The sequence below is a fragment of the Ovis canadensis genome, chromosome 17, assembly GCF_042477335.2.
Source record: "Ovis canadensis isolate MfBH-ARS-UI-01 breed Bighorn chromosome 17, ARS-UI_OviCan_v2, whole genome shotgun sequence".
Taxonomy (NCBI): Eukaryota; Metazoa; Chordata; class Mammalia; order Artiodactyla; family Bovidae; genus Ovis; species Ovis canadensis.
In genome coordinates, this window is record NC_091261.1 from 3,986,309 (window position 1) to 4,057,237 (window position 70,929).

A 70,929-nucleotide genomic window follows, 5' to 3' on the forward strand; every position below is an offset into this window, starting at 1 on the left:
GGGAAAGAATTCCCGGCGTTCCCGTCGCATCTCAAGAGGTGGCGCTCTCCACAGGAAAGGCGAGAGGAACTCCAGGGTCATGCCACCATTCCAAGAGTCCCCCAGATGTGTCAGTCCATTCCAGAGGAACCTGTTTTCCCTGCACTGCCTTGACGTTCAAGCCGAGGATCGACTCCCACCACGTGTGCACGTGGGACAGCCCTGTGGGAAAGCCTCGTGGGAAAGCCTCGTGGGAAAGACTCGAGGGAAAACCATAGATCCTTTGATCCACGCGGCGGACTGCGTGACACTGCTGCTACCGCTCTGGAGGAAAGCGCAAGTGCATGCCCGCATTCGAGACGAGGACTGACTCCCCTGGGGAGACTCCAGAAGTACCCCAAGATCCATGTCAGCACTGGAGAGGAATCCTCAGGTTCCGGCCCCGACTCCACACAAGGTCTTAGGCCCCGGCATCGACGGGAGAGGAATCCCGAGAGGCCCCCGAGGAACTCGCATGGGGACTGGCCTTTCCTGAGGCCACCAGATCGGGTCCCTGAGGTCCCCGTCGTAAGTCGAGAGCACCTGCCGCAACTCGAGAAAATCCAGGAGGTTTTGCCCTCCAGGCGAGATGAGGCCCATTTCCGCTGAGGCTTCTCGAGGCCAATCACATCTAACCACTGGAACTTCCAAAGGGTCCTTCACACCATTGCTGCAACTCAAGAAGTTCCCCGACATACCCGTCTCCACTCGAGAGGAAGCACGTGGGGTCCCGCACACATCCAGTGGAGACCCGTTTCCACCTCCTAGATCGAGATGAGGGATCCTTTCCCTGTTTCGTAGGGAAAGAATTCCCGGCGTTCCCATCGCATCTCAAGAGGAGGCGCTCTCCACAGGAAAGGCGAGAGGAACTCCAGGGTCGTGCCACCATTCCAAGAGTCCCCCAGATGTGTCAGTTCATTCCAGAGGAACCTGTTTTCCCTGCACTGCCTTGACGTTCAAGCCGAGGATCGACTCCCACCACGTGTGCACGTGGGACAGCCCTGTGGGAAAGCCTCGTGGGAAAGCCTCGTGGGAAAGACTCGAGGGAAAACCATAGATCCTTTGATCCACGCGGGGGACTGCGTGACACTGCTGCTACCGCTCTGGAGGAAAGCGCAAGTGCATGCCCGCATTCGAGACGAGGACTGACGCCCCTGGGGAGACTCCAGAAGTACCCCAAGATCCATGTCAGCACTGGAGAGGAATCCTCAGGTTCCGGCCCCGACTCCACACAAGGTCTTGGCCCCGGCATCGACGGGAGAGGAATCCCGAGACGCCCCCGAGGAACTCGCATGGGGACTGGCCTTTCCTGAGGCCACCAGAGCGGGTCCCTGTGGTCCCCGTCGTAAGTCGAGAGCACCTGCCGCAACTCGAGAAAATCCAGGAGGTTTTGCCCTCCAGGCGAGATGAGGCCCATTTCCGCTGAGGCTTCTCGAGGCCAATCACATGTAACCACTGGAACTTCCAAAGGGTCCTTCACACCCTTGCTGCAACTCAAGAAGTTCCCCGACATACCCGTCTGCACTCGAGAGGAAACACGTGGGGTCCCGCACACATCCAGGGGAGCCCCGTTTCCGCCTCCTAGCTCGAGATGAGGGATCCTTTCCCTGTTTCGTAGGGAAAGAATTCCCGGCGTTCCCGTCGCATCTCAAGAGGAGGCGCTCTCCACAGGAAAGGCGAGAGGAACTCCAGGGTCGTGCCACCATTCCAAGAGTCCCCCAGAGGTGTCAGTCCATTCCAGAGGAACCTGTTTTCCCTGCACTGCGTTGACGTTCAAGCCGAGGATCGACTCCCACCATGTGTGCACGTGGGACAGCCCTGTGGGAAAGCCTCGTGGGAAAGCCTCGTGGGAAAGACTCGAGGGAAAACCATAGATCCTTTGATCCACACGGCGGACTGCGTGACACTGCTGCTACCGCTCTGGAGGAAAGCGCAAGTGCATGCCCGCATTCGAGACGAGGAATGACTCCCCTCGGGAGACTCCAGAAGTACCCCAAGATCCCTGTCAGCACTGGAGAGGAATCCTCAGGTTCCGGCCCCGAGTCCACACAAGGTCTTAGGCCCCGGCATCGACGGGAGAGGAATCCTGAGAGGCCCCCGAGGAACTCGCATGGGGACTGGCCTGTTCTGAGGCCACCAGAGCGGGTCCCTGAGGTCCCCGTCGTAAGTCGAGAGCACCTGCCGCAACTCGAGAAAATCCAGGAGGTTTTGCCCTCCAGGCGAGATGAGGCCCATTTCCGCTGAGGCTTCTCGAGGCCAATCACGTCTAACCACTGGAACTTCCAAAGGGTCCTTCACACCCTTGCTGCAACTCAAGAAGTTCCCCGACATACCCGTCTGCACTCGAGAGGAAGCACGTGGGGTCCCGCACACATCCAGGGGAGCCCCGTTTCCGCCTCCTAGCTCGAGATGAGGGATCCTTTCCCTGTTTCGTAGGGAAAGAATTCCCGGCGTTCCCGTCGCATCTCAAGAGGAGGCGCTCTCCACAGGAAAGGCGAGAGGAACTCCAGGGTCATGCCACCATTCCAAGAGTCCCCCAGATGTGTCAGTCCATTCCAGAGGAACCTGTTTTCCCTGCACTGCCTTGACGTTCAAGCCGAGGATCGACTCCCACCACGTGTGCACGTGGGACAGCCCTGTGGGAAAGCCTCGTGGGAAAGCCTCGTGGGAAAGACTCGAGGGAAAACCATAGATCCTTTGATCCACACGGCGGACTGCGTGACACTGCTGCTACCGCTCTGGAGGAAAGCGCAAGTGCATGCCCGCATTCGAGACGAGGACTGACTCCCCTGGGGAGACTCCAGAAGTACCCCAAGATCCATGTCAGCACTGGAGAGGAATCCTCAGGTTCCGGCCCCGACTCCACACAAGGTCTTAGGCCCCGGCATCGACGGCAGAGGAATCCCGAGAGGCCCCCGAGGAACTCGCATGGGGACTGGCCTTTCCTGAGGCCCCCAGAGCGGGTCCCTGAGGTCCCCGTCGTAAGTCGAGAGCACCTGCCGCAACTCGAGAAAATCCAGGAGGTTTTGCCCTCCAGGCGAGATGAGGCCCATTTCCGCTGAGGCTTCTCGAGGCCAATCACATCTATCCACTGGAACTTCCAAAGGGTCCTTCACACCATTGCTGCAACTCAAGAAGTTCCCCGACATACCCGTCTCCACTCGAGAGGAAGCACGTGGGGTCCCGCACACATCCAGGGGAGCCCCGTTTCCGCCTCCTAGCTCGAGATGAGGGATCCTTTCCCTGTTTCGTAGGGAAAGAATTCCCGGCGTTCCCGTCGCATCTCAAGAGGAGGCGCTCTCCACAGGAAAGGCGAGAGGAACTCCAGGGTCGTGCCACCATTCCAAGAGTCCCCCAGATGTGCCAGTCCATTCCAGAGGAACCTGTTTTCCCTGTACTGCGTTGACGTTCAAGCCGAGGATCGACTCCCACCACGTGTGCACGTGGGACAGCCCTGTGGGAAAGCCTCGTGGGAAAGCCTCGTGGGAAAGACTCGAGGGAAAACCATAGATCCTTTGATCCACACGGCGGACTGCGTGACACTGCTGCTACCGCTCTGGAGGAAAGCGCAAGTGCATGCCCGCATTCGAGACGAGGACTGACTCCCCTGGGGAGACTCCAGAAGTACCCCAAGATCCATGTCAGCACTGGAGAGGAATCCTCAGGTTCCGGCCCCGAGTCCACACAAGGTCTTAGGCCCCGGCATCGACGGGAGAGGAATCCCGAGAGGCCCCCGAGGAACTCGCATGGGGACTGGCCTGTTCTGAGGCCACCAGAGCGGGTCCCTGAGGTCCCCGTCGTAAGTCGAGAGCACCTGACGCAACTCGAGAAAATCCAGGAGGTTTTGCCCTCCAGGCGAGATGAGGCCCATTTCCGCTGAGGCTTCTCGAGGCCAATCACATCTAACCACTGGAACTTCCAAAGGGTCCTTCACACCCTTGCTGCAACTCAAGAAGTTCCCCGACATACCCGTCTGCACTCGAGAGGAAGCACGTGGTGTCCCGCACACATCCAGGGGAGCCCCGTTTCCGCCTCCTAGCTCGAGATGAGGGATCCTTTCCCTGTTTCGTAGGGAAAGAATTCCCGGCGTTCCCGTCGCATCTCAAGAGGAGGCGCTCTCCACAGGAAAGGCGAGAGGAACTCCAGGGTCATGCCACCATTCCAAGAGTCCCCCAGATGTGTCAGTCCATTCCAGAGGAACCTGTTTTCCCTGCACTGCCTTGACGTTCAAGCCGAGGATCGACTCCCACCACGTGTGCACGTGGGACAGCCCTGTGGGAAAGCCTCGTGGGAAAGCCTCGTGGGAAAGACTCGAAGGAAAACCATAGATCATTTGATCCACGAGGCGGACTGCGTGACACTGCTGCTACCCCTCTGGAGTAAAGCGCAAGTGCATGCCCGCATTCGAGACGAGGACTGACTCCCCTGGGGAGACTCCAGAAGTACCCCAAGATCCATGTCAGCACTGGAGAGGAATCCTCAGGTTCCGGCCCCGACTCCACACAAGGTCTTAGGCCCCGGCATCGACGGGAGAGGAATCCCGAGAGGCCCCCGAGGAACTCGCATGGGGACTGGCCTTTCCTGAGGCCCCCAGAGCGGGTCCCTGAGGTCCCCGTCGTAAGTCGAGAGCACCTGCCGCAACTCGAGAAAATCCAGGAGGTTTTGCCCTCCAGGCGAGATGAGGCCCATTTCCGCTGAGGCTTCTCGAGGCCAATCACATCTATCCACTGGAACTTCCAAAGGGTCCTTCACACCATTGCTGCAACTCAAGAAGTTCCCCGACATACCCGTCTCCACTCGAGAGGAAGCACGTGGGGTCCCGCACACATCCAGGGGAGCCCCGTTTCCGCCTCCTAGCTCGAGATGAGGGATCCTTTCCCTGTTTCGTAGGGAAAGAATTCCCGGCGTTCCCGTCGCATCTCAAGAGGAGGCGCTCTCCACAGGAAAGGCGAGAGGAACTCCAGGGTCGTGACACCATTCCAAGAGTCCCCCAGATGTGCCAGTCCATTCCAGAGGAACCTGTTTTCCCTGCACTGCCTTGACGTTCAAGCCGAGGATCGACTCCCACCACGTGTGCACGTGGGACAGCCCTGTGGGAAAGCCTCGTGGGAAAGCCTCGTGGGAAAGACTCGAGGGAAAACCATAGATCCTTTGATCCACGCGGCGGACTGCGTGACACTGCTGCTACCGCTCTGGAGGAAAGCGCAAGTGCATGCCCGCATTCGAGACGAGGACTGACTCCCCTGGGGAGACTCCAGAAGTACCCCAAGATCCATGTCAGCACTGGAGAGGAATCCTCAGGTTCCGGCCCCGAATCCACACAGGTCTTGGCCCCGGAATCGACGGGAGAGGAATCCCGAGACGCACCCGAGGAACTCGCATGGGGACTGGCCTTTCCTGAGGCCACCAGATCGGGTCCCTGAGGTCCCCGTCGTAAGTCGAGAGCACCTGCCGCAACTCGAGAAAATCCAGGAGGTTTTGCCCTCCAGGCGAGATGAGGCCCATTTCCGCTGAGGCTTCTCGAGTCCAATCACATCTAACCACTGGAACTTCCAAAGGGTCCTTCACACCCTTGCTGCAACTCAAGAAGTTCCCCGACATACCCGTCTCCGCTCGAGAGGAAGCACGTGGGGTCCCGCACACATCCAGGGGAGCCCCGTTTCCGCCTCCTAGCTCGAGATGAGGGATCCTTTCCCTGTTTCGTAGGGAAAGAATTCCCGGCGTTCCCGTCGCATCTCAAGAGGAGGCGCTCTCCACAGGAAAGGCGAGAGGAACTCCAGGGTCATGCCACCATTCCAAGAGTCCCCCAGATGTGTCAGTCCATTCCAGAGGAACCTGTTTTCCCTGCACTGCCTTGACGTTCAAGCCGAGGATCGACTCCCACCACGTGTGCACGTGGGACAGCCCTGTGGGAAAGCCTCGTGGGAAAGCCTCGTGGGAAAGACTCGAGGGAAAACCATAGATCCTTTGATCCAAACGGCGGACTGCGTGACACTGCTGCTACCGCTCTGGAGGAAAGCGCAAGTGCATGCCCGCATTCGAGACGAGGACTGACTCCCCTGGGGAGACTCCAGAAGTACCCCAAGATCCATGTCAGCACTGGAGAGGAATCCTCAGGTTCCCGCCCCGACTCCACACAAGGTCTTAGGCCCCGGCATCGACGGGAGAGGAATCCCGAGAGGCCCCCGAGGAACTCGCATGGGGACTGGCCTTTCCTGAGGCCCCCAGAGCGGGTCCCTGAGGTCCCCGTCGTAAGTCGAGAGCACCTGCCGCAACTCGAGAAAATCCAGGAGGTTTTGCCCTCCAGGCGAGATGAGGCCCATTTCCGCTGAGGCTTCTCGAGGCCAATCACATCTATCCACTGGAACTTCCAAAGGGTCCTTCACACCATTGCTGCAACTCAAGAAGTTCCCCGACATACCCGTCTCCACTCGAGAGGAAGCACGTGGGGTCCCGCACACATCCAGGGGAGCCCCGTTTCCGCCTCCTAGCTCGAGATGAGGGATCCTTTCCCTGTTTCGTAGGGAAAGAATTCCCGGCGTTCCCGTCGCATCTCAAGAGGAGGCGCTCTCCACAGGAAAGGCGAGAGGAACTCCAGGGTCGTGCCACCATTCCAAGAGTCCCCCAGATGTGCCAGTCCATTCCAGAGGAACCTGTTTTCCCTGTACTGCGTTGACGTTCAAGCCGAGGATCGACTCCCACCACGTGTGCACGTGGGACAGCCCTGTGGGAAAGCCTCGTGGGAAAGCCTCGTGGGAAAGACTCGAAGGAAAACCATAGATCATTTGATCCACGAGGCGGACTGCGTGACACTGCTGCTACCCCTCTGGAGTAAAGCGCAAGTGCATGCCCGCATTCGAGACGAGGACTGACTCCCCTGGGGAGACTCCAGAAGTACCCCAAGATCCATGTCAGCACTGGAGAGGAATCCTCAGGTTCCGGCCCCGACTCCACACAAGGTCTTAGGACCCGGCATCGACGGGAGAGGAATCCCGAGAGGCCCCCGAGGAACTCGCATGGGGACTGGCCTTTCCTGAGGCCCCCAGAGCGGGTCCCTGAGGTCCCCGTCGTAAGTCGAGAACACCTGCCGCAACTCGAGAAAATCCAGGAGGTTTTGCCCTCCAGGCGAGATGAGGCCCATTTCCGCTGAGGCTTCTCGAGGCCAATCACATCTATCCACTGGAACTTCCAAAGGGTCCTTCACACCATTGCTGCAACTCAAGAAGTTCCCCGACATACCCGTCTCCACTCGAGAGGAAGCACGTGGGGTCCCGCACACATCCAGGGGAGCCCCGTTTCCGCCTCCTAGCTCGAGATGAGGGATCCTTTCCCTGTTTCGTAGGGAAAGAATTCCCGGCGTTCCCGTCGCATCTCAAGAGGAGGCGCTCTCCACAGGAAAGGCGAGAGGAACTCCAGGGTCGTGACACCATTCCAAGAGTCCCCCAGATATGCCAGTCCATTCCAGAGGAACCTGTTTTCCCTGCACTGCCTTGACGTTCAAGCCGAGGATCGACTCCCACCACGTGTGCACGTGGGACAGCCCTGTGGGAAAGCCTCGTGGGAAAGCCTCGTGGGAAAGACTCGAGGGAAAACCATAGATCCTTTGATCCACGCGGCGGACTGCGTGACACTGCTGCTACCGCTCTGGGGAAAGCGCAAGTGCATGCCCGCATTCCAGACGAGGACTGACTCCCCTGGGGAGACTCCAGAAGTACCCCAAGATCCATGTCAGCACTGGAGAGGAATCCTCAGGTTCCGGCCCCGACTCCACACAAGGTCTTAGGCCCCGGCATCGACGGGAGAGGAATCCCGAGAGGCCCCCGAGGAACTCGCATGGGGACTGGCCTTTCCTGAGGCCACCAGAGCGGGTCCCTGAGGTCCCCGTCGTAAGTCGAGAGCACCTGCCGCAACTCGAGAAAATCCAGGAGGTTTTGCCCTCCAGGCGAGATGAGGCCCATTTCTGCTGAGGCTTCTCGAGGCCAATCACATCTAACCACTGGAACTTCCAAAGGGTCCTTCACACCATTGCTGCAACTCAAGAAGTTCCCCGACATACCCGTCTCCACTCGAGGGGAAGCACGTGGGGTCCCGAACACATCCAGGGGAGCCCCGTTTCCGCCTCCTAGCTCGAGATGAGGGATCCTTTATCTGTTTCGTAGGGAAAGAATTCCCGGCGTTCCCGTCGCATCTCAAGAGGAGGCGCTCTCCACAGGAAAGGCGAGAGGAACTCCAGGGTCTTGCCACCATTCCAAGAGTCCCCCAGATGTGTCAGTCCATTCCAGAGGAACCTGTTTTCCCTGCACTGCCTTGACGTTCAAGCCGAGGATCGACTCCCACCACGTGTGCACGTGGGACAGCCCTGTGGGAAAGCCTCGTGGGAAAGCCTCGTGGGAAAGACTCGAGGGAAAACCATAGATCCTTTGATCCACACGGCGGACTGCGTGACACTGCTGCTAACGCTCTGGAGGAAAGCGCAAGTGCATGCCCGCATTCGAGACGAGGACTGACTCCCCTGGGGAGACTCCAGAAGTACCCCAAGATCCATGTCAGCACTGGAGAGGAATCCTCAGGTTCCGGCCCCGACTCCACACAAGGTCTTAGGCCCCGGAATCGACGGGAGAGGAATCCCGAGACGCCCCCGAGGAACTCGCATGGGGACTGGCCTTTCCTGAGGCCACCAGATCGGGTCCCTGAGGTCCCCGTCGTAAGTCGAGAGCACCTGCCGCAACTCGAGAAAATCCAGGAGGTTTTGCCCTCCAGGCGAGATGAGGCCCATTTCCGCTGAGGCTTCTCGAGTCCAATCACATCTAACCACTGGAACTTCCAAAGGGTCCTTCACACCCTTGCTGCAACTCAAGAAGTTCCCCGACATACCCGTCTCCGCTCGAGAGGAAGCACGTGGGGTCCCGCACACATCCAGGGGAGCCCCGTTTCCGCCTCCTAGCTCGAGATGAGGGATCCTTTATCTGTTTCGTAGGGAAAGAATTCCCGGCGTTCCCGTCGCATCTCAAGAGGAGGCGCTCTCCACAGGAAAGGCGAGAGGAACTCCAGGGTCATGCCACCATTCCAAGAGTCCCCCAGATGTGTCAGTCCATTCCAGAGGAACCTGTTTTCCCTGCACTGCCTTGACGTTCAAGCCGAGGATCGACTCACACCACGTGTGCACGTGGGACAGCCCTGTGGGAAAGCCTCGTGGGAAAGCCTCGTGGGAAAGACTCGAAGGAAAACCATAGATCATTTGATCCACGAGGCGGACTGCGTGACACTGCTGCTACCCCTCTGGAGGAAAGCGCAAGTGCATGCCCGCATTCGAGACGAGGACTGACTCCCCTGAGGAGACTCCAGAAGTACCCCAAGATCCATGTCAGCACTGGAGAGGAATCCTCAGGTTCCGGCCCCGACTCCACACAAGGTCTTAGGCCCCGGCATCGACGGGAGAGGAATCCCGAGAGGCCCCCGAGGAACTCGCATGGGGACTGGCCTTTCCTGAGGCCACTAGAGCGGGTCCCTGAGGTCCCCGTCGTAAGTCGAGAGCACCTGCCGCAACTCGAGAAAATCCAGGAGGTTTTGCCCTCCAGGCGAGATGAGGCCCATTTCCGCTGAAGCTTCTCGAGGCCAATCACATCTATCCACTGGAACTTCCAAAGGGTCCTTCACACCATTGCTGCAACTCAAGAAGTTCCCCGACATACCCGTCTCCACTCGAGAGGAAGCACGTGGGGTCCCGCACACATCCAGGGGAGACCCGTTTCCGCCTCCTAGCTCGAGATGAGGGATCCTTTCCCTGTTTCGTAGGGAAAGAATTCCCGGCGTTCCCGTCGCATCTCAAGAGGAGGCGCTCTCCACAGGAAAGGCGAGAGGAACTCCAGGGTCGTGACACCATTCCAAGAGTCCCCCAGATGTGTCAGTCCATTCCAGAGGAACCTGTTTTCCCTGCACTGCCTTGACGTTCAAGCCGAGGATCGACTCCCACCACGTGTGCACGTGGGACAGCCCTGTGGGAAAGCCTCGTGGGAAAGCCTCGTGGGAAAGACTCGAGGGAAAACCATAGATCCTTTGATCCACGCGGCGGACTGCGTGACACTGCTGCTACCGCTCTGGAGGAAAGCGCAAGTGCATGCCCGCATTCGAGACGAGGACTGACTCCCCTGGGGAGACTCCAGAAGTACCCCAAGATCCATGTCAGCACTGGAGAGGAATCCTCAGGTTCCGGCCCCGACTCCACACAAGGTCTTAGGCCCCGGCATCGACGGGAGAGGAATCCCGAGAGGCCCCCGAGGAACTCGCATGGGGACTGGCCTGTTCTGAGGCCACCAGAGCGGGTCCCTGAGGTCCCCGTCGTAAGTCGAGAGCACCTGCCGCAACTCGAGAAAATCCAGGAGGTTTTGCCCTCCAGGCGAGATGAGGCCCATTTCCGCTGAGGCTTCTCGAGGCCAATCACATCTAACCACTGGAACTTCCAAAGGGTCCTTCACACCATTGCTGCAACTCAAGAAGTTCCCCGACATACCGTCTCCACTCGAGGGGAAGCACGAGGGTCCCCCACACATCGAGGGGAGCCCCGTTTCCACCTCCTAGCTCGAGATGAGGGATCCTTTCCCTGTTTCGTAGGGAAAGAATTCCCGGCGTTCCCGTCGCATCTCAAGAGGAGGCGCTCCCCACAGGAAAGGCGAGAGGAACTCCAGGGTCATGCCACCATTCCAAGAGTCCCCCAGATGTGTCAGTTCATTCCAGAGGAACCTGTTTTCCCTGCACTGCCTTGACGTTCAAGCCGAGGATCGACTCCCACCACGTGTGCACGTGGGACAGCCCTGTGGGAAAGCCTCGTGGGAAAGCCTCGTGGGAAAGACTCGAGGGAAAACCATAGATCCTTTGATCCACGCGGAGGACTGCGTGACACTGCTGCTACCGCTCTGGAGGAAAGCGCAAGTGCATGCCAGCATTCGAGACGAGGACTGACGCCCCAGGGGAGACTCCAGAAGTACCCCAAGATCCATGTCAGCACTGGAGAGGAATCCTCAGGTTCCGGCCCCGACTCCACACAAGGTCTTGGCCCCGGCATCGACGGGAGAGGAATCCCGAGACGCCCCCGAGGAACTCGCATGGGGACTGGCCTTTCCTGAGGCCACCAGAGCGGTTCCCTGAGGTCCCCGTCGTAAGTCGAGAGCACCTGCCGCAACTCGAGAAAATACAGGAGGTTTTGCCCTCCAGGCGAGATGAGGCCCATTTCCGCTGAGGCTTCTCGAGGCCAATCACATCTAACCACTGGAACTTCCAAAGGGTCCTTCACACCATTGCTGCAACTCAAGAAGTTCCCCGACATACCCGTCTCCACTCGAGAGGAAGCACGTGGGGTCCCGCACACATCCAGGGGAGCCCCGTTTCCGCCTCCTAGCTCGAGATGAGGGATCCTTTCCCTGTTTCGTAGGGAAAGAATTCCCGGCGTTCCCGTCGCATCTCAAGAGGAGGCGCTCTCCACAGGAAAGGCGAGAGGAACTCCAGGGTCGTGCCACCATTCCAAGAGTCCCCCAGAGGTGTCAGTCCATTCCAGAGGAACCTGTTTTCCCTGCACTGCGTTGACGTTCAAGCCGAGGATCGACTCCCACCACGTGTGCACGTGGGACAGCCCTGTGGGAAAGCCTCGTGGGAAAGCCTCGTGGGAAAGACTCGAGGGAAAACCATAGATCCTTTGATCCACACGGCGGACTGCGTGACACCGCTGCTACCGCTCTGGAGGAAAGCGCAAGTGCATGCCCGCATTCGAGACGAGGACTGACTCCCCTGGGGAGACTCCAGAAGTACCCCAAGATCCATGTCAGCACTGGAGAGGAATCCTCAGGTTCCGGCCCCGAGTCCACACAAGGTCTTAGGCCCCGGCATCGACGGGAGAGGAATCCCAAGAGGCCCCCGAGGAACTCGCATGGGGACTGGCCTGTTCTGAGGCCACCAGAGCGGGTCCCTGAGGTCCCCGTCGTAAGTCGAGAGCACCTGCCGCAACTCGAGAAAATCCAGGAGGTTTTGCCCTCCAGGCGAGATGAGGCCCATTTCCGCTGAGGCTTCTCGAGGCCAATCACATCTAACCACTGGAACTTCCAAAGGGTCCTTCACACCCTTGCTGCAACTCAAGAAGTTCCCCGACATACCCGTCTGCACCCGAGAGGAAGCACGTGGTGTCCCGCACACATCCAGGGGAGACCCGTTTCCGCCTCCTAGCTCGAGATGAGGGATCCTTTCCCTGTTTCGTAGGGAAAGAATTCCCGGCGTTCCCGTCGCATCTCAAGAGGAGGCGCTCTCCACAGGAAAGGCGAGAGGAACTCCAGGGTCATGCCACCATTCCAAGAGTCCCCCAGATGTGTCAGTCCATTCCAGAGGAACCTGTTTTCCCTGCACTGCCTTGACGTTCAAGCCGAGGATCGACTCCCACCACGTGTGCACGTGGGACAGCCCTGTGGGAAAGCCTCGTGGGAAAGCCTCGTGGGAAAGACTCGAAGGAAAACCATAGATCATTTGATCCACGAGGCGGACTGCGTGACACTGCTGCTACCCCTCTGGAGGAAAGCGCAAGTGCATGCCCGCATTCGAGACGAGGACTGACTCCCCTGAGGAGACTCCAGAAGTACCCCAAGATCCATGTCAGCACTGGAGAGGAATCCTCAGGTTCCGGCCCCGACTCCACACAAGGTCTTAGGCCCCGGCATCGACGGGAGAGGAATCCCGAGAGGCCCCCGAGGAACTCGCATGGGGACTGGCCTTTCCTGAGGCCACTAGAGCGGGTCCCTGAGGTCCCCGTCGTAAGTCGAGAGCACCTGCCGCAACTCGAGAAAATCCAGGAGGTTTTGCCCTCCAGGCGAGATGAGGCCCATTTCCGCTGAAGCTTCTCGAGGCCAATCACATCTATCCACTGGAACTTCCAAAGGGTCCTTCACACCATTGCTGCAACTCAAGAAGTTCCCCGACATACCCGTCTCCACTCGAGAGGAAGCACGTGGGGTCCCGCACACATCCAGGGGAGCCCCGTTTCCGCCTCCTAGCTCGAGATGAGGGATCCTTTCCCTGTTTCGTAGGGAAAGAATTCCCGGCGTTCCCGTCGCATCTCAAGAGGAGGCGCTCTCCACAGGAAAGGCGAGAGGAACTCCAGGGTCGTGACACCATTCCAAGAGTCCCCCAGATGTTCCAGTCCATTTCAGAGGAACCTGTTTTCCCTGCACTGCCTTGACGTTCAAGCCGAGGATCGACTCCCACCACGTGTGCACGTGGGACAGCCCTGTGGGAAAGCCTCGTGGGAAAGCCTCGTGGGAAAGACTCGAGGGAAAACCATAGATCCTTTGATCCACGCGGCGGACTGCGTGACACTGCTGCTACCGCTCTGGGGAAAGCGCAAGTGCATGCCCGCATTCGAGACGAGGACTGACTCCCCTGGGGAGACTCCAGAAGTACCCCAAGATCCATGTCAGCACTGGAGAGGAATCCTCAGGTTCCGGCCCCGACTCCACACAAGGTCTTAGGCCCCGGCATCGACGGGAGAGGAATCCCGAGAGGCCCCCGAGGAACTCGCATGGGGACTGGCCTTTTCTGAGGCCACCAGAGCGGGTCCCTGAGGTCCCCGTCGTAAGTCGAGAGCACCTGCCGCAACTCGAGAAAATCCAGGAGGTTTTGCCCTCCAGGCGAGATGAGGCCCATTTCTGCTGAGGCTTCTCGAGGCCAATCACATCTAACCACTGGAACTTCCAAAGGGTCCTTCACACCATTGCTGCAACTCAAGAAGTTCCCCGACATACCCGTCTCCACTCGAGGGGAAGCACGTGGGGTCCCGAACACATCCAGGGGAGCCCCGTTTCCGCCTCCTAGCTCGAGATGAGGGATCCTTTATCTGTTTCGTAGGGAAAGAATTCCCGGCGTTCCCGTCGCATCTCAAGAGGAGGCGCTCTCCACAGGAAAGGCGAGAGGAACTCCAGGGTCTTGCCACCATTCCAAGAGTCCCCCAGATGTGTCAGTCCATTCCAGAGGAACCTGTTTTCCCTGCACTGCCTTGACGTTCAAGCCGAGGATCGACTCCCACCACGTGTGCACGTGGGACAGCCCTGTGGGAAAGCCTCGTGGGAAAGCCTCGTGGGAAAGACTCGAGGGAAAACCATAGATCCTTTGATCCACGCGGCGGACTGCGTGACACTGCTGCTACCGCTCTGGAGGAAAGCGCAAATGCATGCCCGCATTCGAGACGAGGACTGACTCCCCTGGGGAGACTCCAGAAGTACCCCAAGATCCATGTCAGCACTGGAGAGGAATCCTCAGGTTCCGGCCCCGACTCCACACAAGGTCTTGGCCCCGGAATCGACGGGAGAGGAATCCCGAGACGCCCCCGAGGAACTCGCATGGGGACTGGCCTTTCCTGAGGCCACCAGATCGGGTCCCTGAGGTCCCCGTCGTAAGTCGAGAGCACCTGCCGCAACTCGAGAAAATCCAGGAGGTTTTGCCCTCCAGGCGAGATGAGGCCCATTTCCGCTGAGGCTTCTCGAGTCCAATCACATCTAACCACTGGAACTTCCAAAGGGTCCTTCACACCCTTGCTGCAACTCAAGAAGTTCCCCGACATACCCGTCTCCGCTCGAGAGGAAGCACGTGTGGTCCCGCACACATCCAGGGGAGCCCCGTTTCCGCCTCCTAGCTCGAGATGAGGGATCCTTTCCCTGTTTCGTAGGGAAAGAATTCCCGGCGTTCCCGTCGCATCTCAAGAGGAGGCGCTCTCCACAGGAAAGGCGAGAGGAACTCCAGGGTCGTGCCACCATTCCAAGAGTCCCCCAGATGTGTCAGTCCATTCCAGAGGAACGTGTTTTCCCTGCACTGCCTTGACGTTCAAGCCGAGGATCGACTCCCACCACGTGTGCACGTGGGACAGCCCTGTGGGAAAGCCTCGTGGGAAAGCCTCGTGGGAAAGACTCGAGGGAAAACCATAGATCCTTTGATCCACGCGGCGGACTGCGTGACACTGCTGCTACCGCTCTGGAGGAAAGCGCAAGTGCATGCCCGCATTCCAGACGAGGACTGACTCCCCTGGGGAGACTCCAGAAGTACCCCAAGATCCAAGTCAGCACTGGAGAGGAATCCTCAGGTTCCGGCCCCGAGTCCACACAAGGTCTTAGGCCCCGGCATCGACGGGAGAGGAATCCCGAGAGGCCCCCGAGGAACTCGCATGGGGACTGGCCTGTTCTGAGGCCACCAGAGCGGGTCCCTGAGGTCCCCGTCGTAAGTCGAGAGCACCTGCCGCAACTCGAGAAAATCCAGGAGGTTTTGCCCTCCAGGCGAGATGAGGCCCATTTCCGCTGAGGCTTCTCGAGGCCAATCACTTCTAACCACTGGAACTTCCAAAGGGTCCTTCACACCCTTGCTGCAACTCAAGAAGTTCCCCGACATACCAGTCTGCACTCGAGAGGAAGCACGTGGGGTCCCGCACACATCCAGGGGAGCCCCGTTTCCGCCTCCTAGCTCGAGATGAGGGATCCTTTCCCTGTTTCGTAGGGAAAGAATTCCCGGCGTTCCCGTCGCATCTCAAGAGGAGGCGCTCTCCACAGGAAAGGCGAGAGGAACTCCAGGGTCATGCCACCATTCCAAGAGTCCCCCAGATGTGTCAGTCCATTCCAGAGGAACCTGTTTTCCCTGCACTGCCTTGACGTTCAAGCCGAGGATCGACTCCCACCACGTGTGCACGTGGGACAGCCCTGTGGGAAAGCCTCGTGGGAAAGCCTAGTGGGAAAGACTCGAGGGAAAACCATAGATCCTTTGATCCACGCGGCGGACTGCGTGACACTGCTGCTACCGCTCTGGAGGAAAGCGCAAGTGCATGCCCGCATTCGAGACGAGGACTGACTCCCCTGGGGAGACTCCAGAAGTACCCCAAGATCCATGTCAGCACTGGAGAGGAATCCTCAGGTTCCGGCCCCGACTCCACACAAGGTCTTAGGCCCCGGCATCGACGGGAGAGGAATCCCGAGAGGCCCCCGAGGAACTCGCATGGGGACTGGCCTTTCCTGAGGCCCCCAGAGCGGGTCCCTGAGGTCCCCGTCGTAAGTCGAGAGCACCTGCCGCAACTCGAGAAAATCCAGGAGGTTTTGCCCTCCAGGCGAGATGAGGCCCATTTCCGCTGAGGCTTCTCGAGGCCAATCACATCTATCCACTGGAACTTCCAAAGGGTCCTTCACACCATTGCTGCAACTCAAGAAGTTCCCCGACATACCCGTCTCCACTCGAGAGGAAGCACGTGGGGTCCCGCACACATCCAGGGGAGCCCCGTTTCCGCCTCCTAGCTCGAGATGAGGGATCCTTTCCCTGTTTCGTAGGGAAAGAATTCCCGGCGTTCCCGTCGCATCTCAAGAGGAGGCGCTCTCCACAGGAAAGGCGAGAGGAACTCAAGGGTCGTGACACCATTCCAAGAGTCCCCCAGATGTGCCAGTCCATTCCAGAGGAACCTGTTTTCCCTGCACTGCCTTGACGTTCAAGCCGAGGATCGACTCCCACCACGTGTGCACGTGGGACAGCCCTGTGGGAAAGCCTCGTGGGAAAGCCTCGTGGGAAAGACTCGAGGGAAAACCATAGATCCTTTGATCCACGCGGCGGACTGCGTGACACTGCTGCTACCGCTCTGGGGAAAGCGCAAGTGCATGCCCGCATTCGAGACGAGGACTGACTCCCCTGGGGAGACTCCAGAAGTACCCCAAGATCCATGTCAGCACTGGAGAGGAATCCTCAGGTTCCGGCTCCGACTCCACACAGGGACTTAGGCCCCGGCATCGACGGGAGAGGGATCCCGAGAGGCCCCCGAGGAACTCGCATGGGGACTGGCCTTTCCTGAGGCCACCAGAGCGTGTCCCTGAGTTCCCCGTCGTAAGTCGAGAGCACCTGCCGCAACTCGAGAAAATCCAGGAGGTTTTGCCCTCCAGGCGAGATGAGGCCCATTTCCGCTGAGGCTTCTCGAGGCTAATCACATCTAACCACTGGAACTGCCAAAGGGTCCTTCACACCCTTGCTGCAACTCAAGAAGGTCCCCGACATACCCGTCTCCACTCGAGAGGAAGCACGTGGGTCCCGCACACATCCAGGGGAGCCCCGTTTCCGCCTCCTAGCTCGAGATGAGGGATCCTTTCCCTGTTTCGTAGGGAAAGAATTCTCGGCGTTCCCATCGCATCTCAAGAGGAGGCGCTCTCCACAGGAAAGGCTAGAGGAACTGAAGGGTCGTGCCACCATTCCAAGAGTCCCCCAGATGTGTCAGTCCATTCCAGAGGAACCTGTTTTCCCTGCACTGCCTTGACGTTCAAGCCAAGGATCGTCTCCCACCACGTGTGCACGTGTGACAGCCCTGTGGGAAAGCCTCGTGGGAAAGCCTCGTTTGAAAGACTCGAGGGAAAAACATAGATCCTTTGATCCACGCGGAGGACTGCGTGACACTGCTGCTACCGCTATGGAGGAAAGCACTAGTGCATGCCCGCATTCCAGACGAGGACTGACTCTCCTGGGGAGACTCCAGAAATACCCCAAGATCCATGTCAGCACTGGAGAGGAATCCTCAGGTTCCGGCCCCGACTCCACACAAGGTCTTAGGCCCCGGCATCGACGGGAGAGGAATCCCGAGAGGCCCCCGAGGAACTCGCATGGGGACTGGCCTTTCCTGAGGCCACCAGAGCGGGTCCCTGAGGTCCCCGTCGAAAGTCGAGAGCACCTGCCGCAACTCGAGAAAATCCAGGAGGTTTTGCCCTCCAGGCGAGATGAGGCCCATTTCCGCTGAGGCTTCTCGAGGCCAATCACATAGAACCACTGGAACTTCCAAAGGGTCCTTCACACCCTTGCTGCAGCTCAAGAAGTTCCCCGACATACCCGTCTCCACTCGAGAGGAAGCACGTGGTGTTCCGCACACATCCAGGGGAGCCCCGTTTCGCCTCCTAGCTCGAGATGAGGGATCCTTTCCCTGTTTCGTAGGGAAAGAATTCCCGGCGTTCCCGTCGCATCTCAAGAGGAGGCGCTCTCCACAGGAAAGGGGAGAGGAACTCCAGGGTCGTGCCACCATTCCAAGAGACCCCCAGATGTGTCAGTCCATTCCAGAGGAACCTGTTTTCCCTGCACTGCCTTGACGTTCAAGCCAAGGATCGACTCCCACCACGTGTGCACGTGGGACAGCCCTCTGGGAAAGCCTCGTGGGAAAGCCTCGTGGGAAAGACTCGAGGGAAAACCATAGATCCTTTGATCCACGCGGCGGGCTCCGTGACACTGCTGCTACCGCTCTGGAGGAAAGCGCAAGTGCATGCCCGCATTCGAGACGAGGACTGACTCCCCTGGGGAGACTCCAGAAGTACCCCAAGATCCATGTCAGCACTGGAGAGGAATCCTCAGGTTCCGGCCCCGACTCCACACAAGGACTTAGGCCCCGGCATCGACGGGAGAGGGATCCTGAGAGGCCCCCGAGGAACTCGCATGGGGATGGCTTTTCCTGAGGCCACCAGAGCGGGTCCCTGAGGTCCCCGTCATAAGTCGAGAACACCTGCCGCAACTCGAGAAAATCCAGGATGTTTTGCCCTCCAGGCGAGATGAGGCTCATTTCCGCAGAGGTTTTCGAGGCTAATCACGTCTAAACACTGGAACTTCCAAAGGGTCCTTCACACCCTTGCTGCAACTCAAGAAGTTCCCCGACATACCCGTCTCCACTCGAAAGGAAGCACGTGGGGTCCCGCACACATCCAGGGGAGCCCCGTTTCCGCCTCCTAGTTCGAGATGAGGGATCCTTTCCTTGTTTCGTAGAGAAAGAATTCCCGGCGTTCCCGTCGCATCTCAAGAGGAGGCGCTCTCCACAGGAAAGGCGAGAGGAACTCCAGGGTCATGCCACCATTCCAAGAGTCCCCCAGATGTGTCAGTCCATTCCAGAGGAACCTGTTTTCCCTGCACTGCCTTGACGTTCAAGCCGAGGATCGACTCCCACCACGTGTGCACGTGGGACAGCCCTGAGGGAAAGCCTCGTGGGAAAGCCTCGTGGGAAAGCCTCGAGGGAAAACCATAGATCCTTTGATCCATTGGGCGGACTGCGTGACACTGCTGCTACCGCTCTGGAGGAAAGCGCAAGTGCATGCCCGCATTCGAGACGAGGACTGACTCCCCTGGGGAGACTCCAGAAGTACCCCAAGATCCATGTCAGCACTGGAGAGGAATCCTAAGGTTCCGGCCCCGACTTCACACAAGGTCTTAGGCCCCGGCATCGATGGGAGAGGAATCCCCAGAGGAACTCGCATGGGGACTGGCCTTTCCTGAGGTCACCAGAGCGGGTCCCTGAGGTCCTCGTCGTAAGTCGAGAGCACCTGCCGCAACTCGAGAAAATCCAGGCGGTTTTGCCCTCCAGGCGAGATGAGGCCCATTTCCGCTGAGGCTTCTCGTGGCTAATCACATCTAACCACTGGAACTTCCAAAGGGTCCTTCACACCCTTGCTGCAACTCAAGAAGTTCCCCGACATACCCGTCTCCACTCGAATGGAAGCACGAGGGTCCCGCACACATCCAGGGGAGCCCCGTTTCCGCCTCCTAGCTCGAGATGAGGGATCCTTTCCCTGTTTCGTAGGGAAAGAATTCCCGGCATTCCCGTCGCATCTCAAGAGGAGGCGCTCTCCACAGGAAAGGCGAGAGCAACTCCAGGGTCGTGCCACCATTTCAAGAGTCCCCCAGATGTGTCAGTCCATTCCAGAGGAACCTGTTTTCCCTGCACTGCCTTGACATTCAAGCCGAGGATCGAGTCCCACCACGTGTGCACGTGGGACAGCCTTGTGGGAAAGCCTCGTGGGAAATCCTCGTGGGAAAGACTCGAGGGAAAACCATAGATCCTTTGATCCACGCGGCGGACTGTGTGACACTGCTGCTACCGCTCTGGAGGAAAGTGCAAGTGCATGCCCGCAATCGAGACGAGGACTGATTCCCCTGGGGAGACTCCCAAAGTACCCCAAGATCCATGTCAGCACTGGAGAGGAATCCTCAGGTTCCGGCCCCGACTCCACACAAGGTCTTAGGCCCCGGCATCCACGGGAGAGGAATCCCGAGAGGCCCCCGAGGAACTCGCATGGGGACTGGCCTTTCCTGAGGCCACCAGAGCGGGTCCCTGAGGTCCTCGTCGTAAGTCGAGAGCACCTGCCGCAACTCGAGAAAATCCAGGAGGTTTTGCCCTCCAGGCGAGATGAGGCCCATTTCCGCTGAGGCTTCTCGAAGCTAATCACGTCTAAATACTGGAACGTCCAACGGGTCCTTCACACCCTTGCTGCAACTCAAGAAGTTCCCCGACATACCCGTCTCCACTCGAGAGGAATCACGTGGGGTCCCGCACACATCCAGGGGAGCCCCGTTTCCGATTCCTAGCTCGAGATGAGCGATCCTTTCCCTGTTTCGTAGGGAAAGAATTCCCGGCGTTCCCGTCGCATCTCAAGAGGAGGCGCTCTCCACAGGAAAGGTGAGAGGAACTCCGGGGTCGTGCCACCATTCCAAGAGTCCCCAGGATGTGCCAGTCCATTCCAGAGGAACCTGTTTTCCCTGCACTGCCTTGACGTTCAAGCCGAGGATCGACTCTCACCACGTGTGCACGTGGGACAGCCCTGTGGGAAAGCCTCGTGGGAAAGACTCGAGGGAAAACCATAGATCCTTTGATCCACGCGGCGGACTGCGTGACACTGCTGCTACCGCTCTGGAGGAAAGCGCAAGTGCATGCCCGCATTCGAGACGAGGACTGACTCCCCTGGGGAGACTCCAGAAGTACCCCAAGATCCATGTCAGCACTGGAGAGGAATCCTCAGGTTCCGGCCCCAACTCCACACAAGGTCTTAGGCACCGGCATTGATGGGAGAGGAATCCCCAGAGGCCCCCGAGGAACTCGCATGGGGACTGGCCTTTCCTGAGGCCACCAGAGCGGGTCCCAGAGGTCCCCGTCGTAAGTCGAGAGCACCTGCCGCAACTCGAGAAAATCCAGGAGGTTTTGCCCTCCAGGCGAGATGAGGCCCATTTCCGCTGAGGCTTCTCGAGGCTAATCACCTCTAAATACTGGAACTTCCAACTGGTCCTTCACACCCTTGCTGCGACTAAAGAAGTTCCCCAACATACCCGTCTCCACTCCAGAGGAAGCACGTGGGGACCCGCACACATCCAGGGGAGCACCGTTTCCGCCTCCTAGATCGAGATGAGGGATCCTTTCCCTGTTTCATAGGGAAAGAATTCCCGGCGTTCCCGTCGCATCTCAAGAGGAGGCGCTCTCCACAGGAAAGGGGAGAGGAACTCCAGGGTCATGCCACCATTCCAATAGACCCCCAGATATGTCAGTCCATTCCAGAGGAACCTGTTTTCCCTGCACTGCCTTGACGTTCAAGCCGAGGATCGACTCCCACCACGTGTGCACGTGGGACAGCCCTGTGGGAAAGCCTCGTGGGAAAACCTCGTGGGAAAGACTCGAGGGAAAACCATAGATCCTTTGATCCACGCGGCGGACTGCGTGACACTGCTGCTACCGCTCTGGAGGAAAGCGCAAGTGCATGCCCGCATTCAAGACGAGGACTGATTCCCCTGGGGAGACTCCCAAAGTACCCCAAGATCCATATCAGTACTGGAGAGGAATCCTCAGGTTCCGGCCCCGACTCCACACAAGGTCTTAGGCCCCGGCATCCACGGGAGAGGAATCCCGAAAGGCCCCCGAGGAACTCGCATGGGGACTGGCCTTTCCTGAGGCCACCAGAGCGGGTCCCTGAGGTCCTCGTCGTAAGTCGAGAGCACCTGCCGCAACTCGAGAAAATCCAGGAGGTTTTGCCCTCCAGGCGAGATGAGGCCCATTTCCGCTGAGGCTTCTCGAGGCTAATCACGTCTAAATACTGGAACGTCCAACGGGTCCTTCACACCCTTGCTGCAACTCAAGAAGTTCCCCGACATACCTGTCTCCACTCGAGAGGAAGCACGTGGGGCCCCGCACACATCCAGGGGATCCCCGTTTCCGCCTCCTAGCTCGAGATGAGGGATCCTTTCCCTGTTTCTTAGGGAAAGAATTCCCGGCGTTCCCGTCGCATCTCAAGAGGAGGCGCTCTCCACAGGAAAGTTGAGAGGAACTCCAGGGTCGTGCCACCATTCCAAGAGTCCCCCAGATGTGTCAGTCCATTCCAGAGGAACCTGTTTTCCCTGCACTGCCTTGACGTTCAAGCCAAGGATCGACTCCCACCACGTGTGCACGTGGGACAGCCCTGTGGGAAAGCCGCGTGGGAAAGACTCGAGGGAAAACCATAGATCCTTTGATCCACGCGGCGGACTGCGTGACACTGCTGCTACCGCTCTGGAGGAAAGCGCAAGTGCATGCCCGCATTCGAGACGAGGACTGACTCCCCTGGGGAGACTCCAGAAGTACCCCAAGATCCATGTCAGCACTGGAGAGGAATCCTCAGGTTCCGGCCCCGACTCCACACAAGGTCTTAGGCACCGGCATCGATGGGAGAGGAATCCCCAGAGGCCCCCGAGGAACTCGCATGGGGACTGGCCTTTCCTGAGGCCACCAGAGCGGGTCCCTGAGGTCCCCGTCGTAAGTCGAGAGCACCTGCCGCAACTCGAGAAAATCCAGGAGGTTTTGCCCTCCAGGCGAGATGAGGCCCATTTCCGATGAGGCTTCTCGAGGCTAATCACCTCTAAATACTGGAACTTCCAACGGGTCCTTCACACCCTTGCTGCGACTAAAGAAGTTCCCCGACATACCCGTCTCCACTCGAGAGGAAGCACGTGGGGTCCCGCACACATCCAGGGGAGCCCCGTTTCCGCCTCCTAGCTCGAGATGAGGGATCCTTTCCCTGTTTCGTAGGGAAAGAATTCCCGGCGTTCCCGTCGCATCTCAAGAGGAGGCGCTCTCCACAGGAAAGGCGAGAGGAACTCCAGGGTCGTGACACCATTCCACGAGACCCCCAGATGTGTCAGTCCATTATAGAGGAACCTGTTTTCCCTGCACTGCCTTGACTTTCAAGCCGAGGATCGACTCCCACCACGTGTGCACGTGGGACAGCCCTGTGGGAAAGCCTCGTGGGAAAGCCTCGTGGGAAAGACTCGAGGGAAAACCATAGATCCTTTGATCCACGCGGCGGGCTCCGTGACACTGCTGCTACGGCTCTGGAGGAAAGCGCAAGTGCATGCCCGCATTCGAGACGAGGACTGACTCCCCTTGGGAGACTCCAGAAGTACCCCAAGATCCATGTCAGCACTGGAGAGGAATCCTCAGGTTCCGGCCCCGACTTCACACAAGGTCTTAGGCCCCGGCATCGACGGGAGAGGAATCCCCAGAGGAACTCGCATGGGGACTGGCCTTTCCTGAGGCCACCAGAGCGGGTCCCTGAGGTCCTCGTCGTAAGTCGAGAGCACCTGCCGCAACTCGAGAAAATCCAGGCGGTTTTGCCCTCGAGGCGAGGTGAAGCCCATTTCCGCTGAGGCTTCTCGAGGCCAATCACATCTAACCACTGGAACTTCCAAAGGGTCCTTCACACCCTTGCTGCAACTCAAGAAGTTCCCCGACATACCCGTCTCCACTCGAGAGGAAGCACGTGGGGTCCGGCACACATCCAGGGGAGCCCCTTTTCCGCCTCCTAGCTCGAGATGAGGGATCCTTTCCCTGTTTCGTAGGGAAAGAATTCCCGGCGTTCCCGTCGCATCTCAAGAGGGGGCGCTCTCCACAGGAAAGGCGAGAGGAACTCCAGGGTCGTGCCACCATTCCAAGAGTCCCCCAGATGTGTCAGTCCATTCCAGAGGAACCTGTTTTCCCTGCACTGCCTTGACGTTCAAGCCGAGGATCGACTCTCACCACGTGTGCACGTGGGACAGCCCTGTGGGAAAGCCTCGTGAGAAAGCCTCGTGGGAAAGACTCGAGGGAAAACCGTAGATCCTTTGATCCACGCGGCGGACTGCGTGACACTGCTGCTACCGCTCTGGAGGAAAGCGCAAGTGCATGCCCGCATTAGAGACGAGGACTGACTCCCCTGGGGAGACTCCAGAAGTACCCCAAGATCCATGTCAGCACTGGAGAGGAATCCTCAGGTTCCGGCCCCGACTCCACACAAGGTCTTAGGCCCCGGCATCGACGGGAGAGGAATCCCGAGAGGCCCCCGAGGAACTCGCATGGGGACTGGCCTTTCCTGAGGCCACCAGAGCGGGTCCCTGAGGTCCCCGTCGTAAGTCGAGAGCACCTGCCGCAACTCGAGAAAATCCAGGAGGTTTTGCCCTCCAGGCGAGATGAGGCCCATTTCCGCTGAGGCTTCTCGAGGCCAATCACGTCTAACCACTGGAACTTCCAAAGGGTCCTTCACACCCTTGCTGCAACTCAAGAAGTTCCCCGACATACCCGTCTCCACTCGAGAGGAAGCACGTGGGGTCCCGCACACATCCAGGGGAGCCCCGTTTCCGCCTCCTAGCTCGAGATGAGGGATCCTTTCGCTGTTTCGTAGGGAAAGAATTCCCGGCGTTCCCGTCGCATCTCAAGAGGAGGCGCTCTCCACAGGAAAGGCGAGAGGAACTCCAGGGTCGTGCCACCATTCCAAGAGTCCCCCAGATGTGTCAGTCCATTCCAGAGGAACCTGTTTTCCCTGCACTGCCTTGACGTTCAAGCCGAGGATCGACTCCCACCACGTGTGCACGTGGGACAGCCCTGTGGGAAAGCCTCGTGGGAAAGCCTCGTGGGAAAGACTCGAGGGAAAACCATAGATCCTTTGATCCACACGGCGGACTGCGTGACACTGCTGCTAACGCTCTGGAGGAAAGCGCAAGTGCATGCCCGCATTCGAGACGAGGACTGACTCCCCTGGGGAGACTCCAGAAGTACCCCAAGATCCATGTCAGCACTGGAGAGGAATCCTCAGGTTCCGGCCCCGACTCCACACAAGGTCTTAGGCCCCGGAATCGACGGGAGAGGAATCCCGAGACGCCCCCGAGGAACTCGCATGGGGACTGGCCTTTCCTGAGGCCACCAGATCGGGTCCCTGAGGTCCCCGTCGTAAGTCGAGAGCACCTGCCGCAACTCGAGAAAATCCAGGAGGTTTTGCCCTCCAGGCGAGATGAGGCCCATTTCCGCTGAGGCTTCTCGAGTCCAATCACATCTAACCACTGGAACTTCCAAAGGGTCCTTCACACCCTTGCTGCAACTCAAGAAGTTCCCCGACATACCCGTCTCCGCTCGAGAGGAAGCACGTGGGGTCCCGCACACATCCAGGGGAGCCCCGTTTCCGCCTCCTAGCTCGAGATGAGGGATCCTTTATCTGTTTCGTAGGGAAAGAATTCCCGGCGTTCCCGTCGCATCTCAAGAGGAGGCGCTCTCCACAGGAAAGGCGAGAGGAACTCCAGGGTCATGCCACCATTCCAAGAGTCCCCCAGATGTGTCAGTCCATTCCAGAGGAACCTGTTTTCCCTGCACTGCCTTGACGTTCAAGCCGAGGATCGACTCACACCACGTGTGCACGTGGGACAGCCCTGTGGGAAAGCCTCGTGGGAAAGCCTCGTGGGAAAGACTCGAAGGAAAACCATAGATCATTTGATCCACGAGGCGGACTGCGTGACACTGCTGCTACCCCTCTGGAGGAAAGCGCAAGTGCATGCCCGCATTCGAGACGAGGACTGACTCCCCTGAGGAGACTCCAGAAGTACCCCAAGATCCATGTCAGCACTGGAGAGGAATCCTCAGGTTCCGGCCCCGACTCCACACAAGGTCTTAGGCCCCGGCATCGACGGGAGAGGAATCCCGAGAGGCCCCCGAGGAACTCGCATGGGGACTGGCCTTTCCTGAGGCCACTAGAGCGGGTCCCTGAGGTCCCCGTCGTAAGTCGAGAGCACCTGCCGCAACTCGAGAAAATCCAGGAGGTTTTGCCCTCCAGGCGAGATGAGGCCCATTTCCGCTGAAGCTTCTCGAGGCCAATCACATCTATCCACTGGAACTTCCAAAGGGTCCTTCACACCATTGCTGCAACTCAAGAAGTTCCCCGACATACCCGTCTCCACTCGAGAGGAAGCACGTGGGGTCCCGCACACATCCAGGGGAGACCCGTTTCCGCCTCCTAGCTCGAGATGAGGGATCCTTTCCCTGTTTCGTAGGGAAAGAATTCCCGGCGTTCCCGTCGCATCTCAAGAGGAGGCGCTCTCCACAGGAAAGGCGAGAGGAACTCCAGGGTCGTGACACCATTCCAAGAGTCCCCCAGATGTGTCAGTCCATTCCAGAGGAACCTGTTTTCCCTGCACTGCCTTGACGTTCAAGCCGAGGATCGACTCCCACCACGTGTGCACGTGGGACAGCCCTGTGGGAAAGCCTCGTGGGAAAGCCTCGTGGGAAAGACTCGAGGGAAAACCATAGATCCTTTGATCCACGCGGCGGACTGCGTGACACTGCTGCTACCGCTCTGGAGGAAAGCGCAAGTGCATGCCCGCATTCCAGACGAGGACTGACTCCCCTGGGGAGACTCCAGAAGTACCCCAAGATCCATGTCAGCACTGGAGAGGAATCCTCAGGTTCCGGCCCCGACTCCACACAAGGTCTTAGGCCCCGGCATCGACGGGAGAGGAATCCCGAGAGGCCCCCGAGGAACTCGCATGGGGACTGGCCTGTTCTGAGGCCACCAGAGCGGGTCCCTGAGGTCCCCGTCGTAAGTCGAGAGCACCTGCCGCAACTCGAGAAAATCCAGGAGGTTTTGCCCTCCAGGCGAGATGAGGCCCATTTCCGCTGAGGCTTCTCGAGGCCAATCACATCTAACCACTGGAACTTCCAAAGGGTCCTTCACACCATTGCTGCAACTCAAGAAGTTCCCCGACATACCGTCTCCACTCGAGGGGAAGCACGAGGGTCCCCCACACATCGAGGGGAGCCCCGTTTCCACCTCCTAGCTCGAGATGAGGGATCCTTTCCCTGTTTCGTAGGGAAAGAATTCCCGGCGTTCCCGTCGCTTCTCAAGAGGAGGCGCTCCCCACAGGAAAGGCGAGAGGAACTCCAGGGTCATGCCACCATTCCAAGAGTCCCCCAGATGTGTCAGTTCATTCCAGAGGAACCTGTTTTCCCTGCACTGCCTTGACGTTCAAGCCGAGGATCGACTCCCACCACGTGTGCACGTGGGACAGCCCTGTGGGAAAGCCTCGTGGGAAAGCCTCGTGGGAAAGACTCGAGGGAAAACCATAGATCCTTTGATCCACGCGGAGGACTGCGTGACACTGCTGCTACCGCTCTGGAGGAAAGCGCAAGTGCATGCCAGCATTCGAGACGAGGACTGACGCCCCAGGGGAGACTCCAGAAGTACCCCAAGATCCATGTCAGCACTGGAGAGGAATCCTCAGGTTCCGGCCCCGACTCCACACAAGGTCTTGGCCCCGGCATCGACGGGAGAGGAATCCCGAGACGCCCCCGAGGAACTCGCATGGGGACTGGCCTTTCCTGAGGCCACCAGAGCGGTTCCCTGAGGTCCCCGTCGTAAGTCGAGAGCACCTGCCGCAACTCGAGAAAATACAGGAGGTTTTGCCCTCCAGGCGAGATGAGGCCCATTTCCGCTGAGGCTTCTCGAGGCCAATCACATCTAACCACTGGAACTTCCAAAGGGTCCTTCACACCATTGCTGCAACTCAAGAAGTTCCCCGACATACCCGTCTCCACTCGAGAGGAAGCACGTGGGGTCCCGCACACATCCAGGGGAGCCCCGTTTCCGCCTCCTAGCTCGAGATGAGGGATCCTTTCCCTGTTTCGTAGGGAAAGAATTCCCGGCGTTCCCGTCGCATCTCAAGAGGAGGCGCTCTCCACAGGAAAGGCGAGAGGAACTCCAGGGTCGTGCCACCATTCCAAGAGTCCCCCAGAGGTGTCAGTCCATTCCAGAGGAACCTGTTTTCCCTGCACTGCGTTGACGTTCAAGCCGAGGATCGACTCCCACCACGTGTGCACGTGGGACAGCCCTGTGGGAAAGCCTCGTGGGAAAGCCTCGTGGGAAAGACTCGAGGGAAAACCATAGATCCTTTGATCCACACGGCGGACTGCGTGACACTGCTGCTACCGCTCTGGAGGAAAGCGCAAGTGCATGCCCGCATTCGAGACGAGGACTGACTCCCCTGGGGAGACTCCAGAAGTACCCCAAGATCCATGTCAGCACTGGAGAGGAATCCTCAGGTTCCGGCACCGAGTCCACACAAGGTCTTAGGCCCCGGCATCGACGGGAGAGGAATCCCAAGAGGCCCCCGAGGAACTCGCATGGGGACTGGCCTGTTCTGAGGCCACCAGAGCGGGTCCCTGAGGTCCCCGTCGTAAGTCGAGAGCACCTGCCGCAACTCGAGAAAATCCAGGAGGTTTTGCCCTCCAGGCGAGATGAGGCCCATTTCCGCTGAGGCTTCTCGAGGCCAATCACATCTAACCACTGGAACTTCCAAAGGGTCCTTCACACCCTTGCTGCAACTCAAGAAGTTCCCCGACATACCCGTCTGCACCCGAGAGGAAGCACGTGGTGTCCCGCACACATCCAGGGGAGACCCGTTTCCGCCTCCTAGCTCGAGATGAGGGATCCTTTCCCTGTTTCGTAGGGAAAGAATTCCCGGCGTTCCCGTCGCATCTCAAGAGGAGGCGCTCTCCACAGGAAAGGCGAGAGGAACTCCAGGGTCATGCCACCATTCCAAGAGTCCCCCAGATGTGTCAGTCCATTCCAGAGGAACCTGTTTTCCCTGCACTGCCTTGACGTTCAAGCCGAGGATCGACTCCCACCACGTGTGCACGTGGGACAGCCCTGTGGGAAAGCCTCGTGGGAAAGCCTCGTGGGAAAGACTCGAAGGAAAACCATAGATCATTTGATCCACGAGGCGGACTGCGTGACACTGCTGCTACCCCTCTGGAGGAAAGCGCAAGTGCATGCCCGCATTCGAGACGAGGACTGACTCCCCTGAGGAGACTCCAGAAGTACCCCAAGATCCATGTCAGCACTGGAGAGGAATCCTCAGGTTCCGGCCCCGACTCCACACAAGGTCTTAGGCCCCGGCATCGACGGGAGAGGAATCCCGAGAGGCCCCCGAGGAACTCGCATGGGGACTGGCCTTTCCTGAGGCCACTAGAGCGGGTCCCTGAGGTCCCCGTCGTAAGTCGAGAGCACCTGCCGCAACTCGAGAAAATCCAGGAGGTTTTGCCCTCCAGGCGAGATGAGGCCCATTTCCGCTGAAGCTTCTCGAGGCCAATCACATCTATCCACTGGAACTTCCAAGGGGTCCTTCACACCATTGCTGCAACTCAAGAAGTTCCCCGACATACCCGTCTCCACTCGAGAGGAAGCACCTGGGGTCCCGCACACATCCAGGGGAGCCCCGTTTCCGCCTCCTAGCTCGAGATGAGGGATCCTTTCCCTGTTTCGTAGGGAAAGAATTCCCGGCGTTCCCGTCGCATCTCAAGAGGAGGCGCTCTCCACAGGAAAGGCGAGAGGAACTCCAGGGTCGTGACACCATTCCAAGAGTCCCCCAGATGTTCCAGTCCATTTCAGAGGAACCTGTTTTCCCTGCACTGCCTTGACGTTCAAGCCGAGGATCGACTCCCACCACGTGTGCACGTGGGACAGCCCTGTGGGAAAGCCTCGTGGGAAAGCCTCGTGGGAAAGACTCGAGGGAAAACCATAGATCCTTTGATCCACGCGGCGGACTGCGTGACACTGCTGCTACCGCTCTGGGGAAAGCGCAAGTGCATGCCCGCATTCGAGACGAGGACTGACTCCCCTGGGGAGACTCCAGAAGTACCCCAAGATCCATGTCAGCACTGGAGAGGAATCCTCAGGTTCCGGCCCCGACTCCACACAAGGTCTTAGGCCCCGGCATCGACGGGAGAGGAATCCCGAGAGGCCCCCGAGGAACTCGCATGGGGACTGGCCTTTTCTGAGGCCACCAGAGCGGGTCTCTGAGGTCCCCGTCGTAAGTCGAGAGCACCTGCCGCAACTCGAGAAAATCCAGGAGGTTTTGCCCTCCAGGCGAGATGAGGCCCATTTCTGCTGAGGCTTCTCGAGGCCAATCACATCTAACCACTGGAACTTCCAAAGGGTCCTTCACACCATTGCTGCAACTCAAGAAGTTCCCCGACATACCCGTCTCCACTCGAGGGGAAGCACGTGGGGTCCCGAACACATCCAGGGGAGCCCCGTTTCCGCCTCCTAGCTCGAGATGAGGGATCCTTTATCTGTTTCGTAGGGAAAGAATTCCCGGCGTTCCCGTCGCATCTCAAGAGGAGGCGCTCTCCACAGGAAAGGCGAGAGGAACTCCAGGGTCTTGCCACCATTCCAAGAGTCCCCCAGATGTGTCAGTCCATTCCAGAGGAACCTGTTTTCCCTGCACTGCCTTTTGACGTTCAAGCCGAGGATCGACTCCCACCACGTGTGCACGTGGGACAGCCCTGTGGGAAAGCCTCGTGGGAAAGCCTCGTGGGAAAGACTCGAGGGAAAACCATAGATCCTTTGATCCACGCGGCGGACTGCGTGACACTGCTGCTACCGCTCTGGAGGAAAGCGCAAATGCATGCCCGCATTCGAGACGAGGACTGACTCCCCTGGGGAGACTCCAGAAGTACCCCAAGATCCATGTCAGCACTGGAGAGGAATCCTCAGGTTCCGGCCCCGACTCCACACAAGGTCTTGGCCCCGGAATCGACGGGAGAGGAATCCCGAGACGCCCCCGAGGAACTCGCATGGGGACTGGCCTTTCCTGAGGCCACCAGATCGGGTCCCTGAGGTCCCCGTCGTAAGTCGAGAGCACCTGCCGCAACTCGAGAAAATCCAGGAGGTTTTGCCCTCCAGGCGAGATGAGGCCCATTTCCGCTGAGGCTTCTCGAGTCCAATCACATCTAACCACTGGAACTTCCAAAGGGTCCTTCACACCCTTGCTGCAACTCAAGAAGTTCCCCGACATACCCGTCTCCGCTCGAGAGGAAGCACGTGTGGTCCCGCACACATCCAGGGGAGCCCCGTTTCCGCCTCCTAGCTCGAGATGAGGGATCCTTTCCCTGTTTCGTAGGGAAAGAATTCCCGGCGTTCCCGTCGCATCTCAAGAGGAGGCGCTCTACACAGGAAAGACGAGAGGAACTCCAGGGTCGTGCCACCATTCCAAGAGTCCCCCAGATGTGTCAGTCCATTCCAGAGGAACGTGTTTTCCCTGCACTGCCTTGACGTTCAAGCCGAGGATCGACTCCCACCACGTGTGCACGTGGGACAGCCCTGTGGGAAAGCCTCGTGGGAAAGCCTCGTGGGAAAGACTCGAGGGAAAACCATAGATCCTTTGATCCACGCGGCGGACTGCGTGACACTGCTGCTACCGCTCTGGAGGAAAGCGCAAGTGCATGCCCGCATTCCAGACGAGGACTGACTCCCCTGGGGAGACTCCAGAAGTACCCCAAGATCCATGTCAGCACTGGAGAGGAATCCTCAGGTTCCGGCCCCGAGTCCACACAAGGTCTTAGGCCCCGGCATCGACGGGAGAGGAATCCCGAGAGGCCCCCGAGGAACTCGCATGGGGACTGGCCTGTTCTGAGGCCACCAGAGCGGGTCCCTGAGGTCCCCGTCGTAAGTCGAGAGCACCTGCCGCAACTCGAGAAAATCCAGGAGGTTTTGCCCTCCAGGCGAGATGAGGCCCATTTCCGCTGAGGCTTCTCGAGGCCAATCACTTCTAACCACTGGAACTTCCAAAGGGTCCTTCACACCCTTGCTGCAACTCAAGAAGTTCCCCGACATACCAGTCTGCACTCGAGAGGAAGCACGTGGGGTCCCGCACACATCCAGGGGAGCCCCGTTTCCGCCTCCTAGCTCGAGATGAGGGATCCTTTCCCTGTTTCGTAGGGAAAGAATTCCCGGCGTTCCCGTCGCATCTCAAGAGGAGGCGCTCTCCACAGGAAAGGCGAGAGGAACTCCAGTGTCATGCCACCATTCCAAGAGTCCCCCAGATGTGTCAGTCCATTCCAGAGGAACCTGTTTTCCCTGCACTGCCTTGACGTTCAAGCCGAGGATCGACTCCCACCACGTGTGCACGTGGGACAGCCCTGTGGGAAAGCCTCGTGGGAAAGCCTAGTGGGAAAGACTCGAGGGAAAACCATAGATCCTTTGATCCACGCGGCGGACTGCGTGACACTGCTGCTACCGCTCTGGAGGAAAGCGCAAGTGCATGCCCGCATTCGAGACGAGGACTGACTCCCCTGGGGAGACTCCAGAAGTACCCCAAGATCCATGTCAGCACTGGAGAGGAATCCTCAGGTTCCGGCCCCGACTCCACACAAGGTCTTAGGCCCCGGCATCGACGGGAGAGGAATCCCGAGAGGCCCCCGAGGAACTCGCATGGGGACTGGCCTTTCCTGAGGCCCCCAGAGCGGGTCCCTGAGGTCCCCGTCGTAAGTCGAGAGCACCTGCCGCAACTCGAGAAAATCCAGGAGGTTTTGCCCTCCAGGCGAGATGAGGCCCATTTCCGCTGAGGCTTCTCGAGGCCAATCACATCTATCCACTGGAACTTCCAAAGGGTCCTTCACACCATTGCTGCAACTCAAGAAGTTCCCCGACATACCCGTCTCCACTCGAGAGGAAGCACGTGGGGTCCCGCACACATCCAGGGGAGCCCCGTTTCCGCCTCCTAGCTCGAGATGAGGGATCCTTTCCCTGTTTCGTAGGGAAAGAATTCCCGGCGTTCCCGTCGCTTCTCAAGAGGAGGCGCTCTCCACAGGAAAGGCGAGAGGAACTCAAGGGTCGTGACACCATTCCAAGAGTCCCCCAGATGTGCCAGTCCATTCCAGAGGAACCTGTTTTCCCTGCACTGCCTTGACGTTCAAGCCGAGGATCGACTCCCACCACGTGTGCACGTGGGACAGCCCTGTGGGAAAGCCTCGTGGGAAAGCCTCGTGGGAAAGACTCGAGGGAAAACCATAGATCCTTTGATCCACGCGGCGGACTGCGTGACACTGCTGCTACCGCTCTGGGGAAAGCGCAAGTGCATGCCCGCATTCGAGACGAGGACTGACTCCCCTGGGGAGACTCCAGAAGTACCCCAAGATCCATGTCAGCACTGGAGAGGAATCCTCAGGTTCCGGCTCCGACTCCACACAGGGACTTAGGCCCCGGCATCGACGGGAGAGGGATCCCGAGAGGCCCCCGAGGAACTCGCATGGGGACTGGCCTTTCCTGAGGCCACCAGAGCGTGTCCCTGAGTTCCCCGTCGTAAGTCGAGAGCACCTGCCGCAACTCGAGAAAATCCAGGAGGTTTTGCCCTCCAGGCGAGATGAGGCCCATTTCCGCTGAGGCTTCTCGAGGCTAATCACATCTAACCACTGGAACTGCCAAAGGGTCCTTCACACCCTTGCTGCAACTCAAGAAGGTCCCCGACATACCCGTCTCCACTCGAGAGGAAGCACGTGGGTCCCGCACACATCCAGGGGAGCCCCGTTTCCGCCTCCTAGCTCGAGATGAGGGATCCTTTCCCTGTTTCGTAGGGAAAGAATTCTCGGCGTTCCCATCGCATCTCAAGAGGAGGCGCTCTCCACAGGAAAGGCTAGAGGAACTGAAGGGTCGTGCCACCATTCCAAGAGTCCCCCAGATGTGTCAGTCCATTCCAGAGGAACCTGTTTTCCCTGCACTGCCTTGACGTTCAAGCCAAGGATCGTCTCCCACCACGTGTGCACGTGTGACAGCCCTGTGGGAAAGCCTCGTGGGAAAGCCTCGTTTGAAAGACTCGAGGGAAAAACATAGATCCTTTGATCCACGCGGAGGACTGCGTGACACTGCTGCTACCGCTATGGAGGAAAGCACTAGTGCATGCCCGCATTCCAGACGAGGACTGACTCTCCTGGGGAGACTCCAGAAATACCCCAAGATCCATGTCAGCACTGGAGAGGAATCCTCAGGTTCCGGCCCCGACTCCACACAAGGTCTTAGGCCCCGGCATCGACGGGAGAGGAATCCCGAGAGGCCCCCGAGGAACTCGCATGGGGACTGGCCTTTCCTGAGGCCACCAGAGCGGGTCCCTGAGGTCCCCGTCGAAAGTCGAGAGCACCTGCCGCAACTCGAGAAAATCCAGGAGGTTTTGCCCTCCAGGCGAGATGAGGCCCATTTCCGCTGAGGCTTCTCGAGGCCAATCACATAGAACCACTGGAACTTCCAAAGGGTCCTTCACACCCTTGCTGCAGCTCAAGAAGTTCCCCGACATACCCGTCTCCACTCGAGAGGAAGCACGTGGTGTTCCGCACACATCCAGGGGAGCCCCGTTTCGCCTCCTAGCTCGAGATGAGGGATCCTTTCCCTGTTTCGTAGGGAAAGAATTCCCGGCGTTCCCGTCGCATCTCAAGAGGAGGCGCTCTCCACAGGAAAGGGGAGAGGAACTCCAGGGTCGTGCCACCATTCCAAGAGACCCCCAGATGTGTCAGTCCATTCCAGAGGAACCTGTTTTCCCTGCACTGCCTTGACGTTCAAGCCAAGGATCGACTCCCACCACGTGTGCACGTGGGACAGCCCTCTGGGAAAGCCTCGTGGGAAAGCCTCGTGGGAAAGACTCGAGGGAAAACCATAGATCCTTTGATCCACGCGGCGGGCTCCGTGACACTGCTGCTACCGCTCTGGAGGAAAGCGCAAGTGCATGCCCGCATTCGAGACGAGGACTGACTCCCCTGGGGAGACTCCAGAAGTACCCCAAGATCCATGTCAGCACTGGAGAGGAATCCTCAGGTTCCGGCCCCGACTCCACACAAGGACTTAGGCCCCGGCATCGACGGGAGAGGGATCCCGAGAGGCCCCCGAGGAACTCGCATGGGGATGGCTTTTCCTGAGGCCACCAGAGCGGGTCCCTGAGGTCCCCGTCATAAGTCGAGATCACCTGCCGCAACTCGAGAAAATCCAGGATGTTTTGCCCTCCAGGCGAGATGAGGCTCATTTCCGCAGAGGTTTTCGAGGCTAATCACGTCTAAACACTGGAACTTCCAAAGGGTCCTTCACACCCTTGCTGCAACTCAAGAAGTTCCCCGACATACCCGTCTCCACTCGAAAGGAAGCACGTGGGGTCCCGCACACATCCAGGGGAGCCCCGTTTCCGCCTCCTAGTTCGAGATGAGGGATCCTTTCCTTGTTTCGTAGAGAAAGAATTCCCGGCGTTCCCGTCGCATCTCAAGAGGAGGCGCTCTCCACAGGAAAGGCGAGAGGAACTCCAGGGTCATGCCACCATTCCAAGAGTCCCCCAGATGTGTCAGTCCATTCCAGAGGAACCTGTTTTCCCTGCACTGCCTTGACGTTCAAGCCGAGGATCGACTCCCACCACGTGTGCACGTGGGACAGCCCTGAGGGAAAGCCTCGTGGGAAAGCCTCGTGGGAAAGCCTCGAGGGAAAACCATAGATCCTTTGATCCATTGGGCGGACTGCGTGACACTGCTGCTACCGCTCTGGAGGAAAGCGCAAGTGCATGCCCGCATTCGAGACGAGGACTGACTCCCCTGGGGAGACTCCAGAAGTACCCCAAGATCCATGTCAGCACTGGAGAGGAATCCTCAGGTTCCGGCCCCGACTTCACACAAGGTCTTAGGCCCCGGCATCGACGGGAGAGGAATCCCCAGAGGAACTCGCATGGGGACTGGCCTTTCCTGAGGCCACCAGAGCGGGTCCCTGAGGTCCTCGTCGTAAGTCGAGAGCACCTGCCGCAACTCGAGAAAATCCAGGCGGTTTTGCCCTCCAGGCGAGATGAGGCCCATTTCCGCTGAGGCTTCTCGTGGCTAATCACATCTAACCACTGGAACTTCCAAAGGGTCCTTCACACCCTTGCTGCAACTCAAGAAGTTCCCCGACATACCCGTCTCCACTCGAATGGAAGCACGAGGGTCCCGCACACATCCAGGGGAGCCCCGTTTCCGCCTCCTAGCTCGAGATGAGGGATCCTTTCCCTGTTTCGTAGGGAAAGAATTCCCGGCGTTCCCGTCGCATCTCAAGAGGAGGCGCTCTCCACAGGAAAGGCGAGAGCAACTCCAGGGTCGTGCCACCATTTCAAGAGTCCCCCAGATGTGTCAGTCCATTCCAGAGGAACCTGTTTTCCCTGCACTGCCTTGACATTCAAGCCGAGGATCGAGTCCCACCACGTGTGCACGTGGGACAGCCTTGTGGGAAAGCCTCGTGGGAAATCCTCGTGGGAAAGACTCGAGGGAAAACCATAGATCCTTTGATCCACGCGGCGGACTGCGTGACACTGCTGCTACCGCTCTGGAGGAAAGTGCAAGTGCATGCCCGCAATCGAGACGAGGACTGATTCCCCTGGGGAGACTCCCAAAGTACCCCAAGATCCATGTCAGCACTGGAGAGGAATCCTCAGGTTCCGGCCCCGACTCCACACAAGGTCTTAGGCCCCGGCATCCACGGGAGAGGAATCCCGAGAGGCCCCCGAGGAACTCGCATGGGGACTGGCCTTTCCTGAGGCCACCAGAGCGGGTCCCTGAGGTCCTCGTCGTAAGTCGAGAGCACCTGCCGCAACTCGAGAAAATCCAGGAGGTTTTGCCCTCCAGGCGAGATGAGGCCCATTTCCGCTGAGGCTTCTCGAAGCTAATCACGTCTAAATACTGGAACGTCCAACGGGTCCTTCACACCCTTGCTGCAACTCAAGAAGTTCCCCGACATACCCGTCTCCACTCGAGAGGAATCACGTGGGGTCCCGCACACATCCAGGGGAGCCCCGTTTCCGATTCCTAGCTCGAGATGAGCGATCCTTTCCCTGTTTCGTAGGGAAAGAATTCCCGGCGTTCCCGTCGCATCTCCAGAGGAGGCGCTCTCCACAGGAAAGGTGAGAGGAACTCCGGGGTCGTGCCACCATTCCAAGAGTCCCCAGGATGTGCCAGTCCATTCCAGAGGAACCTGTTTTCCCTGCACTGCCTTGACGTTCAAGCCGAGGATCGACTCTCACCACGTGTGCACGTGGGACAGCCCTGTGGGAAAGCCTCGTGGGAAAGACTCGAGGGAAAACCATAGATCCTTTGATCCACGCGGCGGACTGCGTGACACTGCTGCTACCGCTCTGGAGGAAAGCGCAAGTGCATGCCCGCATTCGAGACGAGGACTGACTCCCCTGGGGAGACTCCAGAAGTACCCCAAGATCCATGTCAGCACTGGAGAGGAATCCTCAGGTTCCGGCCCCAACTCCACACAAGGTCTTAGGCACCGGCATTGATGGGAGAGGAATCCCCAGAGGCCCCCGAGGAACTCGCATGGGGACTGGCCTTTCCTGAGGCCACCAGAGCGGGTCCCAGAGGTCCCCGTCGTAAGTCGAGAGCACCTGCCGCAACTCGAGAAAATCCAGGAGGTTTTGCCCTCCAGGCGAGATGAGGCCCATTTCCGCTGAGGCTTCTCGAGGCTAATCACCTCTAAATACTGGAACTTCCAACTGGTCCTTCACACCCTTGCTGCGACTAAAGAAGTTCCCCAACATACCCGTCTCCACTCCAGAGGAAGCACGTGGGGTCCCGCACACATCCAGGGGAGCACCGTTTCCGCCTCCTAGATCGAGATGAGGGATCCTTTCCCTGTTTCATAGGGAAAGAATTCCCGGCGTTCCCGTCGCATCTCAAGAGGAGGCGCTCTCCACAGGAAAGGGGAGAGGAACTCCAGGGTCATGCCACCATTCCAATAGACCCCCAGATATGTCAGTCCATTCCAGAGGAACCTGTTTTCCCTGCACTGCCTTGACGTTCAAGCCGAGGATCGACTCCCACCACGTGTGCACGTGGGACAGCCCTGTGGGAAAGCCTCGTGGGAAAACCTCGTGGGAAAGACTCGAGGGAAAACCATAGATCCTTTGATCCACGCGGCGGACTGCGTGACACTGCTGCTACCGCTCTGGAGGAAAGCGCAAGTGCATGCCCGCATTCAAGACGAGGACTGATTCCCCTGGGGAGACTCCCAAAGTACCCCAAGATCCATATCAGTACTGGAGAGGAATCCTCAGGTTCCGGCCCCGACTCCACACAAGGTCTTAGGCCCCGGCATCCACGGGAGAGGAATCCCGAAAGGCCCCCGAGGAACTCGCATGGGGACTGGCCTTTCCTGAGGCCACCAGAGCGGGTCCCTGAGGTCCTCGTCGTAAGTCGAGAGCACCTGCCGCAACTCGAGAAAATCCAGGAGGTTTTGCCCTCCAGGCGAGATGAGGCCCATTTCCGCTGAGGCTTCTCGAGGCTAATCACGTCTAAATACTGGAACGTCCAACGGGTCCTTCACACCCTTGCTGCAACTCAAGAAGTTCCCCGACATACCTGTCTCCACTCGAGAGGAAGCACGTGGGGCCCCGCACACATCCAGGGGATCCCCGTTTCCGCCTCCTAGCTCGAGATGAGGGATCCTTTCCCTGTTTCTTAGGGAAAGAATTCCCGGCGTTCCCGTCGCATCTCAAGAGGAGGCGCTCTCCACAGGAAAGTTGAGAGGAACTCCAGGGTCGTGCCACCATTCCAAGAGTCCCCCAGATGTGTCAGTCCATTCCAGAGGAACCTGTTTTCCCTGCACTGCCTTGACGTTCAAGCCAAGGATCGACTCCCACCACGTGTGCACGTGGGACAGCCCTGTGGGAAAGCCGCGTGGGAAAGACTCGAGGGAAAACCATAGATCCTTTGATCCACGCGGCGGACTGCGTGACACTGCTGCTACCGCTCTGGAGGAAAGCGCAAGTGCATGCCCGCATTCGAGACGAGGACTGACTCCCCTGGGGAGACTCCAGAAGTACCCCAAGATCCATGTCAGCACTGGAGAGGAATCCTCAGGTTCCGGCCCCGACTCCACACAAGGTCTTAGGCACCGGCATCGATGGGAGAGGAATCCCCAGAGGCCCCCGAGGAACTCGCATGGGGACTGGCCTTTCCTGAGGCCACCAGAGCGGGTCCCTGAGGTCCCCGTCGTAAGTCGAGAGCACCTGCCGCAACTCGAGAAAATCCAGGAGGTTTTGCCCTCCAGGCGAGATGAGGCCCATTTCCGATGAGGCTTCTCGAGGCTAATCACCTCTAAATACTGGAACTTCCAACGGGTCCTTCACACCCTTGCTGCGACTAAAGAAGTTCCCCGACATACCCGTCTCCACTCGAGAGGAAGCACGTGGGGTCCCGCACACATCCAGGGGAGCCCCGTTTCCGCCTCCTAGCTCGAGATGAGGGATCCTTTCCCTGTTTCGTAGGGAAAGAATTCCCGGCGTTCCCGTCGCATCTCAAGAGGAGGCGCTCTCCACAGGAAAGGCGAGAGGAACTCCAGGGTCGTGACACCATTCCACGAGACCCCCAGATGTGTCAGTCCATTATAGAGGAACCTGTTTTCCCTGCACTGCCTTGACTTTCAAGCCGAGGATCGACTCCCACCACGTGTGCACGTGGGACAGCCCTGTGGGAAAGCCTCGTGGGAAAGCCTCGTGGGAAAGACTCGAGGGAAAACCATAGATCCTTTGATCCACGCGGCGGGCTCCGTGACACTGCTGCTACGGCTCTGGAGGAAAGCGCAAGTGCATGCCCGCATTCGAGACGAGGACTGACTCCCCTTGGGAGACTCCAGAAGTACCCCAAGATCCATGTCAGCACTGGAGAGGAATCCTCAGGTTCCGGCCCCGACTTCACACAAGGTCTTAGGCCCCGGCATCGACGGGAGAGGAATCCCCAGAGGAACTCGCATGGGGACTGGCCTTTCCTGAGGCCACCAGAGCGGGTCCCTGAGGTCCTCGTCGTAAGTCGAGAGCACCTGCCGCAACTCGAGAAAATCCAGGCGGTTTTGCCCTCGAGGCGAGGTGAAGCCCATTTCCGCTGAGGCTTCTCGAGGCCAATCACATCTAACCACTGGAACTTCCAAAGGGTACTTCACACCCTTGCTGCAACTCAAGAAGTTCCCCGACATACCCGTCTCCACTCGAGAGGAAGCACGTGGGGTCCGGCACACATCCAGGGGAGCCCCTTTTCCGCCTCCTAGCTCGAGATGAGGGATCCTTTCCCTGTTTCGTAGGGAAAGAATTCCCGGCGTTCCCGTCGCATCTCAAGAGGGGGCGCTCTCCACAGGAAAGGCGAGAGGAACTCCAGGGTCGTGCCACCATTCCAAGAGTCCCCCAGATGTGTCAGTCCATTCCAGAGGAACCTGTTTTCCCTGCACTGCCTTGACGTTCAAGCCGAGGATCGACTCTCACCACGTGTGCACGTGGGACAGCCCTGTGGGAAAGCCTCGTGAGAAAGCCTCGTGGGAAAGACTCGAGGGAAAACCGTAGATCCTTTGATCCACGCGGCGGACTGCGTGACACTGCTGCTACCGCTCTGGAGGAAAGCGCAAGTGCATGCCCGCATTAGAGACGAGGACTGACTCCCCTGGGGAGACTCCAGAAGTACCCCAAGATCCATGTCAGCACTGGAGAGGAATCCTCAGGTTCCGGCCCCGACTCCACACAAGGTCTTAGGCCCCGGCATCGACGGGAGAGGAATCCCGAGAGGCCCCCGAGGAACTCGCATGGGGACTGGCCTTTCCTGAGGCCACCAGAGCGGGTCCCTGAGGTCCCCGTCGTAAGTCGAGAGCACCTGCCGCAACTCGAGAAAATCCAGGAGGTTTTGCCCTCCAGGCGAGATGAGGCCCATTTCCGCTGAGGCTTCTCGAGGCCAATCACGTCTAACCACTGGAACTTCCAAAGGGTCCTTCACACCCTTGCTGCAACTCAAGAAGTTCCCCGACATACCCGTCTCCACTCGAGAGGAAGCACGTGGGGTCCCGCACACATCCAGGGGAGCCCCGTTTCCGCCTCCTAGCTCGAGATGAGGGATCCTTTCCCTGTTTCGTAGGGAAAGAATTCCCGGCGTTCCCGTCGCATCTCAAGAGGAGGCGCTCTCCACAGGAAAGGCGAGAGGAACTCCAGGGTCGTGCCACCATTCCAAGAGTCCCCCAGATGTGTCAGTCCATTCCAGAGGAACCTGTTTTCCCTGCACTGCCTTGACGTTCAAGCCGATGATCCACTCCCACCACGTGTGCACGTGGGACAGCCCTGCGGGAAAGCCTCGTGGGAAAGCCTCGTGGGAAAGACTCGTGGGAAAGACTCGAGGGAAAACCATAGATCCTTTGATCCACGCGGCGGACTGCGTGACACTGCTGCTACCGCTCTGGAGGAAAGCGCAAGTGCATGCCCGCATTCGAGACGAGGACTGACTCCCCTGGGGAGACTCCAGAAGTACCCCAAGATCCATGTCAGCACTGGAGAGGAATCCTCAGGTTCCGGCCCCGACTCCACACAAGGTCTTAGGCCCCGGCATCGCCGGGAGAGGAATCCCGAGAGGCCCCCGAGGAACTCGCATGGGGACTGGCCTTTCCTGAGGCCACCAGAGCGGGTCCCTGAGGTCCCCGTCGTAAGTCGAGAGCACCTGCCGCAACTCGAGAAAATCCAGGAGGTTTTGCCCTCCAGGCGAGATGAGGCCCATTTCCGCTGAGGCTTCTCGAGGCTAATCTCGTCTAACCACTGGAACTTCCAAAGGGTCCTTCACACCCTTGATGCAACTCAAGAAGTTCCCCGACATACCCGTCTCCACTCGAGAGGAAGCACGTGGGGTCCCGCACACATCCAGGGGAGACCCGTTTCCGCCTCCTAGCTCGAGATGAGGGATCCTTTCCCTGTTTCGTAGGGAAAGAATTCCCGGCGTTCCCGCCGCATCTCAAGAGGAGGCGCTCTCCTCAGAAAAGGCGAGAGGAACTCCAGGGTCGTGCCACCATTCCAAGAGTCCCCCATATGTGTCAGTCCATTCCAGAGGAACCTGTTTTCCCTTCACTGCCTTGACGTTCAAGCCGAGGATCGAATCCCACCACGTGTGCACGTGGGACAGCCCTGTGGGAAAGCCTCGTGGGAAAGCCTCGTGGGAAAGCCTCGTGGGAAAGACTCGAGGGAAAACCATAGATCCTTTGATCCACGCGGCGGACTGCGTGACACTGCTGCTACCGCTCTGGAGGAAAGCGCAAGTGCATGCCCGCATTCGAGACGAGGACTGACTCCCATGGGGAGACTCCAGAAGTACCCCAAGATCCATGTCAGCACTGGAGAGGAATCCTCAGGTTCCGGCCCCGACTCCACACAAGGTCTTAGGCCCCGGCATCGACGGGAGAGGAATCCCGAGAGGCCCCCGAGGAACTCGCATGGGGACTAGCCTTTCCTGAGGCCACCAGAGCGGGTCCCTGAGGTCCCCGTCGTAAGTCGAGAGCACCTGCCGCAACTCGAGAAAATCCAGGAGGTTTTGCCCTCCAGGCGAGATGAGGCCCATTTCTGATGAGGCTTCTCGAGGCTAATCACGTCTAACCACTGGAACTTCCAAAGGGTCCTTCACATCCTTGCTGCAACTCAAGAAGTTCCCCGACATACCCGTCTCCACTCGAGAGGAAGCACGTGGGGTCCCGCACACATCCAGGGGAGCCCCGTTTCCGCCTCCTAGCTCGAGATGAGGGATCCTTTCCCTGTTTCGTAGGGAAAGAATTCCCGGCGTTCCCGTCGCATCTCAAGAGGAGGCGCTCTCCACAGGAAAGGCGAGAGGAACTCCAGGGTCGTGCCACCATTCCAAGAGTCCCCCAGATGTGTCAGTCCATTCCAGAGGAACCTGTTTTCCCTGCACTGCCTTGACGTTCAAGCCGAGGATCGACTCCCACCACGTGTGCACGTGGGACAGCCCTGTGGGAAAGCCTCGTGGGAAAGCCTCGTGGGAAAGACTCGAGGGAAAACCATAGATCCTTTGATCCACGCGGCGGACTGCGTGACACTGCTGCTACCGCTCTGGAGGAAAGCGCAAGTGCATGCCCGCATTCGAGACGAGGACTGACTCCCCAGTGGAGGCTCCAGAAGTACCCCAAGATCCATGTCAGCACTGGAGAGGAATCCTCAGGTTCCGGCCCCGACTCCACACAAGGTCTTAGGCCCCGGCATCGACGGGAGAGGAATCCCGAGAGGCCCCCGAGGAACTCGCATGGGGACTGGCCTTTCCTGAGGCCACCAGAGCGGGTCCCTGAGGTCCCCGTCGTAAGTCGAGAGCACCTGCCGCAACTCGAGAAAATCCAGGAGGTTTTGCCCTCCAGGCGAGATGAGGCCCATTTCCGCTGAGGCTTCTCGAGGCTAATCACGTCTAACCACTGGAACTTCCATAGGGTCCTTCACACCCTTGCTGCATCTCAAGAAGTTTCCCGACATACCCGTCTCCAATCGAGAGGAAGCACGTGGGGTCCCGCACACATCCAGGGGAGCCCCGTTTCCGCCTCCTAGCTCGAGATGAGGGATCCTTTCCCTGTTTCGTAGGGAAAGAATTCCCGGCATTCTCGTCGCATCTCAAGAGGAGGCGCTCTCCACAGGAAAGGCGAGAGGAACTCCAGGGTCGTGCCACCATTCCAAGAGTCCCCCAGATGTGTCAGTCCATTCCAGAGGAACCTGTTTTCCCTGCACTGCCTTGACGTTCAAGCCGAGGATCCACTCCCACCACGTGTGCACTTGGACAGCCCTGTGGGAAAGCCTCGTGGGAAAGCCTCGTGGGAAAGACTCGAGGGAAAACCATAGATCCTTTGATCCACGCGGCGGACTGCGTGACACTGCTGCTACCGCTCTGGAGGAAAGCGCAAGTGCATGCCCGCATTCGAGACGAGGACTGACTCCCCTGGGGAGACTCCAGAAGTACCCCAAGATCCATGTCAGCACTGGAGAGGAATCCTCAGGTTCCGGCCCCGACTCCACACAAGGTCTTAGGCCCCGGCATCGACGGGAGAGGAATCCCGAGAGGCCCCCGAGGAACTCGCATGGGGACTGGCCTTTCCTGAGGCCACCAGAGCGGGTCCCTGAGGTCCCCGTCGTAAGTCGAGAGCACCTGCCGCAACTCGAGAAAATCCAGGAGGTTTTGCCCTCCAGGCGAGATGAGGCCCATTTCCGCTGAGGCTTCTCGAGGCTAATCACGTCTAACCACTGGAACTTCCAAAGGGTCCTTCACACCCTTGCTGCAACTCAAGAAGTTCCCCGACATACCCGTCTCCACTTGAGAGGAAGCACGTGGGGTCCCGCACACATCCAGGGGAGCCCCGTTTCCGCCTCGTAGCTCGAGATGAGGGATCCTTTCCCTGTTTCGTAGGGAAAGAATTCCCGGCGTTCCCGTCGCATCTCAAGAGGAGGCGCTCTCCACAGGAAAGGCGAGAGGAACTCCAGGGTCGTGCCACCATTCCAAGAGTCCCCCAGATGTGTCAGTCCATCCCAGAGGAACCTGTTTTCCCTGCACTGCCTTGACGTTCAAGCCGAGGATCCACTCCCACCACGTGTGCACGTGGGACAGCCCTGTGGGAAAGCCTCGTGGGAAAGCCTCGTGGGAAAAACTCCAGGGAAAACCATAGATCCTTTGATCCACGCGGTGGACTGCGTGACACTGCTGCTACCGCTCTGGAGGAAAGCGCAAGTGCATGCCCGCATTCGAGACGAGGACTGACTCCCCTGGGGAGACTCCAGAAGTACCCCAAGATCCATGTCAGCACTGGAGAGGAATCCTCAGGTTCCTGCCCCGACTCCACACAAGGTCTAAGGCCCCTGCATCGACGGGAGAGGAATGCCGAGAGGCCCCCGAGGAACTCGCATGGGGACTGGCCTTTCCTGAGGCCACCAGAGCGGGTCCCTGAGGTCCCCATCGTAAGTCGAGAGCACCTGCCACAACTCGAGAAAATTCAGGAGGTTTTGCCCTCCAGGCGAGATGAGGCCCATTTCCGCTGAGGCTTCTCGAGGCTAATCACATCTAACCGCTGGAACTTCCAAAGGGTCCTTCACACCATTGCTGCAACTCAAGAAGTTCCCCGACATACCCGTCTCCACTCGAGAGGAAGCACGTGGGGTCCCGCACCCATCCAGGGGAGCCCCGTTTCCGCCTTCTAGCTCGAGATGAGGGATCCTTTCCCTGTTTCGTAGGGAAAGAATTCCCGTCGTTCCCGTCGCTTCTCAAGAGGTGGCGCTCTCCACAGGAAAGGCGAGAGGAACTCCAGGGTCGTGGCACCATTCCAAGAGTCCCCCAGATGTGTCAGTCCATTCCAGAGGAACCTGTTTTCCCTGCACTGCCTGACGTTCAAGCCGAGGATCGACTCCCACCACGTGTGCACGTGGGACAGCCCTGTGGGAAAGCCTCGTGGGAAAGCCTCGTGGGAAAGACTCGAGGGAAAACCATAGATCCTTTGATCCACGCGGCGGACCGCGTGACACTGCTGCTACCGCTCTGGAGGAAAGCGCAAGTGCATGCCCGCATTCGAGACGAGGACTGACTCCCCTGGGGAGACTCCAGAAGTACCCCAAGATCCATGTCAGCACTGGAGAGGAATCCTCAGGTTCCGGCCCCGACTCCACACAAGGTCTTAGGCCCCGGCATCGACGGGAGAGGAATCCCGAGAGGCCCCCGAGGAACTCGCATGGGGACTGGCCTTTCCTGAGGCCACCAGAGCGGGTCCCTGAGGTCCCCGTCGTAAGTTGAGAACACCTGCCGTAACTCGAGAAAATCCAGGAGGTTTTGCCCTCCAGGAGAGATGAGGCCCATTTCCGCTGAGGCTTCTCGAGGCCAATCACATCTAAACACTGGAACTTCCCAAGGGTCCTTCACACCCTTGCTGCTACTCAAGAAGTTCCCCGACATACCCGTCTCCACTCGATAGGAAGCACGTGGTGTCCCGCACACATCCAGGGGAGCCCCGTTTCCGCCTCCTAGCTCGAGATGAGGGATCCTTTCCCTGTTTCGTAGGGAAAGAATTCCCGGCGTTCCCGTCGCATCTCAAGAGGAGGCGCTCTCCACAGGAAAGGCGAGAGGAACTCCAGGGTCGAGACACCATTCCAAGAGTCCCCCAGATGTGTCAGTCCATTCCAGAGGAACCTGTTTTCCCTGCACTGCCTTGACGTTCAAGTCGAGGATCCACTCCCACCACGTGTGCACGTGGGACAGCCCTGTGGGAAAGCATCGTGGGAAAGCCTCGTGGGAAAACTCGAGGGAAAACCATAGATCCTTTGATCCACGCGGTGGACTGCGTGACACTGCTGCTACCGCTCTGGAGGAAAGCGCAAATGCATGCCCGCATTCGAGACGAGGACTGACTCCCCTGGGGAGACTCCAGAAGTACCCCAAGATCCATGTCAGCACTGGAGAGGAATCCTCAGGTTCCGGCCCCGACTCCACACAAGGTCTTAGGCCCCGGCAACGACGGGAGAGGAATCCCGAGAGGCCCCCGAGGAACTCGCAAGGGGACTGGCCTTTCTTGAGGCCACCAGAGCGGGTCCCAGAGGTCCCCGTCGTAAGTCGAGAGCACCTGCCGCAACTCGAGAAAATCCAGGAGGTTTTGCCCTCCAGGCGAGATGAGGCCCATTTCCGCTGAGGCTTCTCGAGGCTAATCACATCTAACCACTGGAACTTCCAAAGGGTCCTTCACATCCTTGCTGCAACTCAAGAAGTTCCCCGACATACCTGTCTAGACTCGAGAGGAAGCACGTGGGGCCCCGCACACATCCAGGGGATCCCCGTTTCCGCCTCCTAGCTCGAGATGAGGGATCCTTTCCCTGTTTCTTAGGGAAAGAATTCCCGGCGTTCCCGTCGCATCTCAAGAGGAGGCGCTCTCCACAGGAAAGTTGAGAGGAACTCCAGGGTCGTGCCACCATTCCAAGAGTCCCCCAGATGTGTCAGTCCATTCCAGAGGAACCTGTTTTCCCTGCACTGCCTTGACGTTCAAGCCAAGGATCGACTCCCACCACGTGCGCACGTGGGACAGCCCTGTGGGAAAGCCGCGTGGGAAAGACTCGAGGGAAAACCATAGATCCTTTGATCCACGCGGCGGACTGCGTGACACTGCTGCTACCGCTCTGGAGGAAAGCGCAAGTGCATGCCCGCATTCGAGACGAGGACTGACTCCCCTGGGGAGACTCCAGAAGTACCCCAAGATCCATGTCAGCACTGGAGAGGAATCCTCAGGTTCCGGCCCCGACTCCACACAAGGTCTTAGGCCCCGGCATCGACGGGAGAGGAATCCCCAGAGGCCCCCGAGGAACTCGCATGGGGACTGGCCTTTCCTGAGGCCACCAGAGCGGTTCCCTGAGTTCCCCGTCGTAAGTCGAGAGCACCTGCCGAAACACGAGAAAATCCAGGAGGTTTTGCCCTCCAGGCGAGATGAGGCCCATTTCCGCTGAGGCTTCTCGAGGCTAATCACGTCTAAATACTGGAACGTCCAACGGGTCCTTCACACCCTTGCTGCAACTCAAGAAGTTCCCCGACATACCCGTCTCCACTCGAGAGGAATCACGTGGGGTCCCGCACACATCCAGGGGAGCCCCGTTTCCGATTCCTAGCTCGAGATGAGCGATCCTTTCCCTGTTTCGTAGGGAAAGAATTCCCGGCGTTCCCGTCGCATCTCAAGAGGAGGCGCTCTCCACAGGAAAGGTGAGAGGAACTCCGGGGTCGTGCCACCATTCCAAGAGTCCCCAGGATGTGTCAGTCCATTCCAGAGGAACCTGTTTTCCCTGCACTGCCTTGACGTTCAAGCCGAGGATCGACTCTCACCACGTGTGCACGTGGGACAGCCCTGTGGGAAAGTCTCGTGGGAAAGACTCGAGGGAAAACCATAGATCCTTTGATCCACGCGGCGGACTGCGTGACACTGCTGCTACCTCTCTGCAGGAAAGCGCAAGTGCATGCCCGCATTCGAGACGAGGACTGACTCCCCTGGGGAGACTCCAGAAGTACCCCAAGATCCATGTCAGCACTGGAGAGGAATCCTCAGGTTCCGGCCCCAACTCCACACAAGGTCTTAGGCACCGGCATTGATGGGAGAGGAATCCCCAGAGGCCCCCGAGGAACTCGCATGGGGACTGGCCTTTCCTGAGGCCACCAGAGCGGGTCCCAGAGGTCCCCGTCGTAAGTCGAGAGCACCTGCCGCAACTCGAGAAAATCCAGGAGGTTTTGCCCTCCAGGCGAGATGAGGCCCATTTCCGCTGAGGCTTCTCGAGGCTAATCACCTCTAAATACTGGAACTTCCAACTGGTCCTTCACACCCTTGCTGCGACTAAAGAAGTTCCCCAACATACCCGTCTCCACTCCAGAGGAAGCACGTGGGGTCCCGCACACATCCAGGGGAGCACCGTTTCCGCCTCCTAGATCGAGATGAGGGATCCTTTCCCTGTTTCATAGGGAAAGAATTCCCGGCGTTCCCGTCGCATCTCAAGAGGAGGCGCTCTCCACAGGAAAGGGGAGAGGAACTCCAGGGTCATGCCACCATTCCAAGAGACCCCCAGATATGTCAGTCCATTACAGAGGAACCTGTTTTCCCTGCACTGCCTTGACGTTCAAGGCGAGGATCGACTCCCACCACGTGTGCACGTGGGACAGCCCTGTGGGAAAGCCTCGTGGGAAAACCTCGTGGGAAAGACTCGAGGGAAAACCATAGATCCTTTGATCCACGCGGAGGACTGCGTGACACTGCTGCTACCGCTCTGGAGGAAAGCGCAAGTGCATGCCCGCATTCGAGACGAGGACTGACTCCCCTGGGAGACTCCAGAAGTACCCCAAGATCCATGTCAGCACTGGAGAGGAATCCTCAGGTTCCGGCCCCGACTCCACACATGGTCTTAGGCCCCGGCATCGACGGGAGAGGAATCCCGAGAGGCCCCCGAGGAACTCGCATGGGGACTGGCCTTTCCTGAGGCCACCAGAGCGGGTCCCTGACGTCCCCGTCGTAAGTCGAGAGCACCCGCCGCAACTCGAGAAAATCCAGGAGGTTTTGCCCTCCAGGCGAGATGAGGCCCATTTCCGCTGAGGCTTCTCGAGGCGAATCACGTCTAACCACTGGAACTTCCAAAGGGTCCTTCACACCCTTGCTGCAACTCAAGAAGTTCCCCGACATACCCGTCTCCACTCGAGAGGAAGCACGTGGGGTCCCGCACACATCCAGGGGAGCCCCGTTTCCGCCTCCTAGCTCGAGATGAGGGATCCTTTCCCTGTTTCTTAGGGAAAGAATTCCCGGCGTTCCCGTCGCATCTCAAGAGGAGGCGCTCTCCACAGGAGAGGCGAGAGGAACTCCAGGGTCGTGCCACCACTCCAAGAGACGCCCAGATGGGTCAGTCCATTCCAGAGGAACCTGTTTTCCCTGCACTGCCTTGACGTTCAAGCCGAGGATCGACTCCCACCACCTGTGCACGTGGGACAGCCCTGTGGGAAAGCCTCGTGTGAAAGCCTCGTGGGACCGACTCGAGGGAAAACCATAGATCCTTTGATCCACGCGGCGGACTGCGTGACACTGCTGCTACCGCTCTGGAGGCAAGCGCAAGTGCATGCCCGCATTCGAGACGAGGACTGACTCCCCTGGGGAGACTCCAGAAGTACCCCAAGATCCATGTCAGCACTGGAGAGGAATCCTCAGGTTCCGGCCCCGACTCCACACAAGGTCTTAGGCCCCGGCATCGACGGGAGAGGAATCCCGAGAGGCCCCCGAGGAACTCGCATGGGGACTGGCCTTTCCTGAGGCCACCAGAGCGGGTCACTGAGGTCCCCGTCGTAAGTCGAGAGCACCTGCCTCAACTCGAGAAAATCCAGGAGGTTTTGCCCTCCAGGCGAGATGAGGCCCATTTCCGCTGAGGCTTCTCGAGGCTAATCACATCTAACCACTGGAACTTCCAAAGGGTCCTTCACACCCTTGCTGCAACTCAAGAAGTTCCCCGACATACCCGTCTCCACTCGAGAGGAAGCACGTGGGGTCCCGCACACATCCAGGGGAGCCACGTTTCCGCCTCCTAGCTCGAGATGAGGGATCCTTTCCCTGTTTCGTAGGGAAAGAATTCCCGGTGTTCCCGTCGCAACTCAAGAGGAGGCGCTCTCCACAGGAAAGGCGAGAGGAACTCCAGGGTCGTGCCACCATTCCAAGAGACCCCCAGATGTGTCAGTCCATTCCAGAGGAACCTGTTTTCCCTGCACTGCCTTGACGTTCAAGCCGAGGATCGACTCCCACCACGTGTGCACGTGGGACAGCCCTGTGGGAAAACCTCGTGGGAAAGCCTCGTGGGAAAGACTCGAGGGAAAACCATAGATCCTTTGATCCACGCGGCGGACCGGGTGACACTGCTGCTACCGCTCTGGAGGAAAGCGCAAGTGCATGACCGCATTCGAGACGAGGACTGACTCCCCTGGGGAGACTCCAGAAGTACCCCAAGATCCATGTCAGCACTGGAGAGGAATCCTCAGGTTCCGGCCCCGACTCCACACAAGGTCTTAGGCCCCTGCATCGACGGGAGAGGAATCCCGAGAGGACCCCGAGGAACTCGCATGGGGACTGGCCTTTCCTGAGGCCACCAGAGCGGGTCCCTGAGGTCCCCGTCGTAAGTCGAGAACACCTGCCGTAACTCGAGAAAATCCAGGAGGTTTTGCCCTCCAGGCGAGATGAGGCCCATTTCCGCTGAGGCTTCTCGATGCCAATCACATCTAAACACTGGAACTTCCAAAGGGTCCTTCACACCCTTGCTGCTACTCAAGAAGTTCCCCGACATACCCGTCTCCACTCGATAGGAAGCACGTGGTGTCCCGCACACATCCAGGGGAGCCCCGTTTCCGCCTCCTAGCTCGAGATGAGGGATCCTTTCCCTGTTTCGTAGGGAAAGAATTCCCGGCGTTCCCGTCGCATCTCAAGAAGAGGCGCTCTCCACAGGAAAGGCGAGAGGAACTCCAGGGTCGTGCCACCATTCCAAGAGTCCCCCAGATGTGTCAGTCCATTCCAGAGGAACCTGTTTTCCCTGCACTGCCTTGACGTTCAAGCCGAGGATCGACTCCCAACACCTGTGCACGTGGGACAGCCCTGTGGGAAAGCCTCGTGGGAAAGCCTCGTGGGAAAGACTCGAGGGAAAACCATAGATCTTTTGATCCACGCGGCGGACTGCGTGACACTGCTGCTACCGCTCTAGAGGAAAGCGCAAGTGCATGCCCGCATTTGAGACGAGGACTGACTCCCCTGGGGAGACTCCAGAAGTACCCCAAGATCCATGTCAGCACTGGAGAGGAATCCTCAGGTTCCGGCCCCGACTCCACACAAGGTCTTAGGCCCCGGCATCGACGGGAGAGTAATCCCGAGAGGCCCCCGAGGAATTCGCATGGGGACTGGCCTTTCCTGAGGCCACCAGAGCGGGTCCCTGAGGTCCCCGTCGTAAGTCGAGAGCACCTGCCGCAACTCGAGAAAATCCAGCAGGTTTTGCCCTCCAGGCGAGATGAGGCCCATTTCCTCTGAGGCTTCTCGCGGCGAATCACGTCTAACCACTGGAACTTCCAAAAGGTCCTTCACACCCTTGCTGCAACTCAAGAATTCCCCGACATACCCGTCTCCACTCGAGAGGAAGCACGTGGGGTCCCGCACACATCCAGGGGAGCCCCGTTTCCGCCTCCTAGCTCGAGATGAGGTATCCTTTCCCTGTTTCGTAGGGAAAGAATTCCCGGCGTTCCCGTCGCATCTCAAGAGGAGGCGCTCTCCACAGGAAAGGCGAGAGGAACTCCAGGGTCGTACCACCATTCCAAGAGTCCCCCAGATGTGTCAGTCCATTCCAGAGGAACCTGTTCTCCCTGCACTGCCTTGACGTTCAAGCCGAGGATCCACTCCCACCACGTGTGCACGTGGGACAGCCCTGTGGGAAAGCCTCGTGGGAAAGCCTCGTGGGAAAGACTCGAGGGAAAACCATAGATCCTTTGATCCACGCGGCGGACTGCGTGACACTGCTGCTACCGCTCTGGAGGAAAGCGCAAGTGCATGCCCGCATTCGAGACGAGGACTGACTCCCCTGGGGAGACTCCAGAAGTACCCCAAGATCCATGTCAGCACTGGAGAGGAATCCTCAGGTTCTGGCCCCGACTCCACACATGGTCTTAGGCCCCTGCATCGACGGGAGAGGAATCCCGAGAGGCCCCCGAGGAACTCGCATGGGGACTGGCCTTTCCTGAGGCCACCAGAGCGGGTCCCTGACGTCCCCGTCGTAAGTCGAGAGCAGCTGCCGCAACTCGAGAAAATCCAGGAGGTTTTGCCCTCCAGGCGAGATGAGGCCCATTTCCGCTGAGGCTTCTCGAGGCGAATCACGTCTAACCACTGGAACTTCCAAAGGGTCCTTCACACCCTTGCTGCAACTCAAGAAGTTCCCCGACATACCCGTCTCCACTCGAGAGGAAGCACGTGGGGTCCCGCACACATCCAGGGGAGCCCCGTTTCCGCCTCGTAGCTCGAGATGAGGGATCCTTTCCCTGTTTCGTAGGGAAAGAATTCCCGGCGTTCCCGTCGCATCTCAAGAGGAGGCGCTCTCCACAGGAAAGGCGAGAGGAACTCCAGGGTCGTGCCACCATTCCAAGAGTCCCCCAGATGTGTCAGTCCATCCCAGAGCAACCTGTTTTCCCTGCACTGCCTTGACGTTCAAGCCGAGGATCCATTCCCACCACGTGTGCACGTGGGACAGCCCTGTGGGAAAGCCTCGGGGGAAAGCCTCGTGGGAAAGACTCCAGGGAAAACCATAGATCCTTTGATCCACGCGGCGGACTGCGTGACACTGCTGCTACCGCTCTGGAGGAAAGCGCAAGTGCATGCCCGCATTCGAGACGAGGACTGACTCCCCTGGGGAGACTCCAGAAGTACCCCAAGATCCATGTCAGCACTGGAGAGGAATCCTCAGGTTCCGGCCCCGACTCCACACAAGGTCTTAGGCCCCTGCATCGACGGGAGAGGAATGCCGAGAGGCCCCCGAGGAACTCGCATGTGGACTGGCCTTTCCTGAGGCCACCAGAGCGGGTCCCTGAGGTCCCCATCGTAAGACGAGAGCACCTGCCGCAACTCGAGAAAATCCAGGAGGTTTTGCCCTCCAGGCGAGATGAGGCCCATTTCCGCTGAGGCTTCTCGAGGCTAATCACATCTAACCGCTGGAACTTCCAAAGGGTCCTTCACACCATTGCTGCAACTCAAGAAGTTCCCCGACATACCCGTCTCCACTCGAGAGGAAGCACGTGGGGTCCCGCACCCATCCAGGGGAGCCCCGTTTCCGCCTCCTAGCTCGAGATGAGGGATCCTTTCCCTGTTTCGTAGGGAAAGAATTCCCGGCGTTCCCGTCGCATCTCAAGAGGTGGCGCTATCCACAGGAAAGGCGAGAGGAACTCCAGGGTCGTGGCACCATTCCAAGAGACCCCCAGATGTGTCAGTCCATTCCAGAGGAACCTGTTTTCCCTGCACTGCCTGACGTTCAAGCCGAGGATCGACTCCCACCACGTGTGCACGTGGGACAGCCCTGTGGGAAAGCCTCGTGGGAAAGCCTCGTGGGAAAGACTCGAGGGAAAAACATAGATCCTTTGATCCACGAGGAGGACTGCGTGACACTGCTGCTACCGCTCTGGAGGAAAGCGCAAGTGCATGCCCGCATTCGAGACGAGGACTGACTCCCCTGGGGAGACTCCAGAAGTACCCCAAGATCCATGTCAGCACTGGAGAGGAATCCTCAGGTTCCGGCCCCGACTCCACACAAGGTCTTAGGCCCCGGCATCGACGGGAGAGGAATCCCGAGAGGACCCCGAGGAACTCGCATGGGGACTGGCCTTTCCTGAGGCCACCAGAGCGGGTCCCTGAGGTCCCCGTCGTAAGTCGAGAACACCTGCCGTAACTCGAGAAAATCCAGGAGGTTTTGCCCTCCAGGCGAGATGAGGCCCATTTCCGCTGAGGCTTCTCGATGCCAATCACATCTAAACACTGGAACTTCCAAAGGGTCCTTCACAGCCTTGCTGCTACTCAAGAAGTTCCCCGACATACCCGTCTCCACTCGATAGGAAGGACGTGGTGTCCCGCACACATCCAGGTGAGCCCCGTTTCCGCCTCCTAGCTCGAGATGAGGGATCCTTTCCCTGTTTCGTAGGGAAAGAATTCCCGGCGTTCCCGTCGCATCTCAAGAAGAGGCGCTCTCCACAGGAAAGGCGAGAGGAACTCCAGGGTCGTGCCACCATTCCAAGAGTCCCCCAGATGTGTCAGTCCATTCCAGAGGAACCTGTTTTCCCTGCACTGCCTTGACGTTCAAGCCGAGGATCGACTCCCAACACCTGTGCACGTGGGACAGCCCTGTGGGAAAGCCTCGTGGGAAAGCCTCGTGGGAAAGACTCGAGGGAAAACCATAGATCTTTTGATCCACGCGGCGGACTGCGTGACACTGCTGCTACCGCTCTAGAGGAAAGCGCAAGTGCATGCCCGCATTCGAGACGAGGACTGACTCCCCTGGGGAGACTCCAGAAGTACCCCAAGATCCATGTCAGCACTGGAGAGGAATCCTCAGGTTCCGGCCCCGACTCCACACAAGGTCTTAGGCCCCGGCATCGACGGGAGAGTAATCCCGAGAGGCCCCCGAGGAATTCGCATGGGGACTGGCCTTTCCTGAGGCCACCAGAGCGGGTCCCTGAGGTCCCCGTCGTAAGTAGAGAGCACCTGCCGCAACTCGAGAAAATCCAGCAGGTTTTGCCCTCCAGGCGAGATGAGGCGCATTTCCGCTGAGGCTTCTCGCGGCGAATCACGTCTAACCACTGGAACTTCCAAAGGGTCCTTCACACCCTTGCTGCAACTCAAGAATTCCCCGACATACCCGTCTCCACTCGAGAGGAAGCACGTGGGGTCCCGCACACATCCAGGGGAGCCCCGTTTCCGCCTCCTAGCTCGAGATGAGGGATCCTTTCCCTGTTTCGTAGGGAAAGAATTCCCGGCGTTCCCGTCGCATCTCAAGAGGAGGCGCTCTCCACAGGAAAGGCGAGAGGAACTCCAGGGTCGTACCACCATTCCAAGAGTCCCCCAGATGTGTCAGTCCATTCCAGAGGAACCTGTTTTCCCTGCACTGCCTTGACGTTCAAGCCGAGGATCCACTCCCACCACGTGTGCACGTGGAACAGCCCTGTGGGAAAGCCTCGTGGGAAAGCCTCGTGGGAAAGACTCGAGGGAAAACCATAGATCCTTTGATCCTCGCGGGGAACTGCGTGACACTGCTGCTACCGCTCTGGAGGAAAGCGCAAGTGCATGCCCGCATTCGAGACGAGGACTGACTCCCCTGGGGAGACTCCAGAAGTACCCCAAGATCCATGTCAGCACTGGAGAGGAATCCTCAGGTTCCGGCCCCGACTCCACACATGGTCTTAGGCCCCGGCATCGACGGGAGAGGAATCCCGAGAGGCCCCCGAGGAACTCGCATGGGGACTGGCCTTTCCTGAGGCCACCAGAGCGGGTCCCTGACGTCCCCGTCGTAAGTCGAGAGCACCTGCCGCAACTCGAGAAAATCCAGGAGGTTTTGCCCTCCAGGCGAGATTAGGCCCATTTCCGCTGAGGCTTCTCGAGGCGAATCACGTCTAACCACTGGAACTTCCAAAGGGTCCTTCACACCCTTGCTGCAACTCAAGAAGTTCCCCGACATACCCGTCTCCACTCGAGAGGAAGCACGTGGGGTCCCGCACACATCCAGGGGAGCCCCGTTTCCGCCTCCTAGCTCGAGATGAGGGATCCTTTCCCTGTTTCGTAGGGAAAGAATTCCCGGCGTTCCCGTCGCATCTCAAGTGGAGGCGCTCTCCACAGGAAAGGCGAGAGGAACTCCAGGGTCGTGCCACCATTCCAAGAGTCCCCCAGATGTGTCAGTACATTCCAGAGGAACCTGTTTTCCCTGCACTGCCTTGACGTTCAAGCCGAGGATCGACTCCCACCACGTGTGCACTTGGGACAGCCCTGTGGGAAAGCCTCGTGGGAAAGCCTCGTGAGAAAGACTCGAGGGAAAACCATAGATCCTTTGATCCACGCGGCGGACTGCGTGACACTGCTGCTACCGCTCTGGAGGAAAGCGCAAGTGCATGCCCGCATTCGAGACGAGGACTGACTCCCCTGGGGAGACTCCAGAAGTACCCCAAGATCCATGTCAGCACTGGAGAGGAATCCTCAGGTTCCGGCCCCGACTCCACACAAGGTCTTAGGCCCCGGCATCGACGGGAGAGTAATCCCGAGAGGCCCCCGAGGAACTCGCATGGGGACTGGCCTTTCCTGAGGCCACCAGAGCGGGTCCCTGAGGTCCCCGTCGTAAGTCGAGAGCACCTGCCGCAACTCGAGAAAATCCAGGAGGTTTTGCCCTCCAGGCGAGATGAGGCCCATTTCCGCTGAGGCTTCTCGAGGCTAATCACATCTAACCACTGGATCTTCCAAAGGGTCCTTCACACCCTTGCTGCTACTCAAGAAGTTCCCCGACATACCCGTCTCCACTCGATAGGAAGCACGTGGTATCCCGCACACATCCAGGGGAGCCCCGTTTCCGCCTCCTAGCTCGAGATGAGGGATCCTTTCACTGTTTCGTAGGGAAAGAATTCCCGGCGTTCCCGTCGCATCTCAAGAGGAGGCGCTCTCCACAGTAAAGGCGAGAGGAACTCCAGGGTCGTGCCACCATTCCAAGAGTCCCCCAGATGTGTCAGTCCATTCCAGAGGAACCTGTTTTCCCTGCACTGCCTTGACGTTCAAGCCGAGGATCCACTCCCAACACCTGTGCACGTGGGACAGCCCTGTGGGAAAGCCTCGTGGGAAAGCCTAGTGGGAAAGACTCGAAGGAAAACCATAGATCCTTTGATCCACGCGGCGGACTGCGTGACACTGCTGCTACCGCTCTGGAGGAAAGCGCAAGTACATGCCCGCATTCGAGACGAGGACTGACTCCCCTGGGGAGACTCCAGAAGTACCCCATGATCCATGTCAGCACTGGAGAGGAATACTCAGGTTCCGGCCCCGACTCCACACAAGGTCTTAGGCCCCGGCATCAATGGGAGAGGAATCCCGAGAGGCCCCCGAGGAACTCGCATGGGGACTGGCTTTTCCTGAGGTCACCAGAGCGGGTCACTGATGTCCCCGTCGTAAGTCGAGAGCACATGCCGCAACTCGAGAAAATCCAGGAGGTTTTGCCCTCCAGGCGAGATGAGGCCCATTTCCGCTGAGGCTTCTCGAGGCTAATCACATCTAACCACTGGAACTTCCAAAGGGTCCTTCACACCCTTGCTGCAACTCAAGAAGTTCCCCTACATACCCATCTCCACTCGAGAGGAAGCACGTGGGGTCCCGCACACATCCAGGGGAGCCCCGTTTCCGCCTCCTAGCTCGAGATGAGGGATCCTTTCCCTGTTTCGTAGGAAAGAATTCCCGGCGTTCCCGTCGCATCTCAAGAGGAGGCGCTCTCCACAGGAAAGGCGAGAGGAACTCCAGGGTCGTGCCACCATTCCAAGAGTCCCCCAGATGTGTCAGTCCATTCCAGAGGAACCTGTTTTCCCTGCACTGCCTTGACGTTCAAGCCGAGGATCGACTCCCACCACGTGTGCACGTGGGACAGCCCTGTGGGAAAGCCTCGTGGGAAAGCCTCTTCGGAAAGACTCAAGGGAAAACCATAGATCCTTTGATCCACGCGGCGGACTGCGTGACACTGCTGCTACCGCTCTGGAGGAAAGCGCAAGTGCATGCCCGCATTCGAGACGAGGACTGACTCCCCTGGGGAGACTCCAGAAGTACCCCAAGATCCATGTCAGCACTGGAGAGGAATCCTCAGGTTCCGGCCCCGACTCCACACAAGGTCTTAGGCCCCGGCAACGACGGGAGAGGAATCCCGAGAGGCCCCCGAGGAACTCGCATGGGGACTGGCCTTTCCTGAGGCCACCAGAGCGGGTCCCTGAGGTCCCCGTCGTAAGTCGAGAGCACCTGCCGCAACTCGAGAAAATCCAGGAGGTTTTGCCCTCCAGGCGAGATGAGGCCCATTTCCGCTGAGGCTTCTCGAGGCTAATCACATCTAACCACTGGAACTTCCAAAGGGTCCTTCACACCTTTGCTGCAACTCAAGAAGTTCCCCGACATACCCGTCTCCACTCGAGAGGAAGCACGTGGGGTCCCGCACACATCCAGGGGAGCACCGTTTCCGCCTCCTAGCTCGAGATGAGGGATCCTTTCCCTGTTTCTTAGGGAAAGAATTCCCGGCGTTCCCGTCGCATCTCAAGAGGAGGCGCTCTCCACAGGAGAGGCGAGAGGAACTCCAGGGTCGTGCCACCACTCCAAGAGATGCCCAGATGGGTCAGTCCATTCCAGAGGAACCTGTTTTCCCTGCACTGCCTTGACGTTCAAGCCGAGGATCGACTCCCACCACCTGTGCACGTGGGACAGCCCTGTGGGAAAGCCTCGTGGGAAAGCCTCGTGGGAAAGACTCGAGGGAAAACCATAGATCCTTTGATCCACGCGGCGGACTGCGTGACACTGCTGCTACCGCTCTGGAGGACAGCGCAAGTGCATGCCCGCATTCGAGACGAGGACTGACTCCCCTGGGGAGACTCCAGAAGTACCCCAAGATCCATGTCAGCACTGGAGAGGAATCCTCAGGTTCCGGCCCCGACTTCACACAAGGTCTTAGGCCCCGGTATCGACGGGAGAGGAATCCCGAGAGGCCCCCGAGGAACTCGCATGGGGACTGGCCTTTCCTGAGGCCACCAGAGCGGGTCCCTGAGGTCCCCGTCGTAAGTCGAGAGCACCTGCCGCAACTCGAGAAAATTCAGGAGGTTTTGCCCTCCAGGCGAGATGAGGCCCATTTCCGCTGAGGCTTCTCGAGGCTAATCACGTCTAACCACTGGAACTTCCAAAGGGTCCTTCACACCCTTGTTGCAACTCAAGAAGTTCCCCGACATACCCGTCTCCACTCGAGAGGAAGCACGTGGGGTACCGCACACATCCAGCGGAGCCCCGTTTCCGCCTCCTAGCTCGAGATGAGGGATCCTTTCCCTGTTTCGTAGGGAAAGAATTCCCGGTGTTCCCGTCGCATCTCAAGAGGAGGCGCTCTCCACAGGAAAGGCGAGAGGAACTCCAGGGTCGTGCCACCATTCCAAGAGTCCCCCAAATGTGTCAGTCCATTCCAGAGGAACCTGTTTTCCCTGCACTGCCTTGACGTTCAAGCCGAGGATCGACTCCCACCACGTGTGCACGTGGGACAGCCCTGTGGGAAAGCCTCGTGGGAAAGCCTCGTGGGAAAGACTCGAGGGAAAACCATAGATCCTTTGATCCACGCGGCGGACTGCGTGACACTGCTGCTACCGCTCTGGAGGAAAGGGCAAGTGCATGCCCGCATTCGAGACGAGGACTGACTCCCTGGGGAGACTCCAGAAGTACCCCAAGATCCATGTCAGCACTGGAGAGGAATCCTCAGGTTCCGGCCCCGACTCCACACAAGGTCTTAGGCCCCGGCATCGATGGGAGAGGAATCCCGAGAGGCTCCCGAGGAACTCGCATGGGGACTGGCCTTTCCTGAGGCCACCAGAGCGGGTCCCTGAGGTCCCCGTCGTAAGTCGAGAGCACCTGCCGCAACTCGAGAAAATCCAGGAGGTTTTGCCCTCCAGGCGAGATGAGGCCCATTTCCGCTGAGGCTTCTCGAGGCTAATCACGTCTAACCACTGGAATTTCCAAAGGGTCCTTCACACCCTTGCTGCAATTCAAGATGTTCCCTGACATACCCGTCTCCACTCGAGAGGAAGCAAGTGGGGTCCCGCACACATCCAGGGGAGCCCCGTTTCCGCCTCCTAGCTCGAGATGAGGGATCCTTTCCCTGTTTCGTAGGTAAAGAATTCCCGGCGTTCCCGTCGCATCTCAAGAGGAGGCGCTCTCCACAGGAAAGGCGAGAGGAACTCCAGGGTCGTGCCACCATTCCAAGAGTCCCCCAGATGTGTCAGTCCATTCCAGAGGAACCTGTTTTCCCTGCACTGCCTTGACGTTCAAGCCGAGGATCGACTACCACCACGTGTGCACGTGGGACAGCCCTGTGGGAAAGCCTCGTGGGAAAGCCTCGTGGGAAAGACTCGAAGGAAAACCATAGATCCTTTGATCCACGCGGCGGACTGCGTGACACTGCTTCTACCGCTCTGGAGGAAAGCGCAAGTACATGCCCGCATTCGAGACGAGGACTGACTCCCCTGGGGAGACTCCAGAAGTACCCCATGATCCATGTCAGCACAGGAGAGTAATCCTCAGGTTCCGGCCCCGACTCCACACAAGGTCTTAGGCCCCGGCATCAATGGGAGAGGAATCCCGAGAGGCCCCCGAGGAACTCGCATGGGGACTGGCCTTTCCTGAGGTCACCAGAGCGGGTCACTGAGGTCCCCGTCGTAAGTCGAGAGCACATGCCGCAACTCGAGAAAATCCAGGAGGTTTTGCCCTCCAGGCGAGATGAGGCCCATTTCCGCTGAGGCTTCTCGAGGCTAATCACATCTAACCACTGGAACTTCCAAAGGGTCCTTCACACCCTTGCTGCAACTCAAGAAGTTCCCCTACATACCCGTCTCCACTCGAGAGGAAGCACGTGGGGTCCCGCACACATCCAGGGGAGCCCCGTTTCCGCCTCCTAGCTCGAGATGAGGGATCCTTTCCCTGTTTCTTAGGGAAAGAATTCCCGGCGTTCCCGTCGCTTCTCAAGAGGAGGCGCTCTCCACAGGAGAGGCGAGAGGAACTCCAGGGTCGTGCCACCATTCCAAGAGACGCCCAGATGTGTCAGTCCATTCCAGAGGAACCTGTTTTCCCTGCACTGCCTTGACGTTCAAGCCGAGGATCGACTCCCACCACCTGTGCACGTGGGACAGCCCTGTGGGAAAGCCTCGTGGGAAAGCCTCGTGGGAAAGACTCGAGGGAAAACCATAGATCCTTTGATCCACGCGGCGGACTGCGTGACACTGCTGCTACCGCTCTGGAGGAAAGCGCAAGTGCATGCCCGCATTCGAGACGAGGACTGACTCCCCTGGGGAGACTCCAGAAGTACCCCAAGATCCATGTCAGCACTGGAGAGGAATCCTCAGGTTCCGGCCCCGACTCCACACAAGGTCTTAGGCCCCGGCATCGACGGGAGAGGAATCCCGAGAGGCCCCCGAGGAACTCGCATGGGGACTGGCTTTTCCTGAGGTCACCAGAGCGGGTCACTGAGATCCCCGTCGTAAGTCGAGAGCACATGCCGCAACTCGAGAAAATCCAGGAGGTTTTGCCCTCCAGGCGAGATGAGGCCCATTTCCGCTGAGGCTTCTCGAGGCTAATCACATCTAACCACTGGAACTTCCAAAGGGTCCTTCACACCCTTGCTGCAACTCAAGAAGTTCCCCGACATACCCGTCTCCACTCGAGAGGAAGCACGTGGGGTCCCGCACACATCCAGGGGAGCCCCGTTTCCGCCTCCTAGCTCGAGATGAGGGATCCTTTCCCTGTTTCTTAGGGAAAGAATTCCCGGCGTTCCCGTCGCATCTCAAGAGGAGGCGCTCTCCACAGGAGAGGCGAGAGGAACTCCAGGGTCGTGCCACCATTCCAAGAGACGCCCATATGTGTCAGTCCATTACAGAGGAACCTGTTTTCCCTGCACTGCCTTGACGTTCAAGCCGAGGATCGACTCCCACCACGTGTGCACGTGGGACAGCCCTGTGGGAAAGCCTCGTGGGAAAGCCTCGTGGGAAAGACTCGAGGGAAAACCATAGATCCTTTGATCCACGCGGCGGACTGCGTGACACTGCTGCTACCGCTCTGGAGGAAAGCGCAAGTGCATGCCCGCATTCGAGACGAGGACTGACTCCCCTGGGGAGACTCCAGAAGTACCCCAAGATCCATGTCAGCACTGGAGAGGAATCCTCAGGTTCCGGCCCCGACTCCACACAAGGTCTTAGGCCCCGGCATCGACGGGAGAGGAATCCCGAGAGGCCCCCGAGGAACTCGCATGGGGACTGGCTTTTCCTGAGGCCCCCAGAGCGGGTCCCTGAGGTCCCCGTCGTAAATCGAGAGCACCTGCCGCAACTCGAGAAAATCCAGGAGGTTTTGCGCTCCAGGCGAGATGAGGCCCATTTCCGCTGAGGCTTCTCGAGGCTAATCACATCTAACCACTGGAACTTCCAAAGGGTCCTTCACACCCTTGCTGCAACTCAAGAAGTTCCCCGACATACCCGTCTCCACTCGAGAGGAAGCACGTGGGGTCCCGCACGCATCCAGGGGAGCCCCGTTACCGCCTCCTAGCTCGAGATGAGGGATCCTTTCCCTGTTTCTTAGGGAAAGAATTCCCGGCGTTCCCGTCGCATCTCAAGAGGAGGCGCTCTCCACAGGAGAGGCGAGAGGAACTCCAGGGTCGTGCCACCATTCCAAGAGACGCCCAGATGTGTCAGTCCGTTCCAGAGGAACCTGTTTTCCCTGCACTGCCTTGACGTTCAAGCCCAGGATCGACTCCCACCACCTGTGCACGTAGGACAGCCCTGTGGGAAAGCCTCGTGGGAAAGCCTCGTGGGAAAGACTCGAGGGAAAACCATAGATCCTTTGATCCACGCGGCGGACTGCGTGACACTGCTGCTACCGCTCTGGAGGAAAGCGCAAGTGCATGCCCGCATTCGAGACGAGGACTGACTCCCCTGGGGAGACTCCAGAAGTACCCCAAGATCCATGTCAGCACTGGAGAGGAATCCTCAGGTTCCGGCCCCGACTCCACACAAGGTCTTAGGCCCCGGCAACGACGGGAGAGGAATCCCGAGAGGCCCCCGAGGAACTCGCATGGGGACTGGCCTTTCCTGAGGCCACCAGAGCGGGTCCCTGAGGTCCCCGTCGTAAGTCGAGAGCACCTGCCGCAACTCGAGAAAATCCAGGAGGTTTTGCCCTCCAGGCGAGATGAGGCCCATTTCCATTGAGTCTTCTCGAGGCTAATCACGTGTAACCACTGGAACTTCCAAAGGGTCCTTCACACCCTTGCTGCAACTCAAGAAGTTCCCCGACATACCCGTCTCCACTCGAGAGGAAGCACGTGGGGTCCCGCACACATCCAGGGGAGCCCCGTTTCCGCCTCCTAGCTCGAGATGAGGGATCCTTTCCCTGTTTCGTAGGGAAAGAATTCCCGGCGTTCCCGTCGCATCTCAAGAGGAGGCGCTCTCCACAGGAAAGGCGAGAGGAACTCCAGGGTCGTGCCACCATTCCAAGAGTCCCCCAGATGTGTCAGTCCATTCCAGAGGAACCTGTTTTCCCTGCACTGCCTTGACGTTCAAGCCGAGGATCGACTCCCACCACCTGTGCACGTGGGACAGCCCTGTGGGAAAGCCTCGTGGGAAAGCCTCGTGGGAAAGACTCGAGGGAAAACCATAGATCCTTTGATCCACGCGGCGGACTGCGTGACACTGCTGCTACCGCTCTGGAGGAAAGCGCAAGTGCATGCCCGCATTCGAGACGAGGACTGACTCCCCTGGGGAGACTCCAGAAGTACCCCATGATCCATGTCAGCACTGGAGAGGAATCCTCAGGTTCCAGCCCCGACTCCACACAAGGTCTTAGGCCCCGGCATCAATGGGAGAGGAATCCCGAGAGGCCCCCGAGGAACTCGCATGGGGACTGGCCTTTCCTGAGGTCACCAGAGCGGGTCACTGAGGTCCCCGTCGTAAGTCGAGAGCACATGCCGCAACTCGAGAAAATCCAGGAGGTTTTGCCCTCCAGGCGAGATGAGGCCCATTTCCGCTGAGGCTTCTCGAGGCTAATCACATCTAACCACTGGAACTTCCAAAGGGTCCTTCACACCCTTGCTGCAACTCAAGAAGTTCCCCGACATACCCGTCTCCACTCGAGAGGAAGCACGTGGGGTCCCGCACACATCCAGGGGAGCCCCGTTTCCGCCTCCTAGCTCGAGATGAGGGATCCTTTCCCTGTTTCTTAGGGAAAGAATTCCCGGCGTTCCCGTCGCATCTCAAGAGGAGGCGCTCTCCACAGGAGAGGCGAGAGGAACTCCAGGGTCGTGCCACCATTCCAAGAGACGCCCAGATGTGTCAGTCCATTCCAGAGGAACCTGTTTTCCCTGCACTGCCTTGACGTTCAAGCCGAGGATCGACTCCCACCACCTGTGCACGTGGGACAGCCCTGTGGGAAAGCCTCGTGGGAAAGCCTCGTGGGAAAGACTCGAGGGAAAACCATAGATCCTTTGATCCACGCGGCGGACTGCGTGACACTGCTGCTACCGCTCTGGAGGAAAGCGCAAGTGCATGCCCGCATTCGAGACGAGGACTGACTCCCCTGGGGAGACTCCAGAAGTACCCCAAGATCCATGTCAGCACTGGAGAGGAATCCTCAGGTTCCGGCCCCGACTCCACACAAGGTCTTAGGCCCCGGCATCGACGGGAGAGGAATGCCGAGAGGCCCCCGAGGAACTCGCATGGGGACTGGTTTTTCCTGAGGCCCCCAGAGCGGGTCCCTGAGGTCCCCGTCGTAAGTCGAGAGCACCTGCCGCAACTGGAGACAATCAAGGAGGTTTTGCCCTCCAGGCGAGATGAGGCCCATTTCCGCTGAGGCTTCTCGAGGCTAATCACATCTAACCACTGGAACTTCCAAAGGGTCCTTCACACCCTTGCTGCAACTCAAGAAGTTCCCCGACATACCCGTCTCCACTCGAGAGGAAGCACGTGGGGTCCCGCACACATCCAGGGGAGCCCCGTTTCCGCCTCCTAGCTCGAGATGAGGGATCCTTTCCCTGTTTCGTAGGGAAAGAATTCCCGGCGTTCCCGTCGCATCTCAAGAGGAGGCGCTCTCCACAGGAAAGGCGAGAGGAACTCCAGGGTCGTGCCACCATTCCAAGAGTCCCCCAGATGTGTCAGTCCATTCCAGAGGAACCTGTTTTCCCTGCACTGCCTTGACGTTCAAGTCAAGGATCGACTCCCACCACCTGTGCACGTGGGACAGCCCTGTGGGAAAGCCTCGTGGGAAAGCCTCGTGGGAAAGACTCGAGGGAAAACCATAGATCCTTTGATCCACGCGGCGGACTGCGTGACACTGCTGCTACCGCTCTGGAGGAAAGCGCAAGTGCATGCCCGCATTCGAGACGAGGACTGACTCCCCTGGGGAGACTCCAGAAGTACCCCAAGATCCATGTCAGCACTGGAGAGGAATCCTCAGGTTCCGGCCCCGACTCCACACAAGGTCTTAGGCCCCGGCATCGACGGGAGAGGAATCCCGAGAGGCCCCCGAGGAACTCGCATGGGGACTGGCCTTTCCTGAGGCCACCAGAGCGGGTCCCTGAGGTCCCGGTCGTAAGTCGAGAGCACCTGCCGTAACTCGAGAAAATCCAGGAGGTTTTGCCCTCCAGGCGAGATGAGGCCCATTTCCGCTGAGGCTTCTCGAGGCCAATCACATCTAACCACTGGAACTTCCAAAGGGTCCTTCACACCCTTGCTGCTACTCAAGAAGTTCCCCGACATACCCGTCTCCACTCGATAGGAAGCACGTGGTATCCCGCACACATCCAGGGGAGCCCCGTTTCCGCCTCCTAGCTCGAGATGAGGGATCCTTTCACTGTTTCGTAGGGAAAGAATTCCCGGCGTTCCCGTCGCATCTCAAGAGGAGGCGCTCTCCACAGGAAAGTCGAGAGGAACTCCAGGGTCGTGCCACCATTCCAAGAGTCCCCCAGATGTGTCAGTCCATTCCAGAGGAACCTGTTTTCCCTGCACTGCCTTGACGTTCAAGCCGAGGATCCACTCCCACCACGTGTGCACGTGGGACAGCCCTGTGGGAAAGCCTCGTGGGAAAGCCTCGTGGGAAAGACTCGAGGGAAAACCATAGATCCTTTGATCCACGGGGAGGACTGCGTGACACTGCTGCTACCGCTCTGGAGGAAAGCGCAAGTGCATGCCCGCATTCGAGACGAGGACTGACTCCCCTGGGGAGGCTCCAGAAGTACCCCAAGATCCATGTCAGCACTGGAGAGGAATCCTCAGGTTCCGGCCCTGACTCCACACAAGGTCTTAGGCCCCGGCATCAATGGGAGAGGAATGCCGAGAGGCCCCCGAGGAACTCGCATGGGGACTGGCCTTTCCTGAGGTCACCTGAGCGGGTCCCTGAGGTCCCCGTCGTAAGTCGAGAGCACATGCCGCAACTCGAGAAAATCCAGGAGGTTTTGCCCTCCAGGCGAGATGAGGCCCATTTCCGCTGAGGCTTCTCGAGGCTAATCACATCTAACCACTGGAACTTCCAAAGGGTCCTTCACACCCTTGCTGCAACTCAAGAAGTTCCCCGACATACCCGTCTCCACTCGAGAGGAAGCACGTGGGGTCCCGCACACATCCAGGGGAGCCCCGTTTCCGCCTCCTAGCTCGAGATGAGGGATCCTTTCCCTGTTTCTTAGGGAAAGAATTCCCGGCGTTCCCGTCGCATCTCAAGAGGAGGCGCTCTCCACAGGAGAGGCGAGAGGAACTCCAGGGTCGTGCCACCATTCCAAGAGACGCCCAGATGGGTCAGTCCATTCCAGAGGAACCTGTTTTCCCTGCACTGCCTTGACGTTCAAGCCGAGGATCGACTCCCACCACCTGTGCACGTGGGACAAACCTGTGGGAAAGCCTCGTGGGAAAGCCTCGTGGGAAAGCCTCGTGGGAAAGACTCGAGGGAAAACCATAGATCCTTTGATCCACGCGGCGGACTGCGTGACACTGCTGCTACCGCTCTGGAGGAAAGCGCAAGTGCATGCCCGCATTCGAGACGAGGACTGACTCCCCTGGGGAGACTCCAGAAGTACCCCAAGATCCATGTCAGCACTGGAGAGGAATCCTCAGGTTCCGGCCCCGACTCCACACAAGGTCTTAGGCCCCGGCATCTAAGGGAGAGGAATCCCGAGAGGCCCCCGAGGAACTCGCATGGGGACTGGCCTTTCCTGAGGCCACCAGAGCGGGTCCCTGAGGTCCCCGTCGTAAGTCGAGAGCACCTGCCGCAACTCGAGAAAATTCAGGAGGTTTTGCCCTCCAGGCGAGATGAGGCCCATTTCCACTGAGGCTTCTCGAGGCTAATCACGTCTAACCACTGGAACTTCCAAAGGGTCCTTCACACCCTTGTTGCAACTCAAGAAGTTCCCCGACATACCCGTCTCCACTCGAGAGGAAGCACGTGGGGTCCCGCACACATCCAGCGGAGCCCCGTTTCCGCCTCCTAGCTCGAGATGAGGGATCCTTTCCCTGTTTCGTAGGGAAAGAATTCCCGGCGTTCCCGTCGCATCTCAAGAGGAGGCGCTCTCCACAGGAAAGGCGAGAGGAACTCCAGGGTCGTGCCACCATTCCAAGAGTCCGCCAGGTGTGTCAGTCCATTCCAGAGGAACCTGTTTTCCCTGCACTGCCTTGACGTTCAAGCCGAGGATCGACTCCCACCACGTGTGCACGTGGGACAGCCCTGTGGGAAAGCCTCGTGGGAAAGCCTCGTGGGAAAGACTCGAAGGAAAACCATAGATCCTTTGATCCACGCGGCGGACTGCGTGACACTGCTGCTACCGCTCTGGAGGAAAGCGCAAGTACATGCCCGCATTCGAGACGAGGACTGACTCCCCTGGGGAGACTCCAGAAGTACCCCATGATCCATGTCAGCACAGGAGAGTAATCCTCAGGTTCCGGCCCCGACTCCACACAAGGTCTTAGGCCCCGGCATCAATGGGAGAGGAATCCCGAGAGGCCCCCGAGGAACTCGCATGGGGACTGGCCTTTCCTGAGGTCACCAGAGCGGGTCCTGAGGTCCCCGTCGTAAGTCGAGAGCACATGCCGCAACTCGAGAAAATCCAGGAGGTTTTGCCCTCCAGGCGAGATGAGGCCCATTTCCGCTGAGGCTTCTCGAGGCTAATCACATCTAACCACTGGAACTTCCAAAGGGTCCTTCACACCCTTGCTGCAACTCAAGAAGTTCCCCGACATACCCGTCTCCACTCGAGAGGAAGCACGTGGGGTCCCGTAAACATCCAGGGGAGCCCCGTTTCCGCCTCCTAGCTCGAGATGAGGGATCCTTTCCCTGTTTCGTAGGGAAAGAATTCCCGGCGTTCCCGTCGCATCTCAAGAGGAGGCGCTCTCCACAGGAAAGGCGAGAGGAACTCCAGGGTCGTGCCACCATTCCAAGAGTCCCCCAGATGTGTCAGTCCATTCCAGAGGAACCTGTTTTCCCTGCACTGCCTTGACGTTCAACTCGAGGATCGACTCCCACCACGTGTGCACGTGGGACAGCCCTGTGGGAAAGCCTCGTGGGAAAGCCTCGTGGGAAAGACTCGAGGGAAAACCATAGATCCTTTGATCCACGCGGCGGACTGCGTGACACTGCTGCTACCGCTCTGGAGGAAAGCGCAAGTGCATGCCCGCATTCGAGACGAGGACTGACTCCCCTGGGGAGACTCCAGAAGTACCCCAAGATCCATGTCAGCACTGGAGAGGAATCCTCAGGTTCCGGCCCCGACTCCACACAAGGTCTTAGGCCCCGGCATCGACGGGAGAGGAATCCCGAGAGGCCCCCGAGGAACTCGCATGGGGACTGGCCTTTCCTGAGGCCACCAGAGCGGGTCCCTGAGGTCCCCGTCGTAAGTCGAGAGCACCTGCCGTAACTCGAGAAAATCCAGGAGGTTTTGCCCTCCAGGCGAGATGAGGCCCATTTCCGCTGAGGCTTCTCGAGGCCAATCACATCTAACCACTGGAACTTCCAAAGGGTCCTTCACACCCTTGCTGCTACTCAAGAAGTTCCCCGACATACCCGTCTCCACTCGATAGGAAGCACGTGGTATCCCGCACACATCCAGGGGAGCCCCGTTTCCGCCTCCTAGCTCGAGATGAGGGATCCTTTCACTGTTTCGTAGGGAAAGAATTCCCGGCGTTCCCGTCGCATCTCAAGAGGGGGCGCTCTCCACAGGAAAGGCGAGAGGAACTCCAGGGTCGTGCCACCATTCCAAGAGTCCCCCAGATGTGTCAGTCCATTCCAGAGGAACCTGTTTTCCCTGCACTGCCTTGACGTTCAAGCCGAGGATCGACTCCCACCACGTGTGCACGTGGGACAGCCCTGTTGGAAAGCCTCGTGGGAAAGCCTCGTGGGAAAGACTCGAGGGAAAACCATAGATCCTTTGATCCACGCGGCGGACTGTGTGACACTGCTGCTACCGCTCTGGAGGAAAGCGCAAGTGCATGCCCGCATTCGAGACGAGGACTGACTCCCCTGGGGAGACTCCAGAAGTACCCCAAGATCCATGTCAGCACTGGAGAGGAATCCTCAGTTTCCGGCCCCGACTCCACACAAGGTCTTAGGCCCCGGCATCGACGGGAGAGGAATCCCGAGAGGCCCCCGAGGAACTCGCATGGGGACTGGCCTTTCCTGAGGCCACCAGAGCGGGTCCCTGAGGTCCCCGTCGTAAGTCGAGAGCACCTGCCGCAACTCGAGAAAATTCAGGAGGTTTTGCCCTCCAGGCGAGATGAGGCCCATTTCCGCTGAGGCTTCTCGAGGCTAATCACGTCTAACCACTGGAACTTCCAAAGGGTCCTTCACACCCTTGCTGCAACTCAAGAAGTTCCCCGACATACCCGTCTCCACTCGAGAGGAAGCACGTGGGGTCCCGCACACATCCAGGGGAGCCCCGTTTCCGCCTCCTAGCTCGAGATGAGGGATCCTTTCCCTGTTTCGTAGGGAAAGAATTCCCGGCGTTCCCGTCGCATCTCAAGAGGAGGCGCTCTCCACAGGAAAGGCGAGAGGAACTCCAGGGTCGTGCCAGCATTCCAAGAGTCCCCCAGATGTGTCAGTCCATTCCAGAGGAACCTGTTTTCCCTGCACTGCCTTGACTTTCAAGCCGAGGATCCACTCCCACCACGTGTGCACGTGGGACAGCCCTGTGGGAAAGCCTCGTGGGAAAGCCTCGTGGGAAAGACTCGAGGGAAAACCATAGATCCTTTGATCCACGCGGCGGACTGCGTGACACTACTGCTACCGCTCTGGAGGAAAGCGCAAGTGCATACCCGCATTCGAGACGAGGACTGACTCCCCTGGGGAGACTCCAGAAGTACCCCAAGATCCATGTCAGCACTGGAGAGGAATCCTCAGGTTCCGGCCCCGACTCCACACAAGGTCTTAGGCCCCGGCAACGACGGGAGAGGAATCCCCAGAGGCCCCCGAGGAACTCGCATGTGGACTGGCCTTTCCTGAGGCCACCAGAGCGGGTCCCTGAGGTCCCCGTCGTAACTCGAGAGCACCTGCCGCAACTCGAGAAAATCCACGAGGTTTTGCCCTCCAGGCGAGATGAGGCCCATTTCCGCTGAGGCTTCTCGAGGCTAATCACGTCTAACCACTGGAACTTCCAAAGGGTCCTTCACACCCTTGCTGCAACTCAAGAAGTTCCCCGACATACCCGTCTCCACTCGAGAGGAAGCACGTGGGGTCCCGCACACATCCAGGGGAGCACCGTTTCCGCCTCCTAGCTCGAGATGAGGGATCCTTTCCCTGTTTCGTAGGTAAAGAATTCCCGGGGTTCCCGTCGCATCTCAAGAGGAGGCGCTCTCCACAGGAAAGGCGAGAGGAACTCCAGGGTCGTGCCACCATTCCAAGAGCCCCCAAATGTGTCAGTCCATTCCAGAGGAACCTGTTTTCCCTGCACTGCCTTGACGTTCAAGCCGAGGATCCACTCCCACCACGTGTGCACGTGGGACAGCACTGTGGGAAAGCCTCGTGGGAAAGCCTCGTGGGAAAGACTCGAGGGAAAACCATAGAACCTTTGATCCACGCGGCGGACTGCGTGACACTGCTTCTACCGCTCTGGAGGAAAGCACAAGTGCATGCCCGCATTCGAGACGAGGACTGACTGCCCTGGGGAGACTCCAGAAGTACCCCAAGATCCATGTCAGCACTGGAGAGGAATCCTCAGGTTCCGGCCCCGACTCCACATAAGGTCTTAGGCCCCGGCATCGACGGGAGAGGAATCCCGAGAGGCCCCCGAGGAACTCGCATGGGGACTGGCCTTTCCTGAGGCCACCAGAGCGGGTCCCTGAGGTCCCCGTCGTAAGTCGAGAGCACCTGCCGCAACTCGAGAAAATCCAGGAGGTTTTGCCCTCCAGGCGAGATGAGGCCCATTTCCGCTGAGGCTTCTCGAGGCTAATCACGTCTAACCACTGGAACTTCCAAAGGGTCCTTCACACCCTTGCTG